Source organism: Triturus cristatus, chromosome 6, assembly GCF_964204655.1.
Source record: "Triturus cristatus chromosome 6, aTriCri1.1, whole genome shotgun sequence".
NCBI lineage: Eukaryota > Metazoa > Chordata > Amphibia > Caudata > Salamandridae > Triturus > Triturus cristatus.
Window position 1 is genome coordinate 1,573,146,139 of NC_140589.1, and position 72,089 is coordinate 1,573,218,227.

Genomic DNA, 72,089 nt, shown 5'->3' on the forward strand with positions numbered 1-72,089 from the left:
GAGAAGAACAAGAACACGAACAAAGACGTATGAAAGACACGAAAATGAAAATGCTCGTCGCCCAGTCAGTTCCGGCTGACAGTCATAAAAAGGGTGCAACACAGTCCAGTAATTCAGCGGTTCCCGTTAAAGGTACATGCAACTATTGTAAACAGCCAGGTCATTATATAAACGATTGTGCAGTTCTGAAACATAATATCTCTACGGGTAAAACCAAGGAGAGACCACGTCCACCTAGACAGGATCAGATCCAAAAACAAGCACCTCAGAATGTACAGCCTATGCAAGCTGCACAACAGACCGCAGCGGTACCACAGTCACAGCCTATTGCCGCAACACAAAACACGACACAACAGATGTACCAGTATGCACAAAATGACTATCCAGATTATCAGCGATACACATGAAACAGCCTAGAGAGGGAAGTTGGCTTACCCCTTATTGAGGTTCCCGTAGATCAAGAGGGTCCTTATGTACAGAGTCAAGTATTAGGGAAAGACAGAAAGTTTTTAATTGATACAGGGGCAAGCAGAACAACTATAAGTCACGACGAGGTTCCAGGGGCACCCCTCTCAGGCTCACAAAATGTTTCCCTTGGATTTTCAGGACAACCTATTGTTAATGAAGTATCGCAACCTCTGCCTCTTACAGTTGGTCCATTGACACGGACTACAGATCTATTGCTTACAAAATCATGCCCAGAAAACTTGTTAGGTATAAAGACACTGAAAGCTCTAGGAGCTGTGATATGTTGTTCCCCGGAGGGGGTACGACTATTCCTGCGTGACTTTAAAGGTCACTATGTATTTAGAGACATGGATCACAGGTTACAGAATGTCCCTGCACATTTATGGGCACAAGGCCCTACTGATGTAGGTTGTATGCACATTACACCATATCGAGTCACACTCAAAGCAGGAGTGGTATTACCACGAATTCGACAATACAAGTTACCTCCAGATGCTGTAGTGGCTTTGCTGCAAATCATTGACGAGCTCATTGCACAAGGAGTGGGTGTGGAAACCGACTCCAATGTGTGTAATTCTCCTATAATTCCGGTTCTTAAACGAACTGATCCAAAAGCACCCCCAGTTTATCGACTAATTATTGATCTGCGCGAATTGAATAAATGCATTGTACCACAATATCCCGTGGTTCCAGATATCTCTTCATTATTGACAGCTATTGATTCAGAAGCAACGTTCTTTACTGTAATTGACCTCAAGAACGCCTTCTTTAGCGTCCCAATCGATCCGGAAAGCCAATATTTGTTCGGATTTAGTTTAAATGGACGAAGCTTTAAATTTGCACGCGCACCTCAAGGATTCACAGAAAGCCCCAGCATCTATAGCCAAGCACTGAAAAGACAACTTGACAGTATCCACATGCCTGTTAACACTACACTGCTTCAGTATGTTGATGATCTGCTGATCACCGCCCGAAGCGAACCCGAATGTGAAAAAGCATCACTGACGGTTTTACATTTTCTGGCCGGCAAGGGGCACAAGGTGTCCCCTTCGAAGCTGCAATTCTGTGTTCAGCAAGTTGTGTACCTTGGGCACTTGCTGTCCAAGGGGGGAAGACAGCTCACACCTGATCGCATCCAGTTAATTGTAAACATGCCACCACCCAAGACACAAAAGGAGGTGCGGGCCTTCATAGGTCTCACTTCGTACTGTAGACAATGGATCCCCCAATATGCATTTTTAGTAAAGCCACTCATTCAGTTGACAACCCAGGAGGCAGCGACTTCGACTCTCCTCCCTTGGACTCAGGCACATACACAAGCTTTTGAAGACTTAAAGAAAGCCTTATGTCAAGCACCTGTTTTAGCGACACCATGTTACAGTAAGCCTTTTACACTCTTCGTTACAGAACGCGAAGGTACTGCCTTGTCAGTACTCACTCAGGAACAAGCAGGTTCACACAAGCCGTGTGCTTACTTTTCTAGCACATTAGATCCAGTAGCTCAGGCTCTGCCTACATGCCTGAAATCAGTCGCAGCGACAGCTTTAGCGATCAGACAAAGCGATTCCATAGTATTAGGACATCAATTGACAGTGCAAGTTCCACACTCCGTGGAAGTTCTTTTAAACCGAACTCAGACTCAGCACTTGACTATAGCACGACTGACAGGTTACGAATTAACATTGTTTCAGCCACACATAGAAATCAGACGCTGTAGTACATTAAATCCTGCCACACTTTTGCCATTAAGTGGAACAGACCCACTGGCACATGATTGCATTGAAGTCATTACTATTACGACAAAACCCAGACAAGATTTGACAGATGTTCCTTTATCAGATCCAGACCTGACACTTTATGTGGATGGTTCATGTATGAGAACAAGTACAGGAGAATTAGTGGCCGCTTACGCAGTCACGACAGACACCGAAGTCATTGAAACAAATTGTATTGACACATTATCAGCTCAAGCAGCAGAGCTCATCGCTCTGACACACGCCTGTATTCAAGCCAAAAATAAGAGAGTTAACATATACACAGATTCACGTTATGCATTCGGAGTTGTACACGACTTCGGAGTCCTTTGGCGAGAGAGAGGTTATTTGACTTCTCACGGTGCCAACATTCAACACGGTCCCCTTATTCAAGCTCTGTTAGATGCAATACATCTGCCTACTTCGATATCTATCATGAAGTGCAAGGCCCATACAAAAGTCACCGATACCATTTCCCAGGGTAACGACCTAGCAGACCGAACAGCTAAGCAAACAGCACAGAATAGGACTCATGCAACTGACTTGACAAAGACAATAGTTCCGACACGACACACTGCATGACAGTTAGGGATCCCGCCCTTGATGTAATTGACATACAGACACATGCTACACCAGAGGAAACCAAGAAATGGACTGAACTAGGAGGGATCCAAACAGATCAGGGATGGATGACGAAGGGAAAATCTACATGGTTTCTCCCCGACTCAATGGTTCAAGTTATCATTAACACAATACATAGTCCAGCACATCTAGGAGAAAAAGCTATGTTAGACAGTATTCAAAACATTTGGTTTAATAAACACTTACGAGCTGCAGCCAAACAGAAAGTCCGTACTTGTATGATTTGTTGTCAGTTCAACCCAGGTAAAGGCGTACCTGTAGAGCAGGGTGGATTTCAACCTCCTGATCACCCTTTTGAAGTCCTCCAGATGGATTATATCCAGATGGAACGATGTCGAGGATTCAAATATGTCCTCGTAGTTGTATGCGCTCTTTCCCGTTGGACAGAAGCATATCCAGTCTCAGATTACACTGCCCCGACCACCGCCAAGCAGCTGGTTCGTGAATTCTTCCCACGGTATGGTTTGCCCCGTATCGTGTACTCAGATAATGGCCAACCGTTCTCATCCGAGCTGATGAAACACATTTCACTCCTGTTAGGCTATCAATGGAAATTCCACTGTGTCCGGCATCCCGAGGCAGCAGGTCTCGTGGAACGTCATAACCAGACTCTGAAAATTCGACTTTCAAAAATCTGTAGAGAGAAAGGCGTCGACTGGATAGTAGCCTTACCAGTTGCACTCTTTTTCATGAGAATGGTAGCACATTCTCGCACAGGGCTATCCCCGTACGAGGTGGTCTTCGGTAGGCCACCAAATATGTGGGGGACGCCTATACCTCGTAAAATCACTGATGTTGATTGTAATATGCTGACAGATTACCTTGCTTCCTTGATGTCTGCACTACAATCTTGCCGTTCACAGGTAGCTGCAGACTTTCCCGACAACACCGAGGTGAAGCCCCATGAAGTGGTTCCCGGAGATTTTGTTTTCATAAGAAATTTCGACAGGAGGAGCCCGTTGGAGCCTCGCTGGCAAACGCTGAAATTAGTACTCCTGACCACGAGGACAGCAGTGAAGGTCGAGGGTCGCAAGGGTTGGCTACACTCGAGCCATATCAAGAAATTTCATGGACTACCTTCTGATTTGAACTCTCAGCCCTGCCCCCTACCACAGACTGATTCAAAACTTCCCCTGGTCGAGAACACTGCTTCCCAAAACTATAAACTGAAACTAAGGTCTAACAAGTCAGACAATTTGATTGTTTAAGTCCTCTCCTAGGTGAATCGGTTGAATTAGTCTCTGACATGTATCCTCTAGACCGAAATCGAGAGAGAGATAGACAGAAACAGCTCAAGAAACGTGCATATTGTAAATCACTTCATAGTCACTGTATAGTGACATTGTTGATTATGTTTTTTCTAAATTTGTTGATTATTGCTGCAAGTATACTGTTGCACATATACTATCCTATTTTCAAGCGTGCTCATTCTGCTTACAATGATACTGCCGAACATTCTTTTAGCGAATTACCTTCACATGAGTTGCCCTATAGACTTGCGCTGCGCAACAACACATTCATTAGTATGTTACATCACTCCCATCAGGCCAGCAATGCTACAAATTGTTGGATATGTGGCCGACTCCCTCCCTATCAGAAATACAAGGGAGTTCTGCCCCTCTTTCCGTATCCATTCACACATAATGGTTCCTGTGGCGCATGGTTTAGTTTGATTAATTATTTAGATTCAAATACCGTAGTTTACCAGAGCAACTGGGTATGGGGAAACCTGAACTTAGTTTTGCTTAAAGCCTGCTACCCTAACAAGGAGGGACTTCCCAAAAGGACAGGAACTGACCTAGAAAATGAAGTATATGGATTAGGTAATTTTACACTCAACCTCATGATTCTGAATGTCGAATCTGAAGCTGCACTAGTCTTGCCTGCTATGTCCGTATTACCAGTCAAAGGTGAATTATGTGTAAGAAAGAATGGTTCAGTACACCTGGGTCATAGTAAATGTACTACTGTGATCGAATTCAGTGATAAAGGCAAGTCTACATTTAGAGCTTCCCGTCATTCCTACTTCATTTGTGGTCATACCGCATATATACGCTTACCTCTAGATTGGGATGGTACCTGTTACATTGCATTCCTTCTGCCACCTGTTTTCCTAGCCCCTCCTGATTATCATAGAAATACCCATCTAGTACACAATAGACCCCAGAGAGATCTCCCGATTGTTGACTACACTGAAACAGCATGGGAACAATATACAGACTTCAATAAAGGTCTCTTTCCCTACATAGGTGTTGTCTCTAATAGTAAACTGATACGTAGATTAACCAGAACCCTTGAAGCAGTAGTGAATGAAACTACCTCTGCCCTAGGCAACTTAACAGAGGAGCAGTCTGCGATGCGGATTGTTGTTCTCCAAAATCGTCTTGTCCTTGACGTCATCCTGGCCGATAGGGGCGGAGCCTGTAGAGTCATCGGATCAAGTTGTTGTGTTTTCATTCCAGAAAACGCGCCATCAGTATATAAAGTCATAACTCGTCTTCACAAGATTGTAAGTCAGATACACCAGAATCCAGGCACCTGGACGTGGTCCGGTTGGTTCTGGAGCATGTTGTCAGCCTGTGGTAAATAATTTAATTACCGGTACTTAATTTGATGCGGAAAATTAATAAGAATAGCTCAGTAAAATAAGAGGCAGAATCCGTGGTATTAGAGGTTCGGAACGGGCTTTATTCCAATACCAATTCGAATTGTGGGCTTCATATTCCATCACCACGGAGGTTCAGGAAGTGAAGGACCACACTTTATTGACAGGTAATCATTTTTATAGAATAGGCATTATAGTGAAACAGATGCAGGAGGCGTAACAGTTGATAACAGAGATAAAGACATATATGCGTAACTAAAATGGGTGTAACTAGGCGTAACTAAAGAACGTCATTAGGTATGATGTCACAAATGGGTGGTTCCATGAAAGAATTTCGCAATGTCAGCAAAAATACTTGGCAGAGATGCGCGCGCAGCAGCATGACGTGTGATTTGACGTGCAACTAGAGGGAGAATGGGACTTGACATTTAGCTCTACATGTGGAGACAGAAGTCTGGGGTTATGTCAACCTAATCCCAAATCATATCTAATATCCTATGTTTAAAGAACTGTGTTATCCAAAAAGAGAGGTCTCTTAGGATAGAATCTTATTCTATACTGACTATACTGACTGTTAGTGCGTGTACAGGCGTCTAAGTGTCTACACTAGATGCGAGGGCAGAAATCTTCCATAGTAACAGGGCTATGAATTACTTGCATGAGGGCAGAGAAGCCTGGCCCTTTTGCACGGTAGCTAGAGGAATGTTTACCTAAACTGCTAGACAGGAATGCATCGGATGAGGAGCGGAGCAGAGTAGATAATCTTGAAGGTGAAATACAGTTTTTGGCAGGCAGACAGGCCGAGTCAGGCACCGTTAGCCGCGCAGGGAGTAGAACAAAGTTCATGGATACAGATGCGAGCTCAGACTGGAGCTTTCAGAGGCAGAAGGCAGGAAAAGGCTTAATGGCAGAATCAGGGCCTACTCGCCTGGACTGTAAAATGGGATAAATGAACCATATAAAGCCGGTGGCCTTTCATACTTAGGAATAGAATATCAGACCCATTCATGGTGGATCTGAAAGAGGACATGTTGACGGTGGACGCACATGTGTTTGCGTCTTCATAACTGGAACTAGAGGGAACATACATGTACTTGTGACTTATACATGAAACCGTTGGGGTCCAAGATAGGGGACATAACTGATCATAAAAATCCATATTTCCACATTCCCTCCTTGTCCCCTACTGGCCCTTAAGAGATATCAATCTTCATCAATCCGTCGATCTGTTCATATAACATCATTTGTTCTTCTATCTTCTTCCGGGATCTCGAACGAAAACTTGGATGTGGGATACACGAGGTGGCACACAGACCACAAATCGCTGGCCCACATTGTAGACATAAGCAGCAACTGAATAGTATGAGAAAGCCAATACCTAGGAAGGAGAGCATTCTCCATCCCCAGGCTGACAACACGCCCCAGAACCAACCGGACCAAGTCCAGGTGCCTGGACTCTGGTGTATCTGGCTTACAATCTTATGAAGGCGCGTTATGGCTTTATATACTGACGGCGAATTTTCTGGTATGAAAATGCAACAACTTGATCCGATGACCCTACAAGCTCCGCCCCTATCGGCCAGGATGACGTCAAGGACAAGACGATTTTGAAGCACAACAATCCGCATAGCAGACTGCTCTTCTGTTAAATTGCCTAAGGCGGAAATAGTTTCGTTCACTACTGCTTCAAGGGTTCTGGTTAATCTACGTATCAGCTTACTATTGGTAACTGTACCTATATAGGGAAAGAGACCTTTATTGAAATCTGTGTATTTTTCCCATGCTGTCTCGGTGTAATCGACAATTGGGAGATCTCTCTGCTGTCTATTGTGTACTAAATGAGTATTTCTATGATAATCAGGAGGAGCTAGGAAAACAGGTGGCAAAAGGAATCCGATGTAACAGGTACCATCCCAATCTAGAGGCAAACGTATATACGCAGTCTGACCACATATAAAGTAGGAATGGCGAGAAGCTCTAAATGTAGACTTGCCTTGATCACTGAATTCTATTACAGTGGTGCATCTACTATGGCCCATATGTATGGAACCATTCTTTCTTACACACAATTCACCTTTAACTGGAAATACTGACATAGCAGGCAAAATTGGTGCAGCTTCGGATTCAACATTCAGGATCATGAGATTAAGCGTGAAATTACCTAATCCGTATACTTCATTTTCTAGATCAGTTCCTGTTCTTTTGGGAAGTCCCTCCTTGTTAGGGTAGCAGACTTTAAGCAAAACTAAGTTCAGGTTTCCCCATACCCAGTTGTCTTGATAAACTGCGGAATTTGAATCTAAGGAATTAATTAAACTAAACCATGCTCCACAGGAGCCATTGTGTGTGAACGGATATGGAAAGAGAGGCAGAATTCCCTTATAGTTCTGATAGGGAGGGAGTCGGCCACATATCCAACAATTTGTAGCATTGCTAGTCTGATGGGAATGATGTAACATACTAATAAAAGTGTTATTGCGCAGCACAAATCTATAGGACAACTCATGCGGGGGTAATTCACTAAAAGAATGTTCAGCAGTAACATTGTAAACATGTTTAGAAATAGGATAATATATGTGCAACAATATACTTGCAGCGATTATTAAAAGACTTAAGAAAAACAAAATTAATAACGTCACTGTGCAATGACTACGCAGTGATTTACAGTACGCATGTTTTTTCAACTGCATCTTTCGGTTTCTTTCTCTATTCAGGTCTAGGGGATACATGTCAGAAACAAATTCGACCGATTCACCTTGGAGAGGACTTAAACAATCAAATTGTCTGACTTATTAGACCGTAATTTTAGTTTGTATAGTTCCTTATCGCTTTGTTCAACCAAAGGAAGCTTTGAGTCAATCGGTGAAGACACGCGAGGTGTAACGTTTACATCAGATGGTAGTCCATGAAATTTCTTGATATGACTTGAATGTAACCATCCTTTGCGACCTTCGATCTTCACGGCTGTCCTCGTGGTGAGTAGTACAAGTTGAGGCGATTTCCACCTAGGATCCAGCTGAGTCTTCCGGTCAAAATTCCGCACTAACACCAGGTCCCCGGGAACTACGTCATGGGGTTTCACCTCGGTGTTGTCGGGAAAGGCTGCAGCTACCTGTGAACGACAAGATTGTAGTGCAGACATCAAGGAAGCCAGGTAATCTGTCAGCATATTACAGTCAACATCAGTTATTTTGCGTGGTATAGGCGTCCCCCACATATTTGGTGGTCTGCCAAAGATCACCTCATAAGGGGATAGCCCTGTTCGAGAGTGCGCTACCATTCTCATGTAAAAGAGTGCAACTGGTAAGGCTACTACCCAATCGACACCTTTCTCCCTACATATTTTGGACAATCTAATTTTCAGAGTTTGATTATGTCGTTCCACGAGACCTGCTGCCTCGGGGTGTCGGACACAGTGAAATTTCCATTGATAGCCTAACAAAAGTGAAACGTGTTTCATTAGTTCGGATGAGAACGGCTGACCGTTATCTGAGTAGACAACACGTGGTAAACCGTACCGTGGGAAGAATTCTCGAACCAACTGTTTGGCAGTAGTCGGGGCAGTGTAATCTGAGACCGGGTAGGGTTCTGTCCAACGGGAAAGAGCACAGACAACTACAAGAACGTATTTGAATCCTCGACATCGTTCCATCTGGATATAATCCATCTGGAGGACTTCAAAAGGGTGATCAGGAGGCTGAAATCCACCCTGTTCTACGGGAATGCTTTTACCTGGGTTAAACTGACAACAGATCATACAGGTACGAACTTTTTGTTTGGCTGCTGCTCGTAAATGTTTGTTAAACCAAATGTGTAGAATGCTGTCTAGCATAGCTTTTTCTCCTAGGTGCGCTGGACTATGTATTGTATTAATTAGGGGTGGGCGGAATTTGCGGAATCGCGTTACGCAAATCTCCGCGAAACGGTAAAAAATCTCCGCGAACACGCAGAAATTCCGCGAACACGCGGAATTGCTTGTTCGCGATCCTTTTTTCCTGTTCGCGATCACTGTTTGCGTGCTCGGGGTGAAATATCTCGCGAACACGCATATTGAGAACGCGAACAAGCCAAAAATTTCGCGAAGTCGCGGAACGCAGATTTTTGGGCAATTCCGCGTTCTCCGCGGAACGCGAAATTACCCAAATTCCGCAAATTCCGCGAACGGAGCGGAATTTACCGCCCAGGCCTAGTATTAATGATAACTTGAACCATAGAGTCAGGAAGGAACCATACAGATTTTTCCTTCGTCATCCATCCTTGATCCGTTTGGATCCCTCCTAATTCAGTCCATTTCTTTATTTCATCTGGTGTAGCATGTGTCTGTATGTCAATTACGTCAAGAGCGGGATCTTTAACCGTCATGCAATGTGTTGGTGTCAGAACTATTGTCTTTGTCATGTCAGATGTGTGAGTTTGAGCAGTCTGTTTAGCTGTTCTGTCAGCTAGATCATTGCCTTGGGAAATGATATCAGTAACTTTCGTATGAGCTTTACATTTCATAACTGAGATTGCAGTGGGTAGATGTATTGCATCGAATAAGGCATGAATGAGGGGTCCGTGCTGAATGTGGGCACCGTGAGAAGTTAAATAACCTCTCTCTCGCCACAGCACGCCGAAGTCATGTACAACTCCGAATGCATAACGTGAATCAGTGTATATGTTGACTTTCTTATTTGTGGCTTGAATACAGGCTTGTGTCAGAGCGATGAGCTCTGCTGCTTGAGCTGACAAGGTATTTATGCAATTTGTTTCAATAACTTCAGTGTCTGTTGTGACTGCATACGCGGCCACTAGCTCTCCTGTACTTGTTCTCATACATGAACCATCTACATATAATGTCAAGTCTGGATCTGTCAAAGGGATATCTGTCAAGTCTTGTCTGGGTTTCGTCGTGATAGTAATAACTTCAATACAATCATGTGCTAGTGGATCTGTTCCGCCTACTGGTAACAGTGTGGCAGGATTTAATGTACTACAACGTCTGATTTCTATGTGTGGCTGAAACAATGTTAATTCGTAACCGGTGAGTCTTGCTATAGTCAAGTGTTGAGTTTGTGTGCGGTTCAAGAGAACCTCTACTGCGTGTGGTACTTGTACTGTCAATGGGTGTCCTAACACTATGGCATCGCTTTGTCTGATTGCTAAAGCTGTCGCTGCCACTGATTTCAGGCACGCAGGCAGAGCCTGAGCTACGGGATCTAATGTACTAGAAAAATAAGCACATGGTTTGTGTGATCCTGCTTGTTCCTGAGTGAGTACTGACAAAGCAGTACCTTCGCGTTCTGTAACAAAGAGTGTAAACTGTTTACTGTAACATGGTGTTGCTAAAACAGGTGCTTGACATAAAGCTTTCTTTAGGCTTTCAAAAGCTTGTGTATGTTCCTGAGTCCAAGGGAGGACAGTCGATGTGGCTGCCTCCTGTGTTGTCAACTGAATGAGTGGTTTTGCTAGAAATGCATACTGAGGGATCCACTGCCTACAATATGAAGTGAGGCCTATAAAAGCCCGTACCTCCTTTTGTGTCTTGGGTATTGGCATGTTAGCAATTAACTGGATGCGATCTGACGTAAGCTGCCTTCCCTCCTTGGACAGCGAGTGCCCAAGGTAAACAACTCGCTGGACACAGAATTGCAGCTTAGAAGGGGACACCTTGTGCCCCTTTTCGGCCAAAAATTGTAAAACCGTCAGTGAGGCTTTTTCACATTCAGGTTTGCTTCTAGCGGTGATCAGTAGATCATCGACATATTGAAGCAGGGCAGTGTTGACTGGCATGTGGATACTGTCAAGTTCTCGTTTCAGTGCTTGGCTATAGATGCTGGGGCTTTCTGTGAATCCTTGAGGTGCGCGTGTGAATTTAAAGCTTCGTCCATTTAAACTAAATCCGAACAAGTATTGGCTTTCCGGATCTATTGGGACGCTGAAAAAGGCATTCTTGAGATCAATTACAGTAAAGAATGTTGCTTCGGAATCAATGGCTGTCAGTAATGAAGAAATGTCTGGGACTACGGGGTATTGTGGTACAATACATTTATTTAATTCGCGCAGATCAATAACCAATCGATATACTGGCGGGGCTTTTGGATCAGTTCGTTTAAGAATCGGAATTATCGGGGAATTACATACATTGGAGTCGGTTTCCACAACCACTCCTTGGGTAATAAGCTCGTCAATGATTTGCAGTAAAGCCACTACAGCATCTGGGGGTAACTTGTATTGTCGCATTCGTGGTAGTACCACTCCTGTCTTTAGTGTGACTCGATATGGTGTAATGTTCATGCAACCAACATCTGTAGGGCCTTGTGCCCATAAATATGTGGGTAAAGTCTGCAGTCGGTGATCCATGTCTCGGGACACATAGTGCCCTTTGAAATCACGTAAAAACAATCTTACTCCTTCCGGAGAACAACATATTATAGCTCCTAGAGCTTTCAATGTTTTTATACCTAACAGGTTTTCTGGACATGATTTAGTAAGCAATAAATCTGTAGTTCGTGTCAAGGGACCAATCGTAAGTGGAAGAGGCTGTGATACTTCGTTAATGATAGGTTTTCCTGAAAAACCAAGGGAAATATTCTGTGAGCCTGAGAGGGGTGCCCCTGGAACTTCACTACGTTTTATGGTTGTTCGGCTTGCCCCTGTATCAAGTAAAAATTTTCTATCTTGGCCTAATAGTTCACTGTGTACATAAGGTCCTTCTTGATCTACAGGGACCTCGATAAGGGGTAAGCCAACTTCCCTCTCTAGGCTGTTTCATGAGTATCGTTGATAATCAGGATAGTCATACTGTGCGGTCTGGTACATCTGTCGTGTCGTTGTTTGTGTGCCAGCAATAGGCTGCGGTGGTGGAGCTGGCATAGACTGTTGCGGAGCTGGCATGGACTGTGCATGCTGCGGGGCTCCTTGTTGGTTATGATCCTGTCTAAGTGGCCGTGGTCTTTCTTTTGTATTACCTATGGCGATATTATGTTTTAAAACTGGACAATCGTGTACATAATGACCTGGCTGTTTACAATAGTTGCATGTCCCTTTTACAGAACCTGCTGAAACACTGGACTGTGTCATACCCTTTTTATGACCGTCAGCTGGAACTGACTGGGAAACTAGCATTTTCATTTTTGTGTCTTTCATGCGTCTTTGTTCATGTTCTTGTTCCTCTCTAATTCTGTTGTGATGGTACTGTAGCATTTGTAACATTTGTGACGGAGTGTTACCTTGCCAGGTACTCTCGAATTTCAATACTCTATTCTTAACTTGGGGCAAGGAATTTTCAACTAATTTTGTCACAAACAGATGTGGATACGATTCGCTACTTGCTTTTATTCCACTATTTATACCAAAACATTTTTCGAATCGGGCATAGAAATCACTAGTGTCTTCATCTTGCTTTTGTTTACAGGCTGAGATTGCACCCCAGTCTTCCTTTTTCGTAGTTAATAAACGTGGCAGTACCTGTACTAGTAAGCCTGGTAGTGTTTTGGTCTTTTCCCCGAGCCCTAAACCTGGACCTCGAGCTGTTTCTTCGTTTTCTAATGCTGTCCAATCTATCTTTTGGTCTCCCACCTCCCAATCCTTTTCTTTGAGCTTTTCGTAAATGCCCGCAGGCATTAATACCTTTAATATTTTCATAATGTCGGGATAGGTATACTCTCCCATGAGCAACATGTCTTTAATTTCACGGTGGAAACCCGCTGGGTCTTTGTCATGACTGGGTACCACTTTCTTCATTTCTAATAGTTCCATTTTAGATATGGGTGTGTATACAAACACACGTTTAAACTGATTGTCATCACCTTTTATCGGGTGCACTTCGGGTAAGGGATTCTGTCTATCCATATAATACGTCGTTCTTTCCTTGATGGGCAGTGAGACATGTTCGGGGCATACAAAAAGAATGTACTGCTTTCTGGATTCTAGTATTTCTCTAATTAACTTAGTACCTGAACCTCTCCATTTATTCGTGAGTAATTCAGTCAATATATCGGGTAAGGGACCAGGATCGGAGTGTTGGCTTTTATATAATATAAGGAGTTGTTGAATCATGTAGATACCAGCTAAACGCTGTTCATCTGGGGTGAGGTTCAAAAACGTGTGCGCTAGTGTATCATCACTATATTTTCCGGGACTGTCAACCCAGTGAACGGCTGACCTGGCTAATTCTTGTTCGTCCATAGAATCGAGTATATGATAACCCCTTCGTTCTCGGAGTAATTTGTCAGCGGCTTGGAACGAATGTTCGGGGGACCTTATATTTACTATAGGGGTTTGGAAATTTCTGTTATTATCTGGACGTATCGGACGTATCGGATCAGTAAAGCATCTAGTATTATTACAAGATCTTCCTCTACCTACATAGGCCATGGTTTCTAACTGTCCTGTGGGCAGTTCTAATTCTTCCTCCTCCTCGTTTTGTTCAGGCTGGTCTACCGCTAATCTTTCTTCGTGTATTCGTTCTACTTCTTTGCGGATCTTTCGGCACATAGCTACTATACTTAATAGTTTATCATGTCTCCCCTCTGATATATTCCGACTCCATGTGGTAAGAATTCGCATTTCTTCCGGATTTACCCCTGGTCGGTCTTGATTTCTGATCACACAATTTATGAGGAAACGTAACAGTTCCCCCTGTATCTCCACTTTCTGGTACTCCCTGGCTCTATTAATACTTTCAGAATCTCGCCCTGACTGGACAAAGTGATATATATTTTCTAAATGTGTAGTCATTCCTGGTAGCCTCCCTAAATATATTGCAGCTCGTCGGATACGTAATGATGCCAGCAGCATTTCGTCCTCTTTGCCGGGCACAGGATCATATCTACAATCTACTAGAAGTTCCTTAAGCATGTTGGGAGTTACTAGTTTGGGCGTACGTTGGTGGGCTAATTCTTGAAAGGAAAGTTTATTTACTCTGGGTGGCGTGGAAAAAATGTTTGTTGTACCTCCTGTAGCACCGCCTGGGGTGCTGGATGTGAAAGGATTCGTTGAACGTGATATAGCAACCATAGGTGTGGGTACAGCTGTAGAAACAGATGTGCTTGCCGGAACTTGTGTCGGAGTTTGTTGTTGCGGAGGTACAGACGGAGGGTCTTGGCATTGAACCCCCTCGGCAGGCGGTCTATGTGGTGCAGTATTAGCATACTCGGGAGCTGCGTCGTCTAAAAAGGAGGAAAGGAAAACATCTTCTGCGGTTCTGGGATGCCCTTTGGGATGTGCTTTTATCGGAAACAATGGAGGCGGCAAGTCTTTTGGTATCTCCGGAGTAGCCTTAGGTAACCCTTCGGCCAGAAGAGGATACATACCATTCATAAGGGCATTTCTTTGTCTGTCTACTTGTTCTGATTTTGCTCGGGTACCTTCTTCAATTGATAGATTTCTCGGACTTTATTTGAATTCTCCTTACTTTTCTCTTCCTGTCTGAGTGCTTTTTCTGTACGTCTATATGATTCTTTACGCCATAATTCAATGGCATCTTTCTGTGATTGTCTAGCTTTCTTTTTCCATAATTCTTCCTCTACTTTCATGATGCAATCTGCATCCCAGGTCCCAGCTGCGGGCCACCTCTGACTTTCTGGTAATTCCTTGGTGTAGTCTACCCATAAATCAAGACATAATATGGCGTCTAGGCCATGTTTATGATACATGAAGTACCCTGGAGTGTCCCTAGGAGGAATGGGAACAGCTTCTTCGAGTGCCCCTTTTCTAGTTTTGATCTGTCTTAATTTCGAAAAGAGCGGCATATTGAGAACTGATCTGATACCTAATTTTGAACACGTTTAATACAACAAAACACAATAATGAACAGTCATTCACACCACAATATGCAGAACGTATTTAAAACATTTAACATTTAACATTTAATGAACAACAATGATGGCCATTTAGGGAACTAGTCACTAAGCATAATACTCGGCACTAACTAGGTAATTCTGAATTATATACTAGACATACTAGATATACTGCTAAACAGTACAGATACACTGCTGAAACAGTGCAGACCGGATTTGTGTACCCAAACCCGTCTTGACCGGCACAACCTATGTGCACGTCAGAACGCCTCCCCGACAATGGTACTCACCGGGTAGCTCGGAACGGAAGGCCTCGGAACTGAACTGAACTGGACTTGGACCGGACTGGACTCGACTCGAAACTTCGGAACTTCGGAACCTGGTGGGCCTCTGTATACCTCGGATCTTGCTCTCTCAGCTAGGCTCTGGTCGGGATACTTCGCACTTCTCACCGCCTCGTCTGGGTGTTGATCGCAGCCTCAGTTACCCCCGCTCGGCAGGAGGGAGATACAGGAAATCCTGTGTGTACGCGTTGTTGTCCGTCCAGCTGTGGCAGGAGACCGGGCCTGCAGCGCACCTCCGGCGCGTGAGATGAGAAAGTGTCCCTGTTCGGGCGCCATATATGTGGTAAATAATTTAATTACCGGTACTTAATTTGATGCGGAAAATTAATAAGAATAGCTCAGTAAAATAAGAGGCAGAATCCGTGGTATTAGAGGTTCGGAACGGGCTTTATTCCAATACCAATTCGAATTGTGGGCTTCATATTCCATCACCACGGAGGTTCAGGAAGTGAAGGACCACACTTTATTGACAGGTAATCATTTTTATAGAATAGGCATTATAGTGAAACAGATGCAGGAGGCGTAACAGTTGATAACAGAGATAAAGACATACATGCGTAACTAAAATGGGTGTAACTAGGCGTAACTAAAGAACGTCATTAGGTATGATGTCACAAATGGGTGGTTCCATGAAAGAATTTCGCAATGTCAGCAAAAATACTTGGCAGAGATGCGCGCGCAGCAGCATGACGTGTGATTTGACGTGCAACTAGAGGGAGAATGGGACTTGACATTTAGCTCTACATGTGGAGACAGAAGTCTGGGGTTATGTCAACCTAATCCCAAATCATATCTAATATCCTATGTTTAAAGAACTGTGTTATCCAAAAAGAGAGGTCTCTTAGGATAGAATCTTATTCTATACTGACTATACTGACTGTTAGTGCGTGTACAGGCGTCTAAGTGTCTACACTAGATGCGAGGGCAGAAATCTTCCATAGTAACAGGGCTATGAATTACTTGCATGAGGGCAGAGAAGCCTGGCCCTTTTGCACGGTAGCTAGAGGAATGTTTACCTAAACTGCTAGACAGGAATGCATCGGATGAGGAGCGGAGCAGAGTAGATAATCTTGAAGGTGAAATACAGTTTTTGGCAGGCAGACAGGCCGAGTCAGGCACCGTTAGCCGCGCAGGGAGTAGGACAAAGTTCATGGATTCAGATGCGAGCTCAGACTGGAGCTTTCAGAGGCAGAAGGCAGGAAAAGGCTGAATGGCAGAATCAGGGCCTACTCGCCTGGACTGTAAAATGGGATAAATGAACCATATAAAGCCGGTGGCCTTTCATACTTAGGAATAGAATATCAGACCCATTCATGGTGGATCTGAAAGAGGACATGTTGACGGTGGACGCACATGTGTTTGCGTATTCATAACTGGAACTAGAGGGAACATACATGTACTTGTGACTTATACATGAAACCGTTGGGGTCCAAGATAGGGGACATAACTGATCATAAAAATCCATATTTCCACAAGCCTGGGGATGGAAAGTCCTATCCTTCCTAGGTATTGGCCTTCTCATAGTATTCAGTTGCTGCCTGTGTCTACAATGTGGACCAGCGATTTGCGGCCTGTGTGCCACGTCATGTATTCCACGTTCAAGTTCTAGTTCAAAATCCCGGAAGAAGAAAGAAGAGCAAATGATGTTACTTGAACAGATCGATGGATTCCTGAGGATCGATATCTCATGAAGGGTCCGTAGGGGACAAGGAGGGAATGAGGAAATATGAATTTTTATGGTCAATTATGTCCCCTATCTTAGACCCCAACGGCTCCATGTACATGTTACAAGTACATGTATGTTCCCTCCACTTCAAGCTATGAAGACGCAAATACATATGTGTCCAACGTCAACATGTCCTCTTTCAGATCCGCCATGAATGGGTCGAATATTCCGTTCCTAAGTATGCCTTGCCACCGTCTTTATATGGTATACTTTTCACGTTTTCCAGCTCTGGCAAGGTAGGCCCTGAATTCTGCCATCGAGCTTTTCCTGCTTCTGCCTCTGAATGCTCCAGCCTGGACCTGTATCTGTATCCATGACCTTTGTCTTACTTCCTGCGCGGCTAACGGTGCCTGGCCCGGCCTGTTGCCTGCCAAAGACTGTATTCAGCCTTCAAGTTATCTGCTCCGCTCCTCGAGAAATGCATTCCTGTCTAGTAGTTTAGGTAAACATCCTTCCAGCTACAGAGCAAAGGGCCCGGCCTTACTGTCTCCGTGCAAGTAATTCATGGCTTCTGTTGCCATGGTAGGCCTATGCCCCTCGCATCTCATGTAGACACGTAGATGCTTATACACGCACTAGTAGTCAGTATAGGATAGCCTCTGCCTGAGAGACCTTCCCTTCCAGATAATACAGTTCCTTAAACACAAGATATTAGATACGATTTGGGATTAGGTTGTTCTGACATCCCAGACTTCTGTCTCCTCATGTAGGGCTAAATGTCAAGTCCTCTTTACCCTCCAGTTACACGTCAATCACACGTCATGCTACTGTGCGCGCATATTTGGCAAGTATTTCTGCTGACTTTGCAGGATTCTCTTATGGATCCACCCACTTGTGTCATCATCATAATAACGTTTCTAGTAGATGCCCTCATGCACGCCTATTGTAACGCCTTTTCATTACGTATGTGTATTCTTATCTCTCTTTCTCAGCTGTCACGCCTTCTGCATATGTCTTCACTGTAATGCATTTACTATAAATATGACAACCTGTCAATAAAGTATTGCTTCTATCCCTTCCCGAACCTTAGTGGTGACGGAACCCGATTGCCTGGTTCGAACCAATTCCTTTGTAAGGAATAAACCCATTTTAAAACCTCAAATGCCACGGATTCTGCCTCTTATTTTTACTGAGTTATTCTTATTGAATTTTACCGCATAAATTAAGTCTAGGTAATTAAATTTACCACACTCCTGATACCTGAGCTGCGTCAAGCAGGGCGATAGCCCTGCTGATATGTTCCTTCATGCCTTTTTTGGGGATAAACCTGTGTTGCCACTGTGATACTAGAGACTCTATTCTTAGAGATAGTCTTGTTGCGAATTTTTTTGCATATATTTTTTAATCACAGTTGATTTAGGTTATTGGTCGGTACGATCTCATTTCCAGTGGAGGTTTTTTTTTCCAGTGGATCTCATTTCCAGTGGAGGTTTTTTTTTCCAGTGGATCTTTTTTTGGGAATATTACTATCTTGGCATTGGACCAGGAATCTGGTGGAAGTGCACTGTTAAAGATAGAAGCTACTAATAGAGTAAAAAGGGCATTTACCTGAGGGGCGAATATTTTGTAAAACTCAACCGGGATATGATCGGCACTGGCCGCTTTCCCATCCGGAACGCTTGCCAGGGCTTTAGCTAACTCATCCCATCCGGGAGATTCCTCAAGTTGGTCATGATCTTCTACACTAAGCGCTGCTAGAGTAATTTGGTCCAGATATTCTAACCTTTCATCCACTCTCAATTTTAAGGGCCCTACATTGTCTTCAGAGTAGAGATTCTGGTAAAACTTCCGGATCTTAGTTGCATGCTTCGTGATCTCGCCAGAGCTGTATGGATTGATAGAATTTCACTGGCAGACACCTGTTGTCTGTTTCTAAGGGAAAGTTGATGGCCAATGTTATCGCCACATTCGTATATTTTTTCACTAGCAGAAGCCCATTTCATGACGTTTTTCTCAGCAAATATGGACCCTATATCTGCCTTACTAGCTATAACTTCTATTTGAGCAGCTTCAATTTCGACACCCGATTTGAATGCCAAGATTAATATTTCCTCTGCCTTCTTCATCTTATCTTGAACCCTCACAAGCTGTTCTTTCACTTTTTTGTTCTTCCTTATAGAGTACCGCAGGGTTTCCCCACGGATACCCGCCTTCATTGCACCCCACACTGTTCTCACTGCTGCGGAACCTATATTAATTTCCAAAAACTCTTTAAGAGCAGAGGTGAGCACGGACAGCCTTGGTGGGTCCCCCATGAGATTTTAATTAGCTCCGTCAGGATCCCATTAATTGATATATTAGCTGTGGGATTGCTATAGAGAGCTTATATGGCTTGAATTGCCTTAGACCCAAAGCACATTTTTCTCATGACAACCCGGAGAAATGACCAGGAGACCCGATCAAACACTTTTTCAGCATCAAGAAAAATTAATGAGATCGGGTCTCCTGATACCTGAGCTGCGTCAAGCAGGGCGATAGCCCTGCTGATATGTTCCTTCATGCCTTTTTTGGGGATAAACCTGTGTTGCCACTGTGATACTGGAGACTCTATTCTTAGAGATAGTCTTGTTGCGAATTTTTTTGCATATATTTTTTAATCACAGTTGATTTAGGTTATTGGTCGGTACGATCTCATTTCCAGTGGAGGTTTTTTTTTCCAGTGGATCTCATTTCCAGTGGAGGTTTTTTTTTCCAGTGGATCTTTTTTGGGGAATATTACTATCTTGGCATTGGACCAGGAATCTGGTGGAAGTGCACTGTTAAAGATAGAAGCTACTAATAGAGTAAAAAGGGCATTTACCTGAGGGGCGAATATTTTGTAAAACTCAACCGGGATATGATCGGCACTGGCCGCTTTCCCATCCGGAACGCTTGCCAGGGCTTTAGCTAACTCATCCCATCTGGGAGATTCCTCAAGTTGGTCATGATCTTCTACACTAAGCGCTGCTAGAGTAATTTGGTCCAGATATTCTAACCTTTCATCCACTCTCAATTTTAAGGGCCCTACATTGTCTTCAGAGTAGAGATTCTGGTAAAACTTCCGGATCTTAGTTGCATGCTTCGTGATCTCGCCAGAGCTGTATGGATTGATAGAATTTCACTGGCAGACACCTGTTGTCTGATTCTAAGGGAAAGTTGATGGCCAATGTTATCGCCACATTCGTATATTTTTTCACTAGCAGAAGCCCATTTCATGACGTTTTTCTCAGCAAATATGGACCCTATATCTGCCTTACTAGCTATAACTTCTATTTGAGCAGCTTCAATTTCGACACCCGATTTGAATGCCAAGATTAATATTTCCTCTGCCTTCTTCATCTTATCTTGAACCCTCACAAGCTGTTCTTTCACTTTTTTGTTCTTCCTTATAGAGTACCGCAGGGTTTCCCCACGGATACCCGCCTTCATTGCACCCCACACTGTTCTCACTGCTGCGGACCCTATATTAATTTCCAAAAACTCTTTGATCCACTCCTGCATATGTAGTCGATATCCTTCATCATAAAGTAAGACTTTTTCAAATCTCTATTTCGAGGTTTCCCCCCTGAGACCCAGCCCGCTAACGTTTAAAATGAGAGGATTGTGATCTGACATAAAGCGCGGGGCAATCACTATAGAGCAACTTTGGAGTAGTGAGGAGGAAACAAGAAAATAATCTAGTCTAGCAAGGTAGAGGTGCGGGCAGAGATGTATGTATAGCCTGGAAGAGTCGGTTTTCGAGTGGCCCAGACGTCACTGAGCCCATGAGTTTGTATTAAGTTGAGTAGGGCCTGATGATCTTTGGGCTTCCTACCTGTATAGGGCCAGTGGTCACTTGCTTTCCAATTACTAGGTAGATTAATGTTTAGACCCCTAGATATTACCAATGGTAGAGGCCAGTGGTCAAGTTCTCCCGAGATCCAGTTAATAACCCCGGGATCATCAGTATTGCATAGTGTAAAAACCAAGTTAGGGGGGAAATGGCATTCTGCAATAACCCACCTACCGAGAGGATCAGATTTCACCCTGCTTGAGATCAATGGGTGTCTATTTTTAACCAGACCCCCTACCCCTCTTGTCTTTGCCCCCTGTGTGGCTCCTCCAATAACCCTATACCCCAAAGAGTTCAATAAGTGCTTCTGGGATCCCTCCACATGTGTTTCCTGAAGGGTAATTACTTCAGCTCCCAAAAAACGCAGACCCTGAGCTACCTTCTGTCTTTTCATGGTGTCATTCAAACCACAAATATTGACAGACACAATTTTTAAGGAACATTGATTATTCATATTGATTAACTCTTTTGCTTTTCTCCTGAGTATACATCGTGGGCCATCATATATTTTGTGTATCCTGCAGCATCCGGGTCTTTACTTGTTTGTGCATTTTTTCTTTTCCTATATTCTTTTTCTTTACTTTGTTTTTCCCCTTCTTTTTCAGCATTTTAGTATCACCAGACAGTACCAAACTTTCAAATATCGTGATCCCCACCACCATCATATTGTGACCCCACACTCCCTCCCCTCCCTCCCTCCCTCCCCCATAAATAGAGCAATCAGGGAGACCTTGAATGATGGTTGTCAGTAAGAACCCCTTGCCACTATGCCACGCCTTATGTTTAACAGAAGAAATTATCAGCCTTGGGCTATTGTACTATATATGTTTGAGCCCAAAAAGGGGAAGAGCACAAAGTATCAAAGTACCACGATTTATATATCTTGTAAGTAACTTCCCCATCGATCAGGTGTAATAAAGTAAAGATATTCCATTAAACTGGAACTACTTCACTTATACTGGTAGATTTCCTCTAGCCTTTATTTGTTACTTGTTTTTGCCTTAGCCTCCCCCAATTATTCCCCTGCCTTGACCTCAGACATAAAGATCTGAGTAGACCCATTCAAAATAACTTTCAGTCTGGCAGGATTCATTAAAAACACTTGAGTGCCTAACTGTTGAAATGGGGTGATTAATTGGCGCAGATGCCATCTGCGCTCTACCGTTGTGTTGTAAAAGTCAGGTTTGCGAAGAACATCACACCATTAACCCCCTTTAATGAATTTGTACGGGCCTGATCATACAAAAATTGTTTGAGGAGGAAGTTCCCAAAGAACGCTAAAAAAGCCCTGGGCTTTTCACCAGAAGAGCTGCTGCCACTTCGACTTTGTTTTAGATTGAAGGGGAAACAATGCGCTCGTCGGACTTCGTAGTCCCAGTTCCAATTCGCTTGAGCCGGGAAAGTTTCATTGAGCAGCTTTACGATATATTGCCTTTGGTCGTCTCCCTCGACTCCTTCCGGAATGCCAAGTAAGCGGAGATTGTTCCTGTGCAGCTGATTTTCTTGCTCCTCCATTTTCATTCTGACATCTGCCAAACATGCGTCATGAGCTGACCCCTGGTTTTTTAAAGTGGTTACTTCCGTTTCTTGGCTCTCTGTGCAGCCTTCAACCATGCTGACCCGGTCGCTGATGTCAGTACATATTTTGTTTAGCTTTCGCAATCCCCCTTATAGCTTTCTGGCTGCCCTCTTAGAGGCTCGATTATCGTAGCAAACCTCTTCTTGAAATTCTTTAATAGAAGCCAAGATTGAGGATAAGGAGGGTTCTGCCATAGTTCCTGTTGCTGATTTGGTATTTTCCCAGATAGATGTCTGTTCTGCTTCTTCGCATGGGGGATAGGACATTTGTGAATCTGAGTAGTCCCATTTAAGTTGGCTTCGTCTCTTAGGGGGGTTTCTGTTTTTCTGCTGGCGTTGCACTTTCCCTGTATTTTTAGAAGATTGATGCTAATGTCTTCGCTAGAACTAGTTTGGTCTCCATCAGAAGTTGCCCGAGTGCCATCTGAGACCGAATAGAAGTGTTCGCCATTGATCTCTCGGGTCCAGGGGGCTCTGATGCCAAGATTAGGTTCTACTCTAAGAATATAGTCTGTAATACCTGTTACAAGGCATTTTGAGCCCAGTCTCGATTTCGACCAGCTGCTTGGTGGAACTTGAGGTTAAGGAGGTTGGAAAGGCAGGTTCCGGAAAAGTCATTGAACCTGAGTCTAGTGTGGATCTGGCAGCATCTTCAGATGAAGGAGTAATACTGAACAGGTTAGTAGATACGTTTGCTGAAACCACTGTGCTACTTTGATCTTCCAGGTGCTCGCTTAGAGATTGAGATGCCTCACTTTGTACAAGCGTGCCGCTTTCTTGTGGCCCAGCCAGCTTTGGTTCAGGGTTCAGACTCCCCTGTGCAACTACGAGCGGGCGATCTAGTCCAGGCGCTACAGGGGGTGTAGAGCTTGGAGCACCGTCCAAAGCAGTGTCTAAATTAGGTGGTAATGCCTTGGGTCCAGTGTGCATCTCGACAATAGTTGGTTGAGAGCCCTCTTTAGCTCCCCCAGCACCCCCGCTGCCCCCAAGTTTCCCCGTGGCCCTTTTGAAGCAGCTAGCTTCTCATTTACCTTTGAGTGAGTTGTCCGGCGCCGCTGCTTCCACAGGAGCGGTGTTGATTTGCGCAGGCTGGGCTGCCCTCAACTTGTTGCTTTTCCCGGTTTTGGTGCCTCTAGACGACTTCTTTGAGCTCCGTTGCCGTCTTCGTGCTAATAGCAGTAATACCGGAGTGAGCGCGAGCACGAGAGAAACAAAGTAGCACAGTGTCAAGTGGCAAAGGAGAAAGTGTAGCGCTCTTCCAAGAGCGTCGAGTTTCCAGCAAAAGAAAATAACTTTAGCGTTTCCACGGGCTTAAAAACGAAGCCGATTCACTCGAGTCCTGCTTCCTCTCAGATTCAGCATCGTAGGTCATTCCGCATAGCCGATGGTCGAAAATGCATGGCTGAGCGACGTGGATTCACTCTGACACCATCTTTCTCCCTCAGTTTATTCATTGTTTTAAAGTAAATATATATATATCAATGAAAGCCCTTACATCGCTGCATGAGGGAAAGCCGGGGATCTTTTGAAGAAATCAATGTATTTTGACTGGCACATTTCAACCTTAACGGTCTTCATCAAAGTCATATACATAATTTTTTATATATGTATGTTTAATTTTTTTTTAATTATATGTATTTCTTATATTTGTTAAAATGTATATTATATCCAAATCATTGTTTTAAAGTTAATTTTAATATTTAATATAATTAACATTATTTAGTGTATATATATATAAAAATATCAATATTTTGTACATCTATATTTTTTACATCAATATTTTTTCTGAATATATTTTCATACCTACCATTATACATATAGGATGTCGATATTTTTGACATCAATATTTCTGACTCAATATATGTGTATGGGGATATTTTGGGCGTCAATATACTATCAGTGAACCGTACAAGCATTTCTCAAAAACGGTTGAACGGATCTACATCAAGTAATGAAAACAACACTCTCTGAGTAAAGTTCTACCTTTGTCTCTAATTTGGTGCAACCCTACATAGCCATTTTTTCTGTAACACATCCCAAAGTTTCCAATTGGAATTAGCATGGGAAATCAATGTTCTGGGATTCCGCCCCCTATTTTTCTTGACCTGCTTGATGGACGTGCCAGAAGCTTTCCGGGATGGAGCTGGGCAGGATTAACTTTATTTTTGGCAATAACAACAATGAAAATGATGTTCCTATGCAAACTCTGACCTATGTAAAACTGCACTGTGGTAAGCACCACCCTGTAATATCTAATGCTGATCACTCTAGGAGGTAATGCCTCTTCTCTTTCTCTCTCTCTTTCACACACACATACTCATAAACACACACACACACACACACAGAGCCAGTGAAACAGATTTCTGGTCAGGGAATGATACAGCTCAAGAAGAGTGCTATCTCAGCAACTTCATCAGTACAAGGAATGACCTGCTAGACTGATCCAGTCACTTTGGCCTGCTCCTGCCATCTTGTACTTGACTGATTATGTGATTAGACCTTTTAACAACATTGTTCCAGTTCCTGCCTTACTGTTGTCCATCCACATGCAGGGAAGCCTTCTTTACTTTACCTCCTTAATTTGTACCCCTTTCCCTGATCCTGCTTTAAAACATTCACTCCAGATCCAATATGCCATCCTTGCGGGAATTTCATCTGACTACTCTCCCGTAATTGTGCCACTTCAAGTCACAAAACAGGTGAGGATGAGGATAAGGCAATATTTTTACATAATTGTTTTTGAGGACAAATTATCATCAGCAGCATTGCTTCCTGGATGGATCATGTGCTTCACTATGGAGGTTTAGCACACAGACACCCATCAATCTTTGTCTCAATACAGTTTCTACTGTCTCACATGTGTCTTATTTACCACACCTATTGGGAACTCTCTCTCTCCATACTGATACACTGCTGAATGGGACTGAGATGGGCAGTTCGAGAAAACTTTGGATTCCATCTCAGGGTATTCCTGTCTCTAGCTACCGGAGACAGCCATTCGGGCAAAGAGACGAGTTTAATTTAGTTCTTTCATGGTAGCAGAAATGTGCAAATGTGCTGCATTCCAACCTGGAATTAACATAATATCATTTCACCTGACAGTATCAAGCTCCTAAACAAAGAAAGGACTAATAGCAAAGCTCATTAAAAGCACCTGTGATTGCCAACAACTTAAGAGGACATGTGCTATGTTTTGTTATGTGTTGCTTTAAAGGACACTATTACCTGCAAATGTATCCTGGTGCTGGGCAGGTGTGTGTGTGTGCCACTGCCTATGGTAGGTTGGTTATTTGAAAAGCTAGGTCTTCGGATTCTCGTGAAATTCAAGAGACAGGAAAAAGCACTGATGTGGAGTAGGAGGTTGTTTCATGCTTTAGCAGTGTTGTAAGAGAAGGCCCGTCCTCCTGATCTAGTTCTGTGCATGCATGGGATATGTGCACTTAGGAGTCCTGCAGAATGGAGGTGTCTGAGGGGTGTGTGGAAGGAGATGCTACTGTTTAGTTAGGTGGAGTCTAAGTTATGTAGTGCCTTGAATGTGTGTGTGAGGAGTTTAAAAAGAGTTCATTTGTATATTGTGAACCAGTGAAGCTCCCTGAGGTATGGCATGATTTGAATACTCTATGGGAGTTTGAAGATGAGTCTGGTTGCCCAGTTCTGGATGGTGTGTAGTCGTCAGGTGAGTTTTGTGTTGATATCAGCATGGAGGATGTTCCCATAGTCCAACATACTGGTAACAAGGAAATGAGTGACAATTTTTCGAGTATTTCTTGGGATCTACATGCTGTTGAAGCAGGATGCAGTGATGATGTTGAAATATGCAGTCATGTCCAGTTTGCTGTTAATGATGATCCAGAGGTTCCTGGTGAGGATTTGGGTCCGACTTCAGTCAGCCACCATTTGGAGTCCTGGATTCCCATGGAGAGGTGTTTTTGTAGTTCTGTCTTGTTGATGTTGAGCTAGAGACAGTTTGCTTCCATCCAGTTAGCCCCTTCACTCATGCAGGTGGTGAATCTGTGAACTTGTGTTGTCTGAAAGGGAGAGTATGAGTTTTGTGTCATTGGCATGGAAGAGGATGTTGATGTTGAGTGTTCAGATGACATTGGCCAAAGGCATCTTGTATGCGTTGAAGAGGGTGGGCAGCTGATACCTTAAGGCAATCTGCAGATGAGTTTGCAGGATACCGGGGAGTAAGGTGCCACTGTGATAGTTTGTTTTCCATCCATGAGGAAGACGCAGATCCAGCGGGGAAGAAGGCATTGGATGCCAATATCGTACAGCGCATGATGAAGATGTGTTGTGAGAGAGTGTCAAATTCTGAGAGTTCAAGGAGCATGAGGTCTTCTGTTTCTCCTTGGCAGGGATCATGTGGATGTTCTCTGTGGTGGTAATTAGTGCTTTTTTCTGTACTCCGTATAACACTGAATTCGGACTTGGCATTGTTTGATTAGTTTTTCTAAGACCTCTGCCAGGTATGGTAGGAGGGAGATGGGTCTGTAATTAGAATGAGTCGCTGGGTCAGCGCATGGTTTCTCAAGCCGGGGCATAAAAGTGGCATGTTTCCAGGTGTCTGGGAAGGCATTGGTCGATTGAGGCATTGAGAATGGGTGTTAGTGCTATGTTGATCAGTAGAATCCTCATGGTGGCAAGTGTCTGATGGATTCCCTGAGTGGATGGTCTTTATGGTGTTTATAATAGCAGCGGTTTCGACTTTGGTGCATGCATGCCACGAGGGCCATAAAAAGATCATTTGTGCATGGTACCTGCGACTGTACTTTTGTGACAGAATATGTGTAGTAAGTAACCCTGGGCGTAGTTCGCGAAGTAGGACTACGCGAAGCTACACAAAGTGCACTTCGCACCACACGTAGCACTTCGCGAACTGCGTAGTATCCTGTTCGCACTGTGCAAGATGCCGTTTTCAATGATTGCACAGTGCGGACAAGCATCCAGCACTGTGCAATCATTGAAAACGGCATCTTGCACAGTGCGAGCTGTAGTTTTCTGCCGCTTGAGTAGATTTTTACTCAAGCGGCAGCTTTCTCAACGCGGACTGGTAGTTTCAAATCGCGAGCGGTTGCGAGCATACACGACCACTCGCAATGAGAAACCTGACCTCCTCGCGTTGAGAATTTGAGAATCTCGCCGGGATGTTTATTTTCCACGCTCGCAATCGGCAACTTGATGTTGCTGTTCGCGAACAAGGAAAAAGTCTCGCCGGGATGTCATTTTGCTTGCTCGCGGTCGCCAACTTGATGTTGAGGACCGCGAGCAAGCAAAAAATGACCGCTGCACCACGCAATGCTACGCTACGCATGTTTGCACTGTGCTACGTGCAATTCGCGTAGTGCGAAGTAGCGCAAACTTCGCAAACTACGCAAGCTTAGCGTAGTGCTTTGCCCAGGCTTAGAAGTAAGTGTGTAAAACAGATAGGAGTAAAGTGTATTTATGCTGAAATTGTCTAAAACAATTGCTTAATTCTGTAATCACAGTAAGTACAGTGCATCAAAAGGACTGTGTATAGTAATCAAACAAGCGGCTTCCCACAAAATAATCCTTTTTCCAGTGATATCATTTTCAAATCCCTTCCTTTTGTGGTTCTGAGTGGTGAGATATTTCTCCAGCCCAAGTGACAGTTCTGGTTCATGATGAAGTTCATCTCCTTTTTGTTCTTGAAAAACCCAGCGATTTTTCAGAAAATATATCACCTGACATCATGACCACCAAGTCACAGTCTGTTTTTACTGCTTATCAAATTTGGAGTGGGGAAGAGGGAAATTGGCTGTTTAAAGAATCGTGCATGGCTGTGGTATGGCAGTCCTATTCTGTTTTTTGCTTCACAAACCTTTAGCCACTGCCTCATTTCAATGGCCCACTGTAAACAGCTGCTTCCACCTGTCCTCTGGTTGGCTAATGCCTATGTGCACTGGTATGGGACCAGAATATGCATAAAGGTTTAAGACATACTGTCTTGGAATGCAGTGCAATCTATAAAAGTACAAATCAATAAATCAAATCAGATACAGGATTTACCCCTCTACTTCATGAACCAAGCAGGTAGAACATTTTTACAAAGCAGAATGCTCTATATTGCAGCAGATGGGAACAAAAGCATATGAGACATATTTACTACAAAGGTAGTAACAGACAATGAAGTGTTGGGTGAGTGAATGTGTGTGTTCATCCATGTGTGGACATAGTATGTGCTGTATATGTGAACCCCTGTGCATATGTGTGCTTGTGGTTGTAAAAGGAACACCACACATGTGGTGGGGATCTGTGTAGTATAATCAAAGTGCTTTCCAAATGATGACAAAATGTAATTATGATGTAGATAACTGACATATGATTACTAACATTTGACAGAGATAACAGGAATAAGAATTGGACCCTGTCATTTGATGATGATCTCTGACATGATACGACAGTACCTGGGGTGAATGGAAATACCTGGAATATAATGACAACACTTTGCATTAGATACTAATATGCATCTCATGAAGGTGATATTTGTCATTTTAAGGCAGTAGGTGTACTCATAAGGTATTGCATACTACATGGGAAGGTATGGCAGGATATGAGTGTATGATGTTGTTAACAGCAAATAATGGTGCATAATTCGGGACTATATGAGGCTGTTTGTGGGTATGTTGGGCTGAATCTTGACATATAATGTTCTTGGCATGTGAGGACTGTACACTTATATATGAGACAGTATACACAATCGCACCAACTACTACATCAGGTTTCGAGGGTGAAAACTGTGCGTGGGATATTCTATATGGATATTATGAAGTCACAGGTGCTTATTAGGCAGCCCATGGGTGTATGGTGATTGCACATGATATCCCAAATGAAGGAAATCGAAGCATAGCCTTGGGATCCAGGGTGATCCCCACTCTCATTCCTCCTGCATCTTTTATAGATACATGTAAAGCTCACTGGAGAAAAAGTCACACATTTAATACCTAAATAAATGTTAGGTAAACATATAACTGTTCAGAAAGCAGTGCTAGGAAAATGGTAACTGATGCCAGAAGGAAAACCTAAGTGGAAATCAGAATAATTTATCAGAACTTATAGCCCGCTTGACTGATGACATGGAGATAGTGAAACGAACTCTGATATATAAATGGAATATGGATCACAGGATAGCTATATTAAAAATCTTATTAGGTTTTAACTGAAGTATTCGAAGTCTGAAGAATATTTGTTTAGATTGTAATAACAATAGACAAGAGAATGATATTTGCAGAATTAATTTCCCAATAGTTTATCTTCTTGAAAATGCAGGAAGCGGCAAACTAATTGATTTCTTTCAAAATAATTAACTCAACATGCTGTCTCTTCTGCATCATTTGAGAATAAGAGAAGGTAAAGACTTTGGTTCCTCAGAAAATAAATGTCAATAGCCCAGCTCTTTTATTGTGGAATGCGTATGTGTCCAGATTAAACACTAGGTGCCAGATGTACGACCATTTTTGCATGCGCAAACGGGTTTGCGAACCCGTTTGCGCATGCAAAAATAGCATAGGGAATGTACAAACCCTATTTTGTGACTCGCAATTTTTTGCGACTCGCAAAATAGGCTTTTGCGACTCGCAATTAGGAAGGGGCGTTCCCTTCCTAATAGTGAGCACAACCCTATTTAAGAATGTTTTGTGTCCGCAATTCCAGGCGCAAAACACTTGCAAAATACCACCCTCTTCGAGAGAGTGGTAATGGGGTCGCAAAAGGGAAGGAGTCCCAGACATGGTGGTCTTCTGAGCCCAGCAGGCCACTGTACCTGGGATCGCAAATTGCGAGGGGCAAATTAATATTCATGAAACTCTCTATTTGCGAACCCATTGGTGAAATACACTGTTGTACATTGGTAATAGCGCATCTCAAATTGCGAGTCGCAAATGACTCGCAATTTACGAGGCGCTGTTTCCAGGATCGACATCTGGCCCTGCATGCCAAATAATCTAGAGAGTCAAAATATTATAAGTTTTGATGGCTAGAACCAAGACATTGTGGAAAATCAAATGTTGTTCCAACCAAGTAAATCTATAGATATTGAAAGAAAATGACAATACTACATTGCATATTCAGTAATAGTTGAGCTAAATATTGGAGGTCAATTTCCTTTATTCACAAACCATCTTAAACAACACAGAGATAATTCTGACCACTGTACACCAATAGAGTGGTATGAGCTTATGAATCAGCATCAATCATAACTTCCAAATTCACTAGTTCTTTTTTCACCATGTATACCACATACGCATATTATGCCTTGGCATTATTTTGGTTTTGGTCTTACATGGCCGTATTGGATAATGGGCTCTTCTGCATTCACTCTAATTTGTTTGTTATGGAGAAAATGCAATTTAATGCACAGTTTCAGGTGGGGGACAATCGTTTGCTGTATTATTGGGTTAGCACATACTAGGGACATGCACATGAGAGGGGACACCATTTTTCATTGTGTGCATTAGTTACTCTTAAAAAAGTTACACTCTTCATCATTATAGATGTGCAGAACAGGGCCTAGATTCATCAAACAGGCGGAAAGTACCACTATCAATGTTAATCTATTGCTAGCGTCATCCTGGCTATAGTCTCCGGATCAGGATATGGTGCTGACACCAGAACTGCATAGAGTCCTAGACATTTTTATGGGAATACCCCCTACCCTATTTTCTCTTTTCATGTGGGTTGCAAATGGGCGTCATGTCTTCTCAAATTTGTGCATGCGATCATGGATCATGGCGGAAAACCTCTCTATGGAGTTTATGGACCCCACTTTTCCCCTCAAAATATTGAGTGCTTAAATGTTTTGTAGTTTTCAGATCAGGGCTATGCTGAGGGAGATTAGTTATCCAATTGAAGTGGTCACGATTTTTAATGGCCAGAGCCAAGACACAGTGGAAAATCGAAGGTTGTTCCATTCACCCAAATCTATGCTTTTTATTAATCATTTGACCTTATGTTTTTTTTTGTCTTGATTCTCACCTAGTTTGCTTTGTGAAGAATAAGGTAGTGTATGTGTCTGTTCTAGCAGCGGATGCTACGGAATAGGAGTGGTGAGGTGGGGAGGGGTGAATAAAAAAAAATATATTTTAAAACACGCTTACCTGCTGCCTCTCCTCCATCCTCTTCATCTGCAGCCAGCCACCACCTCTCCTCTGTCCTCTTCATCTCGAGGCCAGCAGCAGGAAGCACCCAGGCTCCCAGTCTCCCCACAGCCAATCACAACACTTCAATGCAGTGTTGTGATTGGTCTGAGCACAGTGGTTCGGTGCTCAGACTAGCATTGGAAGCCTGAGCCTGTTCTCCAGCCTGGGTGGAGAACAAACAAAGTCTGCATGACGCTTTGGCCGGCCCAAGACAGCAGGCTAAAGCGTCATGTGCACTTACAGAGTGTGCCCACCACTCCTCCCCTGCAGTGCTCTTGCGTCACGGAGCCCAGCTCCACCCGCCCATAACCAACTGAGCCACTGCAGTAGGAAAAACAAAATGATAATAACGCTGTGTTAGTATAATTTTATTGCTCCTTCTTGAACTGCTCACAGAGCAGTCGGGTGACGCTCCTCCGCCTTAGCGGAGGAGCTGCTGCTGGTCTGTTCATATTTTTCCCTAGTTTTCTTCACTTATTGATGTTCTCTGATACATATAATGTTGTTACGAATAGAGTGTGGAGCCTCATATTTTGTGATTATTGTACATATGTTGCTATCACATGCCTCCTTTTAATATGATGTCATGGATTGATGAAGTTGTTAAAAAAATACATTAAATGCAAACAAAATAATATATTAGCCAAGGAAAGTATTGACGCGCTCATGATGCAAGTGACACTCTTAATGGACCCAGACGTGAAATATTTGCTTAATGTACAGTATAATATAAAATGTTACAACACGTAAAGTTCTATTTATTGTAAAGTACGTTATTTGTATTGATTTTTTTCTTATGTGTGGAATCAATCAGCCCCAGGAGCATCGGGGTGATTTATAATTACACTTTCAAACACAAAAATGATCGGATCATAGTTATATACTTCGAGGTTTGACAAAGGTAACTGATCACAATTGTATTTTACAACCACAATTTCAATGTTCTTATCAGACGCACGTTTAATGTAGTAAGGAAATCAATGAGGCCACTCATCTTAAAAACAAGAAAAACAGTGATTGAGCCAAGCAAATCATTCTGTCGTGAGAGTGCTAGCATATGCAATCCACACAAGGGCCCTTTAAGAATGGAATGTGCAGAAAATCTGTAAATCTTGTTTGAGAGGGGTTCTGCAATGCGACTTTAGCAAAGCAATACGCTGAAATAAATGCTTGAGAGGAAGAAATACTCGCTAAGAAAACTTGTTTGCATCTTCAGAGGAAGGTTGCTATCAAAAGGCGGCTAACATGAAGAGTGTAGGTGAAATTCTCTGCAAACTGATGCCTTGATGAGATTGGTACTGCGTTGCATTCACCTAAACAGCTGGTCTGATTTGGCGTTTGCAGATGTTCAAGCAGTAGGTGTTCCTTCAGACCTTCTTTGCAGGTTGAAACATTTTTTGTCCATGACGGATATCTTCCCATCTCCTCAGGGCACAGCGAAAGAAGGAATGATGCTGGGTGCATGTTTTCTTAATGCCATTGATTTCAAGAAGTGATATTATGTTGCAAATGATCTTCTGTCCAGCAGAAGTGCTTAGCTTACTGGGCAGGTATTTGGAAGTAATTAGTCTTGAAGCCCTATGTAGAATGTATGCCGTTTTGAATGTTTAACGGCTTGGTAGTTGCAGTCCGGCGTTGTACGCTCCTATGTCTTTGGTTTTTGGAGGAATAATGTTTCCGCATTAAGAACTGCCTTCAGGTGAGCAAGTTGGGTGCATAGCAGACCCGTAAAGATGGAATTTCATGCGTCTAGGAAGAAGCGAAAATAGCTAGATAACCTGTTTGAGATATTGCTTCCAGAGGAACGGCTGTAGGGACATGAGCAGCCTCAGCCTAGTGTAGGTAACTCCCACTGCATCCTGGTTAAGGGTGGGCGCAGTGCTCCGCTCCGCCCGCGGAGTGTGCGTAGTACTGCCCACTTCGCGCTTCGCAAAGTAGGCGTAACAGGGGCAGACTATGCACACGCCCCACTACGCGCCGCCCGCCTCCCTCCCGCCCTCATTTTACAATTACTTAGAACATTACATATAAAGAAAATTACTTACCTGAGCTGCCGTGTCCCGCCGCGTCCCGGGGCTCCATCTTGCTACTTCCTGGCTAGCTTCTTCCTCACGAATGCGCATGCGTGGGCGCCCGCACATGCGCATTTCTCCTGGGAAATGCGCATGCGCGGACGCCCGCGCATGCGGATTTGTGAGGAAGAAGCTAGCCAGGAAGCAGCAAGATGGAGGCCCGGGACGCGGCTGCTCAGGTAAGTAATTTTCTTTATATGTAATGTTCTAAGTAATTGTAAAATGAGGGCGGGTGGGAGACGGATGGCGCGTAGTGGGGCTACGCGAAGTGTGCGGGTGGGCGTAGATTTGCCCCCACTCCACAATGCTTCACGTAGCCTCACTACGCCCACTACGCCCAGCCTTAGTCCTAGTGTGACAGTCCATGTATTATTTTGAAATTCTTTTCTAAAAATGCATCTAAGTCTTCAAGACATCTCTTGGAAACAATGTTTAGATGTAAGTTTTCAAGACATAAGTGGGCATACCTGTCTACTTTTTTAAAAAATCTTACACTAAATTGCGTTATGTTAGTGGGTATCTTTAATGTTACATTGAAACCTGAATTCAAATCATCTGTTAGTACTTGTCCCTTGATCACAAGTACACAAAATCACTGGGAAAGTTAAAACACACTAGGGCATACTTATCATGCAGCTGCATTGCCATAGTGCCACGCAATGGGGAGCAATGGTAATGCAACTTCTAAGTAAGATTCATCAAGCCACGCAAGGCCCTGCGTGCCTTGATAAATCTAAAGTAAAGTACTGCAGCACAAATCGCTACGTTGCATTACTCTGCCCCAGGGAGGCGTTCCATGGGTAGAGCATGGGTGTTCCCATGCATCCATTACTGATAGACCTGGGAATGCATCAAAATGCTTCGCCTCCCTTGGTGAGGTGTAATGAGGAGACATTTTTTAATTTCTTCTTGTTTTTTCCTTTTTCCTTCTGTGCTTCATTCTGCTTCCCCGTAACTTACACAGGAAAGCAGCCAATTGGACCTTGTGTTGTACAGCTTATACCTCCCTCAGTAAAACTGTGCATTTATCATACAACATCAGTGTTAAGATTGTGCCAGACTGATTCAGTGCACACCCTCATGATATGTTGGCCTATGCCCCTGCTAGCCACAAAGCACCATCTGTATCCCTAACACTACAGAGCAACAAATGTTTGTGCAACCTTAGAACATGACAACCCTAATCCCCCAAGGAAATCATGGTAGCAGATCTAGAAACATTTTTCGTGGAATATCAAGCATTCAAAAAGAAGTACTAAAGAAATACTCAGCAGGCTTTTGAATATATATTGAAGGGCTGGGATTCTGCTATATAAAATACATGCACATTAGTGTAATTAACATCACAAGAACAGTGAAAAGGTTGAACATTTCCACCATTGTGCTAATACAGTGAATATATGCAGGCATATAAGTTTTGTGTACAGTTGCACTCCTACCTAGCACTTCCTAACCTGGTTTTTCTTAGGGCGGGTGATCTGCCAAATCCCTGCCAGGGTGGACTAACTGTCCGTTACCTGTGGATAAGTGTCCTAAGGCATTCAGTCCTGGTGTAGATCTGGACATCCCTATGTTGTTACGCAGCTGATCTAGAATTCTGGTATGAAGTGACCTTGCTGTGTCAGCTGAATGCTCCTCTGCCTCAACATAGAACCCTTGTCATGCCGCAATTGTTTATTCTCATTGGATAGCGGAGTCGCCAACCTGAAAAATAACAAATATGACATTTGCTCAGTGATCTTTATCCCTTGCAATAAATGTTCAAGGTGTCATGATAATGTACCCATGAAGTAGGAAAGTAAGCTTTGCAGATTCAGAGAATATTATCCGGCATTGACACGCAAGCAAATACATTTCAAAAGTCATTGTGTGTTAGAAAAAAGTAAACGTAAGAAATGCAAGCATGCAAATAGTGGCGTTTCTGCTAGGCCTATCCGGACCGTGTGAAACTTAGAGCAACAATGCACAGCCTGGGATTAAGGCAGGCAAGCCCACCTTCCTTCTTCCTAGAGCAATCAGTCCTTCTGACAACAGGCCCATCCTTCTTCTGAATCTTCCACCTGTCCGGGAGTGTTCTGATGAGAGGTTCTGAAGGTCCCATTTCTATACCTTTTGCCAGTCTTTGAGGGAATTCCCAAAGACTACCACCTACCACCAAAACTGGTGCTGGTCAGTTCTTCCCCTTCGCCTGAGTTTAGGTCCGGACTGTTTAGGGTGATGCAAGTCACGGTAGGCCTGATGTCAAGCTCCTTTGTGTGTGCAGCAGGCAGAGCCCTGTGAAGTATAATCAGGTGAGGGGACAGCTCCTCTCCAGCCACCCTGTCAAGAAGACCCCCTCCCATCACACCTAGGCTCCCTTTGTCTCACTGTGTGGAAGGCATGCATAAACCACTATAACAGATCCTTTTGCAGTCATGTGACTCAGGACACCGGCAGGAAAGCACAGGCAGAAAAGCCCTACGTCCCAGAAATGTCCGCTTTACCTGTAAATTTAAATCCAACTTCATCATTGAGAAGGATTTTGTATTACAATTAATTTCAGTGCAAACATCAAATTGATATGGGTCAGATGCATCAAAGGGCTTTATTCATTCTATGTCTATTGGAAAATACTTTAGTACCTATGGCCTTATTGTCTTTCATTCTGAAGTTAGCTCTTTTAAGTGTAATACGACAACCCACTGTTAGTTTACCTTACCACAGTGAAAAACAACTTTATGAGTTTTTCGTTGCCAGGACATTTCAAACCTAAACACACATGTCTTGCTTTTTAAATACTAAGGATCCCGCCCTAGGGGTAGTCAGTGACTAACTTAGGGGTGATTTCTCAGCTTTAAGAAGGAAGGTTTAGGCCTATGAAAAGGCTTAGAAAAAGGTTTTTTTTCACCAAGAAGAAATGGCAGTTTAAAACTGCACTAAAGGTTACTGTGGCAGACGTAGGATGTTTTAAAAGGCAGGTGCCTTAAGGAGTGCTGCAAACCACTAGTAGCATTTAATGTACAGGCCCTGAGACGATGTAGTACCCTTTACTAGAGGCTTTTAGGTAAACAAAATATTCCAATGAGTTGTAGCTAATTTTACCGTGTTATAAGGAGAGAGCACACACTCTTTAGCACTGATTAGCAGTATTAAAGTCCTAATGCCAACACGAATGAGTTCAGCAATGTCAGGGGGTACAGGCAAAATGTTTGGGGAAATACCATGCCAAGGATGTCAGGTCTAATTGTACAGAACCAAATTTGGGGGTCTATTATGATGTAGGGCGGATCGCCATGGCCCGCATTTTACCCCCTACATTGTCAGGGACAAGGTGGCAGGCACCAAGCGGTGCCTGTCACCTTGTGCATGACAATGCGCAACGTGAATTCCCAGCATTGTGGCGGGCGGTGCTGTGTGCACCGCCCGCTACAATGCTGGGAATAGAGGATGCCACCGCCACGGTGGCGGTGGCATCCTAATGGCAGGCGCAGGACCGCTGCACCACTGGCAGCCGGTCCCAGCACCGCTAGGGTGGCAGGCAGACTAAAGCCCTCCCGCCATCCTAATAGGCCCCTTAGTATGTGTTCTGGGGTAAAAGCAGGATCTAAGAAAGTTAAGCATCAAACAGTTTGCATCACACACATGCCAAATTGTGCAGCACAACATGACTGCACACGAAAAATTATTCCATTTCAGTAGGTTGCCTAAAAGCAGCTGCAAAGCTGGTGGTGAGAGGATGAAGGGACAAGGACACCCCAAAATGGTTTGTTCAGGGTGGCAAGAGCAGGAGACTAACCGAGGAAACAGGATCTTCAGACTAGAGAGGAAGAGAGCAATGATATTTACTTTATAAGTATGGTAACAAAATATTAGTACACTCTTTTTGTGTTCTCAAAACTACCTCCTGCAAAAATCTGTCATGCAGAACAATAGTTTGGAGAAGATAAAGTTGATTGCACCCGAAAAGAAGACTGTCAATGCATTGACAATGTGGAGGTTTGAGAAGTGGTACACACAGAGAAGCTGATGCAAAAGAAAAGGCAGCTCTTGACATAGATGGTGGGAGAGAGGGCCATAAACACTTGACTACCAAAGTTGAGAAGCTAGTTGCTATGATCACTCCAGAGTTGGTGAGGGGCTCCAGTTCAAGGGCTCCGCATACCTTGAGTATAAAACAACCCCTAGTACTCAATGCACTTTATCAATCTGTAACTAAGAACCATTGTGATAACGTGAATAAATGTGATCCCTGTCAATGTCCAATTGCATACTGTCAGACATAGAAGACACACTACAAACCCAGGTCCATATTTATCAATATTTCACACAACACAGCAAGCCACCTGGATTTAATGTTTGGGAACACCCCACTAAACCTATTGCATGCCACCATGCTGCACAGTAATGCAAGGCAGCGATATATGTCACCATTTATTACTCTAGATTTTTCAGGCCACGCAAGGTAGCCTTGCGTGGCTGGAAAAATCTCATTTTAGTTTATCGCCTCTCTTGCCTGATGCATGGGTAACACAAAACCTTGAGAAATATAGGCCATAATATCCAGAGCTACGACTGTACACACTGTACAAACCTATCACAGCTCAAGGGGGCATTGCTACCTACACTGCATATAGCCTCGATAATCATGTGGAAAGCTGCTTACTGTGGTAATAATGTGTTACATAAGATTAATTCAAGTCCTAGTCAGGGTAAGGCATAACAAAGCTTGCAAAGATATCTTGTCTATACAGTAAGGCACACTACGAGAATATGTGTGTGTCACAGCATGAAGAGCCTTCTTAGTGATCACTATAACACAGTCAGATAAGTGTCACATCATGACACTTATCACTCCCATGCAGTGCAAAATGAAAGCTGTGTCTTGTTCAATTTTGATTTTCACTGGAAATGGTATCATTGCAACTGACCATTAAAAGGTTGGCCATATCCACGCCTGTCCCAGATACATCACTCAGTAACGGATACCCCTAAAATAACTGATGCAGCAACACAGGATACAGGTGTGCACATCGATGATGAGATCACTGAAAATACAGCTCCCATGTCTGCTATGTCCAACGCTCACCCACAAAGGTCTAGGAGCTATCAAGGTGTTTCCTGAGAAGGAAGTGGAAATCCTGCATTTAGAACAATGATAGTGAGTATCAGAAATATAGAGCTGTGTATGTGGAGGAGTAGCTATCACCATTCATGCTAAACTACTGAACTTGTCATGGGAAAGCACACTAAATATATGAACACATACTTTATAGGGAACGATGACACATATGTTGACATAAAGTGCACTATGTCTTTAAACTCCTTGATTGAGATTAATGCATTACAAGATGTCTGCTGGGCTTGAAAACTCATTCAAGGATGCCATTCGAAAATGTCTAAAGATGAGAACAAATTATTAGGTGCTCTCTGTGGCAAGATTAGTGCACTCTCTCGAGTAATACTTGAGACTGCGAAACAGACCAAGACGATCACTTCTCAAATGACTAAGTTAAAAAGGGATATTGAATTAGCTCTCCATGTATTAGCTGGGGTGCTGGGGGTTATGTAGCCTCCCACCCATCACTGCCCTCCACTTGCCAAAGTAGTAAATCAACAGTGTTCTTCATCAGTGTTATATTAAACTGTGGAAGGAAAGGTCACAGAAGAGGGGCAAGAAGGTCTGTGCTGTAGTTTTTCACATTTGTTAGACTTATTCCTGCAAAGGAAAGAAAATGAGTGACGTTAAAGTCAATGTGAGGTGTCGTATATCTCCTTCACCGTGACAGAAGGATGTATTGCAGCATGAGTCAATATCATTACAGCCCCATAATACATAGAGTCACTGTGTTAGTAATTGTCCTTCCTGTGAATTTGTGCCAATGTTGGGGCTTGTGTCGTTATTGTTCAAATGACATGGCACAATGCAGTCGGAGTATTACTGAAAAGGCAGTCCACTTTACATAACTAGGCAGTGTAGTGTGCAAATGAGTACATATGGCATGTCAAAGACAATATTGGTGCAACAGAAGCTTACTTCTGGACGGGTGTGCAGGCATCAGAATCTGAATCAAAACAATATTCAATGATGCAATGTTTTTTCCTGTATAACTTGTTGTATGCTTCTTCCGCTAGGGTCTTTGGACTTGCCGAAGGACTCATCAGTCAGGGTCTCAAGGTGTGAACCCGGTTACCTAATAGTGTTGCTTCTCTGTACGGCCCACTTCCAAAGCACTGATTGATGGTAGAGTTCCTGAATATGAGACTTGTACTGCTTAGGGAATTGGAAAATATACTGGTGAAACTCGAGCCATTAATGCCCAAAAACTTGTAATGGCTAGGACTACGTCGTCCCTGGTAAACTTTTCAAGGAAATTAGGGAGAAGACCACCACGGGAACAGATTTACAAAGCGAAATGCGTCTCTGCAGCTATGTATGGAGCAGGAGTATGGGGTTTCGTGGAGACTCATTCACTTCAAACGGTGGAAAATATCTTTTTGAGATATATTTTAGCTGTTCCCAGCAGTATTTCAGCATATGTCTGTCTCTCAGAACTCGGGTTGCCATTTATTTCAGACCTGATCAAAATGGAGCCTGATCTTCTTTGGCACAGAATTTGGTCGAAACCTGAGACCAAGCTAAATCAGGAAGTTTTAGCAGATAGTTTAAAGCTTGAAGGAGCACTACTGATCCCATGGCTGAGGTTTATTAGAAATTTTATGTCTGATCTCGACCACTCTGAGTATTATAATAACCCGAGCTCAATGCAGTCGATCAGTATAAAGGAACTAAAAAACACAGGGCCTACTTCATCTGGACTCAATTAGATTGCCTAGCGAGAGTTTAAAGCCCACTGTGCAATATAATCAATTGATTTTATCCTCTTTTAATATTCAGTCCTACTTAATGATTGTACCCGGTGGCTACGACAGATTTTTATTAACCCGTTTTAGATGTAATATTTTTCACAGGTTAGTGAGCTTCCCAGGTATGAACAATTGGTCACGAACTCTAGGACAGTGCCCATGTGACAACTGTTCGGATCAATCGACAATTCACGTTCTGTTATTTTGTAGGTTTTATAGTAACCTGAGGAAAATTTGGATTGTCCCGATTTTAAAGGAGCTAGGTCTGAGACAACGCCGCCCTGCATTGCTGGCGCTGCAGCTCCTGGACGATGTACATAGAGCCTGGCGGATAGGCATGTTTTAAAAAAAAGTTCTTAGCCCCAGGAAATCTATCATTTTGTAATTATGGAGACTATTACGATTGTTTGTATGCTGATTTTATTAATGTAATCATGTATAGTTTTTATAATCTTAATGAATGAACTGTTTATGTGTACTTTTATGATTGTCTCAAAAAGCAATCGAATAAAGTCTCTTTGTTGTTGTACTGGTGAAATAGTATTTTGCTTTACAGGTTGGCTGTAAATTTACTGCGTGCAATTGTTTGTTGTTTATTTATATGTGTGCTATGTCAGCTGATGGAGCCTATGTGAATTGCATGCAGTCAAAATGACCCAAAACGTGTGGGATCATGACAATATCATAAACGGCTCTCTTGAATTCTTGTTGATTGACGATTGAGACCTGTTATGTAGAATCTTACGTACTTTAGTGTGATGTGCAATATTGCATTCAGCGCACATTACAAGAATTCATTATGACACCTCAACTACTTTGTTAATGATAATAGATGTGATAAAGGTGCGTAACTGAAAGCGAGCTGATCTTGCTTGTGTCAAATCTGTACTGTAATCAGCTGAAGAGAAGTTGCAATTTGTTCAAAAAGTCTTAATACAATGTCACTATTTAGTCCAAACGTGTTCGATCTTCTCCTCTGCTTTCGCAATAAGTGTCATTCTCTCTTTGAGCATTTGTTTTCTATGCTGACTTCTCTTGTGGCTATTCTTGTCTAATTGTAGTATTGGCAGTCTCTGCCTACATATAAACCTAATTACTGAGTATTTTTGGTAGGTTAGTGTTTGTGATGTCTTTTAGATGACTTGAAAAAAGATTCCATATTTTCTATGCCCACAATTTTCAATGACGCTCCCCACCGTTTTGCGACGCACTTCAAAAACCTGATTTCATTCCACGCAAATGTTTAATTGTTTTTGCTCCCGCACCCATTTGTGCTACTTCGCGTCCTTTCAGTAGGCGGTTAGCGTTAGCATTACTGTCTATGACTGGTAGCTCGTTTCTCACCCCAAAATTCCCACTCTATTATTGGAGGAAAGTGTTTTTGGCTGTATGCAGTTTGGACTCAAAATATCAAGACTATTCGTTATCGTTGTGGGCCACCCATATTACATTCTTGGCTCGATGTCGAACTTCGCTTTGAAGTGCACTGTGAAGAAAACTGCTCTGTGAAGAAATGAGAGGGCTTTGAATCTTGGCCTGTCATCAGACATTTATTTTACTGTGCTGTGTTTCTCTTGTATTTTTTAAGTTTTTCTTTGATGTACAATTTGGGGTGACAAGTTAATTGGGTAAATTAGTTATTTTAATGATGCATATGACTTTAACTGATGAACTAATGATTTTGCACTTGAAACAATGTGATTATTTAATTTAGAAGTGTGGTAAATAGTATAGCAAAGGTATGCCATATTTTTGTGTGAGGCACCATTATTTTAAAATGGATACAGTTTCTGGTGCTCTGCTTGTCCTGCTACTGCTCATTCCCCCTTCCAATCAGTGGCCCACTGCAAGTCTTCTTTTGCCACAGTTTCATGAAGAAGATTGAAGTACATTGATTGGAGTTATAGAAAGCATGTATTGTGAATTGAGATTTCCACCGTGTAACTGATCTATCACTTTGAAGGAATTCCCCTGAAAGTTCCAAAGTAAGCATACAGAAGACAATGTTTCTATGGGCTATTTTTAAAAATGTTTTCATATTGGGTATTACATCTCCAGAGTGCAGTTGTCAAGGAAGCAAGCAACAGACTTCTCTTCCCTTGAGAAATGGGTTAGTGATGAGAACTTTTCAAAATTATGAAATTGTTTTTTATTTTCCAATGTGACTTAGCTATGTTCATACCATGCTAAGTTTGCAGTTCTATTAAATAGTATGCATAAAGAGTGTGTAAAAAATCTAGTTACTCTATTAAAGCATGACATCATTGAGCGCTCTACTGGTCAGACACCATGGAATTCACATATTGCAGTGGTGCCAAAAAAGGACAGTGGAGGTGCAGTGCACATTTGTGTTGATATGCGATAGGCCAACAAATTAATCAAAAGAGAAAGACACCCTCTGTACACTGATGACATGATCACACAGCTGAATGGCGCCAGATTTTTTTACCACCTTGATTTGAACAAAGGCTACCATCATCTTGAACTGGAAGAAAACTTTAGGTACATTACTACTTTTTCAACTAATGATGTTGTTTTCAGATATAAGAGACTCAGGTTTGAAGTGTCATCAGCTGCAGAAATATTTCAAGATGTCATTCATCTAATTTTTCAACCTGTCACACATGCTTTTAACTACAGAAATTATATACTGGTGTCTGGGGTCACACAAGAGAAACATGATAAATAACTCATACTTATGCCATCTGCTGGCTGATGCAGGTCTCACATTAAAAGGAGAGAACTGTGAGTTTCACAAAAACAGATTTATATGCTTTGGGCATATGTTCACTGAAAAGTACCGGCATTGTCATCTTCTTGTCCTCCAGAATATGTGACTGTATTGCAATCCTTCTTAGGCATAGCCAGCTACTGCTCAAGATACATTTGTGATTTTTCCACTGTGAGCGCCCCTCTAAGAGGTCTCACAAAGCAAGATGTTACGTTTGAATGATCATCTGAATGTGGCGAAAGTTTCAAGAAAATAAAACACGCAATTAAAAATCAACTAAAATGGCTTACTTTGATCTGAAATTCCATACAGACCTTGGTGGATGCAACCCCAGTGGGGTTGGATGCGATTCTTGCTCAAAATAACAAACAGCCTGATGCTCAGAAATACATTGTGGCCTATGCTAGTCAGAGTCTATCTCAATCGAACATGCTGATTCTCAACCTGAGAAAGAAAGCTTAGCTATAGTATGGGCGTGTGAACACTTCCATGTGTTTCTTTTTGGAAAGCATTTCACCCTTGTCTCTGATCATCAGGTGTTGCTTACCATTTTCAGAAATTCGAAAGCCAAGATACCCCCTCACATCAAGTGGTTGTATCTGCAGGAGTATGATTACACTATTGTGCAAAAACCGGGAAAGGATTAGAACCCCACGGACTACTTTTCATGAGTGCTGCAACAGCGTCATAGTACAACGTCAAAAGCGGCTGAGGCCTACATTCAATCAATCAATCAATCAGTGCATTTATATAGCGCACTACTCACCCGGAGGGTCTCAAGGCGCTTGGGGAGGGGGGGTCCGCTACTGCTCGAACAGCCAGGTCTTGAGCTGCTTCCTGAAGGCGAGGTTGTCTTGGGTCAGGCGGAGGTGGGTCGGGAGGGAGTTCCAAGTCTTGGCGGCCAGGTAGGAGAAGGACCTTCCTCCTGTGGTGGCTCTTCGGATGCGGGGGACGGCGGCGAGGGCGTGGCTGGTCGATCGAAGCTGGCGTGCGGGAGTGTAGAAGTTGAGGCGGCTGTTGAGGTATCTTGAGCCTTGGTTGTGTAGGGCTTTGTGTGCGTGGGTGAGGAGACGGAAGGTGATTCTCTTGTTGACCGGGAGCCAGTGCAGGTCTCTCAGGTGACCGGAGATGTGGCTGTGTCGGGGGATGTCGAGGATGAGTCTTGCTGAGGCGTTCTGGATCCGCTGGAGTCTCTTCTGGAGTTTGGCACTGGTTCCGGCATAGAGGGAGTTGCCGTAGTCCAGCCGGCTCATTGTAAAGTCCAGTGCACCTTCAGCTCTTTCTATTGAACGGATTCTGACAGTTACTAGTATTGACAAAGACATGCTTAAGCTTAAAGAAATCATTACAATCCAATCGTGGAGGACACATACTCAAACCGTTACAGATGATGTTAAGTTCCAGAAAACTCAGGAATGTTCAGGGAGAAATTTCTGTTACACATGATTATGTCACACTAAGAGGGGCCAGAATATATATCCCTGAAAGCCGGAGGCAAAAAGTTATTGGACTGGCACACAAAGGTCATTGTGGCATTTCCACAACTAAACGAACTCTCAGGAACTAGTGTGGTTCCCGTACCTTGATGAAAAAGTTGAAAAGGAGCTGAAAGCATCTCATCTGCACGCAGTGTGTCTCTCGAAATGTCTCAGCAATCAATTAAGATGTCGGCTCTTCCCAAGCCAACCTGGGAGAGGATTGCAGTTGACTTCTTTGGACTTATGATTAACCACAAATGACATTTTTATAACATGAGGTGTTCATTCCATTCTTAAATCTGACAAAGGTCCACCCTTCAATAGCAGAGAGTTCAAAGACTTTCTTAATTGTGTGAACATCATACATCTGAAAAGAACACCTATTTTTGAGATCCCATTCAGCTACACTACAAGCATTAAGCTCATACTAAGCCAAGCTATATAAGGCACCTCCCCCTCTACCCTGTGACGCAATTTCATGTTTCCTAACCACCCTACTCCTGCCCAGCATCAATGCTTTGCTACGAGAGAAGCTAGATAAACTCATCACTGTGGCTGAGGTTAAGAAAGCAATACATGTCCTTGTGTGTAATAAGTCCCCGGAATTAGACAGGCTTCCAACAGAACATTATGATTATTTTTCGATCAGCTAGGACCCACGTCTAGAAGTCTCTTCTAGTATACCTACTGAACCCAGATAAGAAGTCCACTAGCCTCTCCTCCTATCTCCTGGGTAGCCATATTGGGTATGATTATAAAATACTCTGCAGTGTCCTTGCGGATCTGTACTTGAGAGTTCTTCCTATACTCACTCACCCCGATCAAAATGGATTTGTAAAAGGATGCAACCCATCTAATAATATTAAACAACTCTTCCATGTGATAGATCAGGCCTCACTGCCATACCAACAGAATGCATGTCTCATATTGAACCTCAAGAAGGCCTTTGATTCTTTGTCTTTGGAATACATTTTTGAGATCCTACATACCGCAGACCTGGGCCATCATTTGCTGACCTATATGAAGCTCTTGTATGCAAATCCAGCATTTAGGGCGTGCATTGGTCACTTGTTTTGATCCTCCTTTCCAATAGGCTGAGGTAAACATCAGGGCTGGCCTCTCTCCTCTATCCTATTCACAATCACCATGGAGGAGCTGGCTCATTGCTTTTATTCTGAGGGTCAGCAGTTGGGAATTCCCCTAGATGGAACCAAATACACAGTGTTGCTTTATAAGGTGAATTGTTATATATTCGAAATGCTTCGGCGACATGTCTTCAATATCAACAATTTTTCTGGACTTTGTAGAAGTTGCTGACCTCTGGGTGAAGTGGGAAAATCATGTGCCTTTTCAATTTGCAACAATGCTCCCCCAAAGGTAATCAAAGTGGCAGATACTCTGCTAGCCTGGAGGACAACTGTGGGCCGTTATTTTGGGGTTCATCTATATAACTCCCAAAAGACCTGTTTTAAGTCAACCTGAAAGAAGCCTACTAAGCTCCTAGATATCAAACCCATGTCTGGCAGCAGCTTACCCTTGCACACTCAGGCAGGATAGCACTTTCTAAAATGGTCATCCTCCACTGCCTCCTTTATTATTTTGAAAATGTTCCATTGTTCCCACAACATTACTTTGTTCAAGATTTGGATCAAATGTTGCGAGACCTATTGTGGCACAATGGGAGGCATCATATGGCTCTTCAAAAACTTCAACTGTTGAGGGGTCACGGTGGACTTGGGGTGCCATCCTTTGAAACGTATTATCTAATGGCACAGCTCCAGTGGGTATCCCAATGCCTGGCAGGAACTAACCTCTATGAGACAAGCACAGGAGACAGTACTCTTCCCCCTGCATAATACATCAGCTCCTACACCCCACCATTAAGATACATCTCTTCTGGTTCCTAAATGGGTGGTTCACACGAAAATGTCTAAATATAGTTTTACAGCTAACAAATAAAATCACCCCATATTCCCCCAAAATCCCTCTATAGATCCTAACGGGCCCTTTTGATCTGCTAACAGTAGTCCGGCTATTGAAATGGCACATACAATGTTTAGAAATGGTGGGGTACCTCTTCCAAGATGCACAGCTCCTTTAATTTTTTTTGTTTAAATATCTTTATTGTCAGGATTATCTGAGGCATCATACCTGCACATGCAGAATGACTTCATGAGTACTATGTGACACATCTGCGACTGGTTACATGAATAAAGGTACAATACACAGTAATGCATACTTGACACTGCAGGAGGCCTATATTTATAAAATGGTGCATGCTCCTTCCTATTCGCACTGGTGCACTTCGGTTCTCAACCTGCAAACCATAACGCCCAAGAAAATGCAAACATGGCTAATTGAGCCAATTAGTTGTGACATGGGGTGTATATCAGCAGCGTATATGGGAGTTATGAATGCGTATCAATGTCAATATGGTACTGGGAGGTTGTGCAGAGAAAAAGGAGTGGGCCAACAAGACATATGTTAAACAAACTTCAAAACCAATAATGTAATAAAGAAACTGCCATCGAAAAAGAACTGAGAGGATATATGTAGCTTTACAGGGCACACATATGTGTATCTCATACATGTCATTATGGTGGCTCGCCAGGGTGGCGCTAGGACTTATGAGGGCGTTAGAGATCTCTGTCGTCTTAGCGATTGGTTAGGGGTTGGGGGGACTTACGGCGGCGGACCCGAGTCATTGGTGCGCTGCAGCATAGGACGTAATAATAACTATGAATATCTCGTGCCTCATGGCTCGGGATCGCCAGAGGCTGGGTTACATACCGGCAGGTGGGGCACCAACGTCGTTCCTGCCTCCTCCACTCCTAAAGGCCGTGACTATGGTATCCCAGTGCTGTGCTATGGGATATTTGCGGAGCCCCACTGTTTCCTCCCTATGTAGTGTTGTACTTTCCGCCTGTGCCCATATCGTGAGTGATCTCTCCCAGCTGACTGTCTCCGGGGGAACATTGTGTGTCGGAATCATGATGTGACTTTCCTCTTCTTAGACCTGGCATACAGCTCCAATATGCTGGCTTCCCATTTATGTGGTGCAAGCGCCATTGCTACTTCTTCCCAATAAAGTTGTAAGGAGGTGCAGAACCATAGCATGTGGAGTAGGTTTGCATTGAGTTGCTGGCAGCATGGGCACGCGGAGGTGGTAATGTTAAAGTATCTGTTAATGTTGTTTGGTGAAAGGTACGCTCTCTGTATAATGTATGTTTGTATTAGTTTAAATTTGGAGCTTCTTGGTACATACGAAGAGCTGTCCAGGATAGCGCTCCATTCCTTTTCCGTCCAAGGTTGGCCCCTGTCCGCCTCCCACAGGGTGCGGAGACCCAGCATTGGTTTCAGTGTATGCGCAAGTAGAGCTGCCTCTAGCCAGAGTAGCGTACCATCCGAATATAAGTCACCCAGGGTGTCCATGCCCACTGCATGCCAATGTGTAAGAGCCTCCTCGGGCGTCCCCAGGAGTGGCAGTAGCAGAGCGTATGGGATCGCTGTACGAGTGAGGTGAAGGCTCCATCTATAGCACTTGTGCGTCAGTGCTAAATGTATTTGGGATGGCCGTGGGGGTTTGGCGGCGGGATGGAAAAGGTGATAGATCTGGGATTGGGCCCAGGGCTGCTGCAGGGTCGCCGTGTCTTCCAGACTCCTGCCACTGAGCCACTTTGTCATCCATTGTAGCTGGGCTGCTATATAGTACAGCTCCATATTAGGGACTGCCAATCCACCATGGCTGGCAGGGGCATATAGTTTCCACAAGGCAACTCGGTGTCTGCCTTTGTTCCAAATTAGGTCACGGAACATACGTTCCAGCTCGCAGAAGATCTTGATCGGGACATAGATAGGGAGATTCGAAAAATAGTACAGTAATTTTGGGAGGATAATCATCTTGATCAAGGTGATGCGGCTCATGACATTTAGTGGGTGTGACTTACAAAATTGTACTTGGGCCCTAACAGCTTCGATTGCTCTCGTTAAATTGCCCTCCAATATATCTTCAGGTGTCTGGTATATGAAGACACCAAGATAGCGAAATGTAGTGAAGTACCACTGGAGAGGAGAGTCACCGAGAAGAACGTCCGTGTATTCGCTAAAGGGAAAAACCCCGACTTGGTCCAGTTAACCCGGAGGCCCGACACCTCTGCAAAGGCGCTAAGCATATTCGCTATAGATGTAGGAATGTCGTTGATGTCACGTACATACAATATCATCGGCATATAGAGAAACGGCATGCAACCCTTCGATTCCTCACTCTTTGTTATCGCTGCGGAGCAGCATCACCAATGGTTCCATGGCTAGGGAAAAGAGTAACAGAGACAGCCCTGGCATGTCCCTCGCCTTACTTGAATGGGATCTGAGATGAGCCTGCCGGTCCTAACCCGAACAATCAGTTGTTGGTATAGCAGCTGAACCATGCTCATATAATGGTCCCCGAGTTTGTATTTACAGAGGACTGCCACTAGATAGGGCCACTCCCAAAAATCAAAGCCTTCTCCAGGGCTAGCACTAGGCAACCAGAGTGGGGCCACGTGTGTAACGCATAGTGCTGTACCCGGAAGAACCTGCAGATGTTGAGTGAGGTGCTCCTGGCGGGAACAAAACCGTTCTGGTCAGAGTGCACCAATGTTTTCACTAAGGGCGAGAGACGTTTTGCGAGTATCGTTACAAAAATCTTATAGTCAGTGTTAAGAAGTGCTGGTGGGCAATAAGAGCCCAAGGATTCAGGGTTCTTGTCGGGTTTGAGTACAGATGCCAGCAGGACTTCATTTTGTGTTCCAGCAAGTGTAGATACGTCCACCGCAGTCTCATACACTTTCAACAACTGCGGTACCAGTATATGCACATAGGCCTTGTAAAATTCAGTTGGTAGTCCATCAGGTCCTGGCGATTTCCTGTTGGACAGCGAGAATATGCAGTCACGGGCTTCCTCCGAAAGAAGGGGGTCATTCAGTTCCTCTTTTTGGGCATGCGTAGGGTGTGGCAGTGCTATCCCTTCAAGGTAGAGCTGCAGCTCCGTGGGTGTGACCTGTATGCGGGATTTGTATAGGTCCCGATAATGTGCCACAAACTCACCATGTATGTCCTGCTGTGTGTATGCTATACCCCTTGCGCCGTGCATACTGAAGCCACAGGAGTCGATGATTCATCTTGGCGAATGAGCCACGTGAGCAGCTTCCCCGCTTTGTCTCCCATGTGATGCATCCGCGTCAAGTGCGCTGCATAATTAAGACATCGTAGCCACTCCAATAGCCGTGCATGTTCTTCCCTGTGACACTCGAGTCGTCTCAGGGACCCCTCAGTGGCCTCTTGTTCACTGGATGTCAACTGCTTCTCTAAAGAAGTGAGTTCTTTCTCCAGCTGCACTCGTATACCAGCCTGCGTCCCCAAACAATGCCCCCACACAACTACCTCAAGAGTGTCCCACTAAAGCAGTGGCAATGAGACTGTGCCTGCATTCTCATCAAAATATTGTGCTACGGTAGTGACCAATAAGTCCCGGAAGGGTGCATCTTGCAGGACATCCGGTTGGAGGCGCCAGACGGGGATTGGCGGTACCATGCCCTCCCACTCCAGCTCCACCACATGCAGATTATGATCTGAGTGCATCCGTCCCATATAGTGTTACCCAGAGATACATAGTAAAAGATCATTAGACACCATAAAACGGTCTAGGAATACATGGAGACCGTGCGCCCCCGAATAATGGGAATACACTCTATCTCGTGGGTTTCTGTGTCGTCAAGCGTCTGACAAGTGCCATTGCTTAGCCCAGTTATTTAACGCTTTCATGGCAACATGTGTGGCTATGCCAGGTAGAGGAGGAAAGGAACGGTCCAGCGAGACGTCCAGTGCACTATTCTAGTCGCTGCCTAAGATCATACCGGACATCGTGCCATGTGGCCAGTTTGTGAGAGATCAGCTGCCTGTTCAGTGTTGGGTGCATACAGGGATGCAAGAATCACCGGTCTATTACCTAGGACACCTTTAACCATGACGTACCTGCCTCTGCGTCTATGATTGAGTCTATCACCCGAAAGGGAGTCCCCGGTCTCACCCACACCAGAACCCCTCGTGCATACGCCTAATAACCCATAGCGTATAATGGTCCCCTCCAGCACCTGTGTAATCACGTCACTTCTGGTGTGTGTAAGTGCATCTCTTGGAGGAGTGCTATTTGTATGTGGTGGCATTTCAGGTATGAGTAAATGAGATATCGTCGTAATGGGTTATGTATACGTCGCACGTTCCAGGTTCCTATCCTTACAGGTGCCATGCCGCGTGAGAGTCAGTGGCGCATAAGGCTTTGCCAGGCCGGGGGGAGGTAGGAGCCAATGAGGTGCTCGCAAAGGTAAGTGTAGAGTCCGCATCCCTGTGCGAGCCAACAGCTCGGTCGGCGTGCCGTAATGTATAAGCGATAGCATTAAAAACAATCGAACTATGTATAATGAAAAATACCGAAAGGGCAAGTGTGTAACAGGCAATCGCCCAAACATGAAGCGAAAGTAGCATATAACTAATGTCTGGGGGGACTAACATGCACAGCAATATTCCGTGCGTCAGTATTTGGGGATTTCTCTCCAGTAGCTACCCCTTGCCCTGGATGAGCACGAGTGTGAGGGCCGCTACCTTAATGTCATATTTAATGTTCCCCTGAAGGAGGGGGCCGTAAGGGCACCTCTCTCAAGTATTCCGGAACCCGTCCAGTGGCATGACCCCAGCTTCCCACCTGCAACCATAACATCAGCGCCACAATAAAAGTCTGACAGCAGTAGCCAGGGAATTCAGTATACAATCTAATTGCAGGGTCCAGTATACTTGCGTGTCTGGGGACATCGTCCATTACCAGGTTGGCGGAGAACATGAGAGAAAGGCAGGAAAAAGTCCGGAGTTTAGACAATGCCATTGGAGGTCTGTGGGGTGATCTGGGGCAGAATACAGGAGTCCTGTGAAGCAAGAAAACTGTCCGACAGGTCGTCATCACTGGGCGGTCCTTGCTGGTTGGAGGCCGAATTGGTCTCTTCTTCGTGTGCCCCGCTGATGTCCGCCACTGCCTGCAGAGCCTGGAGCTGATCGCTCAGGATCAGTTCTGGGTCTGGGCCGAGGGTCTGAGAGGCCAGAGACTGTGCTTTCTTCCGTCCCCTACGGCAACACAAAATTGTGTTAAATATGTAGCTTCAGCCAGCGATGTTCTCTTTTGCCCTAAAAAACGAAGCAGTGTGTGTAAAACTTTTTAATTATTTTAAGGAGTTTATGTATCTATTTAAAAAATGTTATAAATTCATTTAGATGGGCTGTTAACACCCCTGTCTGTCATCGTCTTACAGAGTATTAATATTTTCTCCTCTGTCAGATTGTATTTTGCAGATTGATTGGCTGCTATTTACTGCTCTTTGAACAATAGGGATACGTTGTGCTCATCTCCCACTTTTATTTTTGTTGTTATCTTTAAACCTCAATTAAAGTGGGATTTTTGATTGCATTTTTGAACATGAACTGTCTGTCACTGAATTGCTTCTTTCTAAGGTTAGGACATGCCCTGTTATTCCTTTTTCTTGCTGTTAATTCTAAATTGAACTTTCTGCCGAAGCTGAATTCTGGATACTATTTTGTATTTGAACTAGCTGCTACTTACTGCCCTTTGTACATTCTTTGCACATTCTAGGATACTCTTTGATACTTCAATTCTTTTGCTGCTAATCCCAAATGTTATTTTCTGTCAAATCGGTTATGTGCAGTTGCTCAAATGTTTGAGGTCATTGTGCCTCTGTTTCTGTCCATGAGCTAAAAGATATTATTGCTGAAAATCTTGGTCTTTTTCTTTTGCCTATAAGGATAATTGACAACATTGACTAATGTTATCCAAAGAATTTTAGACCTGCTAATGCAGGCCATTGATAATTTATGATGGTTAGTGGAATGAGTTTTGTTATGTTTCATATTTTTTGCAATAATATGTATGTACTTTTATGTAGACCTCATACAAGTTCCAAATCTTTAATAAAATTGAATTGTAGAATTGAATTGTATAAGATTTGCATAATTTGCACTTGCATAATTATGCAATATTTCTGAAAATTTATATAGAATGAAAATCTGTCATTTAGTATTACATTTTAGCATGAACTGTATCCTTGCATCATTTTATCTAAGATAGGTTGTATTTAAATAAAGCTTTGCAAACAACAGATGGCCATAGTCTGTTGTTCCTATGTGTTTGCGGTAACTTTTTACCATGAATGCTGCCACATGCAGTAAATTTGTATGCCATTTATGTACACAAATTGGCAAAATGTTGTATTTATAGGACAGTAACATAACAAGTGTAACCAATAGTTCCCACAATTATGGATATTATGCAAATGCCCTGGCCACTTAAATTTGGAGTGGGAATAGTAAATTTGACCACACAAAGTCCAACAAGTTTCTTAATGTGGTTACATTTGGATTGGGGATAGTATATCTGTCTTTCGCAAATTCAAATTCGTTTGTTAAAATGGTAAGTTTGAAGTGGAAATAGTAAGTCTGAACCCCACAATGCCCTAAACTTTCTACATTGTGGTTAGGTTTGGAATAAGCACAGCTAATCTGGCCCCTTTCAAAGTCCTGCACTTTACCAATGTGGCAAAGTGTTGTTAAACTTAGTGTGGGAATATTCAACCTGTCTTTCTCACAGTCTAACAGTTAAGCTTGGATGGGGAACAGTGAATCCACCCCCATGTGATTGTATTTGGAGTTTAAATAGTATGTCCCCCACTACCTAAAGTCCAACATTTTACCCAATGTGGTTACGTTTCGAGAGCAAATAGAAATTCTGACTCGCCCACATTCTATGCTATAAAATTTGGAGTGGGAATATTTAATATCTCCGTCTCAAACACAAAGTCTAAGACTTTACCCAATGTGACTAGAGCTGGAGTGGGAGTAGTACATTTTCCCCCTCCCGTCAAAGATCAACACTTTGCCAAAGGTGAAATCATGTATTTTTTTTTTCAATAGATACATTGGGCCTGATTACTAATTAAATTTACCGCACTGAGAGTGTGGAAATCTTGCACTCGGAGCAGAGATTCTGCTTTTTGTGTGGAGCCTCTGAACTGAGTGTGGAACCTCTACCCTCATAAAGATATTTCTCCTAAATCCCTTTGTGAATACCAATAATAAACTTATACAAAAGTGTAAGTTTACGTTTTGGAATCAGGACCTGTATTTACATTTTGTTTTCTTCGTTTAAATAGTAAGAAACTCCTTCTTTTTCATTTCCATTATTCAGCAATTTTTTACCATTCACTTCATTTTGTAAGCTGTTTTATTGTTTTTTGAACACCGACTTAGACCAAAAGACTAAGTTCTGACCAAATATCTAACTTTACTTATTTACAAAGGGACTTATGAGTAGTGTCTTTACACCTGAGGAGGTACCTCACTCGGGGGGGGAGGGTCTCTTTCCAGAATGTACGGGATCTCTGCACTCAGGGCACAACTTCTGCATTTAGGGTAGGATAGGTGTATTTTCATATGCCTGTAGATAATATAAGCCACCTGCAACTCATGCACTGGAAATGACATAAAAGCACCACACATCCAAGGGCCTTGCCATCTGCCAAGCATATGCTTGTTAAATGTGAGGAGGAAGAAAAACTTCCCTGAAGAGGGGACCTAGATTTGTTGCGGGGAACTACATAAAACAACATTGTCTTCCTCCATTCTCAGCAGTGCAAGGTAGCACGATGGCAGAAGTTGGCTAAGGTAGTCAATGTATTGGGGAATGACGTCCGGACCATCACAGATATCAAAAAGATGTGGCAGGGTGAGAGGAGACAGGTAAAGGAGAGGTTCACCAGGATAGAAGTGACCAGAGCTCTCCCTGGTACAAAAAGTGTACCCCATTTATGTATAACACCACTTGAGAATGATGCCCTCTTCACCATGCACCCCCACCTACAGAACGGGCTACCTGTGAATGAGGACCTTAATTAATATGGTGCCAGGTAATAAGTGATGATTAAACACTGCCTTTATTTGAAAATTGTTTGATATGGCCCATCTGGCCCACCCACGGGCTTGAAGCGCGAGTGCACGTGATTGTTTTTTTTTTCACAGCCGGATTTGCGCACTCTCCGCGAATTCAACTGATTTTTTTTTTTTTTTTTTTAAATGCTTTTTTGGGCCATAGGGGTACTTGTGGAACACCCTGAGCAGGCATAGGGGGTCAGGGTGTTTCTACCCTTACCCCTTTTCTTTTTTTTCATCATTTTGTTAACTGTTCTCTTGTGACTCGGATACCGAGTCACAAGATGGCTAACAACCCTTCCTGGTTTGGAGTGTTGGCAGCCAATCAGAATGAAGCTCGTGCTCAGGAGGGTTCGCGAATCCTCCTCAGTGCTCAAATATATCAATTCTTATTTTTTGAATTTCTCAGCAATTACTGAATGGATTTACACCATTAAACAAAAGCACACTTTCTGGACCAAGACCTACATTTTTGCCAAATTTGGTGTAATTCCGTTCAGCAGTTCGGGCTGTAGCTTTGTCTAAAGTTGGGGAAAAAGCATTTTGGGATCCCCCTTTTTTCTCAGCCCCTGCTTGACAAATCACCCTGAAACTTTCAAGACAGGAGCTGACTTGAGAGAACCATTAGTTTGGAAACATTCGCGAAGATTCGTCAAACAAACCAAAGATATTGCAAAAGAAAAAACGCTTTTTGAATAGAAACAAGGTCCTAAATATAACTACCTACTGGCGACGGCAGTAGGTTATATATATATATATATATATTCACTAAAAAAAACGTAGGTTTCAGGGGCATTATAGTTAGCTGGACTTTTCACTCGTACACTTTTTGGTGCATAGTTTATACCATATAATATATATAGTTTTAATTTTCAATTGTGCTCTCAGGACTATGTTCTATATAACACTGCGTCCACCTACCCTTTTCACGGGCATTACATTTTGCGATGGGGGTGGAAGGTCAGGGGGTGTTTCTGCTAAGTGAGCCCGGAGTCACAGTCACAAACGTCCTCTTCTTCCTGAATAAAAGTGAGATTATGCTGCATACTTGTTCATATTTTAAGTAGTTCACACAGACACACATTTTAAAAACAATAAAGTTCCTAATACCCACCTTCTCTGAACAGTTAGCTTGCTGCCCCATCCACCTCCTCCCTATCCTCTGTTGTCTGAATCCATGGACTAGCCTCCTCCCTCCTGCCATGCATGGTTTGATGTGCTGCCACTGCCCTCCAATTAGCATGATGTACCAGTCCACTCCTCCTGCCCTCCATTGCCCAATTCTATGGCCGATCATTGACCTCCTGCTTAGCCTCTGTGCTTAGCTTGCTGCCCCTATTCTCTTTCCCCCTGCTCTCCGATGTCTTTGTGCATGCCCCTTCTCCATCCTTTTTGCCCACCATGTTCAATGGACATGCCACTCCTATCTACTCTGAGTGTTCTGTTGAGCTGTCACTCCCCTCCCACCTGCCTAGCATTGTCAGATGACTGTAACCTGTCCCTGCCACTTCCACCCTGCCTGTCCACATGCCATGCCCCTATCCCCTTCCTCCTGTCCTCCATGGTCCATTTTACTGCCACACCCATCTGCCCTCCCTGGTCTGTTGTGCTGCAACTGCTCCTCCTGCCTGCCCCACACGGTCTGTTGTGAGGCCCCTTCCCCTGAACTCTCTTGTCTGTGCCCAGATCCTGACCCTCCCTTCTATCCTCCATGGTCCTTTATGCATGCCCCTGCACCCTCCTTCTTGCCCATCATAGCCATTGTGCTGCCACTAACCTCCCCGCTTGCTATGCATGGTCTTCTGTGCTGCCATGGCCCCTCCCACCTTCCCTGTGTGGTCAGCTAGCTGCCCCTGACCCCCTCCCACCTTCCCTCCATGGTCTGTGTGTATGCCATTATAGTCTCACTGTTGCTCTCCATGGTGTGTCTTGTTTCTAGTGCCCATCCTGCCTGACCACCATGGTCATCTTGCTGCTCTTGCCCTGCCCCCTTGCCCCCAGCCCTCTGTTTCCATGTGCAGACCCCTATTCCCTCCCTCCTGGCTTGTCTGTTCCATTGTAATGCCCCTGATCCGTCCCTCTTGCCCTTTATGGTCTGTTATGCTGCAGCTTTCTCTCCTGTTCATTATGGTCAGCGAGCTACCATTGCCTCTTTCCCCTCTGTTCTCTGTTGTCCATGTGCATGGTCCTGTCCCCTCCCTATTGCTTTCTATGGATTGTTGTGCTGCACTCCCGTCCGCATGCCTTGTGTGGTGTATTGTGCTGCTGCAAACCCTGATGCCTGCCCTGTAGGGCCAGATTGGTGCACCTCTCCATGTCCCTCCTGTCCTCTGTTATCCGAGTCCATATCCCTACCCCAATTCCTCCTGCCTACCATGATCCAATGTACCATACTTGCGAACATTTTGAACTTGGTAAGAGGGAGATTTTGAAAAAAAACTGGGGTATTGATTTTCCCCTTTGAGTTACATTAAAAAGAGGAGATTGTAGACAGGAGACAGATCAAATAAAGAACATTTGAGGTTAAAAACATTGGACGTTTCCTGGCTGAAACCGGTCAGTTGGCATGAATGGTTGTACTTCCCCTGCCTCTTCCTTCTGCCAACAATGGTCTATTATATTGCCACAGCCTCTCTTGCCAGTCCTGTATTGTTGGTTTGTTGCCCCTGCCTCCATTTCCACTGCCCTCCATAGTCTATTGTGCTGCCACTGCCCTACGTGCCTGCCCAGTGTGGTCAAATCGTTGCCTCTGCACTCTCCTACCTGCTTTCAATTTTCAGAGTCCGTGCCCCTGGCCTCTGCCTCTCAACAGTATCCCAATGAACAACTAGATTGCTAACATTCTATATTTATTACAAAAGTGTGGAACGCCTGACGTCATCTTGATGTAATCAAAACTGTAATACCTAGAGCATTTCCTTTAGAAATTACATATATGAGAGGGTCTTATTTGCATCAAAATTATGGTTAGTGCTCTAAAAAACTAAAATGAGGACATATTTTCTGAGTTTTCAAATAGCGACAAAGAACTTTTAAATTATTTGTAATCTTTATATTTTTTTATCCAGTTGACCACTTGATTAAATGTTGCACTTAGGGGAGAGGATGTGGTGTTACTTCCAGCGCTGCAGACTTTGCAACTGGGGAACCAGGTTGGAGTTTCTGCTTCAGCTCAACATTCCGTGATTCTGGTCAAATCACTTAATCTCCCTATGTCTACAACCAAAATGAATTTGATCTTGTGTGAAGTAACCAATGCTCATGTAAAACACTCCAATACCTGACAAGTCTGCACTATATAAAACTGCAAATACTCAAAAAATGAGTGTTTTGTACACTTCTTTCATTGGGCTACATGTGAGCTACATCTGGGTGATATTTGTGCTGCATTTGGGCTCTTTTGTCTCTGGTGGCCATCTTGGGATATTTATTTGTTATATAGTTTCCTAATTTCCTCATTTACTGCAGTCTCCTCAGTAGGAAATGCTTTTTTACTTTGATTCCATCAAGAAGGTATTCAGATATGTCACACATTTGCCATAAATTCTGAATGTAAGCACTCTAGTTGCTCATTAGATCACTGTAGTAAAGCTTCTGCTCACCACGGAAGTCTGCTGCTGGTATTAAAAGTGCATGTTTCAGTCTGCATATCAGAATTTTTTAATGAAATAAAAGAGGATTTGAGAGGTCACTCAGAATGTGCCCTAATTTTTCTTTCTTCAGCACTAATCATAATTTCTATGGCAAAATGAACCCCCTCATTGTGTTCCTTTTTAAATTAAATGTTTTAAGTGTTACCAGTTTATTCCAATCAAGATGTCTTCAGGTGTGCCATACTTTTGTCATAAGTAAGACAGTAAGCGCTCTAGTTGTTCTTAAGAACACTCTGGGACATTCTGTCATTGGGCTATACTTGAACTACATCTGGGTGATATGTGTGCTACATTTGGGCTCTTTTGTCTCTGGTGGCCATCTTGGGAGATTTATTTGTTATGAAGTTTCCTAATTTCCTCATTTACTGCAGTCTCCTCTGTAGGAAATACTTTCAGTTTTTTACTTTGGTTTCATCAAGAAGGCATTCAGATGTGTCACACATTTGCCATACATTCTGAAAGTTAGCAGTCTAGTTGCTCATTAGATCACTGTAGTAAAGCTACTGCTCACCAGGGAAGTCTGCTGCTGGTATTCAAAGTGCATGTTTTAGTCTGCATGTCAGAATATTTTTATGAAATAGAAGAGGATTTGAGAAGTCAAAATGTGCCCTAATTTTTCTTTCTGCAGCTCTAATAATAATTTCTATGGCAAAATGAACCCCCTCATTTTGTTCCTTTGTAAATTAAATGTTTTAAGTGTTACCACTTTATTCCAATAAAGATGGCTTCAGGTGTGCCATACTTTTGTCATAAGTAAGACTGTTAGCGCTCTAGTTGTTCCTTAGAACACTCTGGGACATTCTGTCATTGGGCTATACTTGGGCTGCATCTGGGTGATATTTGTGCTACATTTGGGCTCTTTTGTCTCTGGTGGCCATTTTAGGAGACTTATTTGTTATGAAGTTTCCTAATTTCCCTCATTTACTACAGTCTCCTCAGTAGGAAATATTTTCAGTTTTTTACTTTGATTCCATCAAGAAGGCATTCAGATGTATCACACATTTGCCATAAATTCAGAATGTTAGCACTCTAGTTGCTTATTAGATCACTGTAGTAAAGCTACTGCTCACCAAGGAAGGCTGCTGCTGGTATTGAAAGTGCATATTTCAGTCTGCATGTCAGAGATTTTTAATGAAATAGAAGAGGATTTGAGAAGTCACACAAAATGTGCCCTAATTTTTATTCCTGCAGCACTAATCATACTTTCTATGGCAAAATGAACCCCCTCATTTTGTTCCTTTTTAAATTAAATGTTTTAAGAGTTACCACTTTATTCCAATCAAGATGGCTTCAGGTGTGCAATACGTTTGTCATAAGTAGGACTGTTAGCGCTCTAGTTGTTCTTTAGAACACTCTGGGAAGCTGCAGTAGAACACAAAGGAATCAACTGACAGTTTCTGCCCTTTTTGGATGTACATGTTTTACTGAGAATGTCAGACTTCATTCTCACATGACTGAGAAAGATAATGTGAATTTACAGAAAATATGCTCTCAGTTTAGCTTATAGATCACCTTCCAAACCTCTGTGGGAAAAGCATGAGAAAATAGTTTTCTCTCAAACATGATTCATGACATCACAGCAGAAGGCTTACACCTTAGAACACACCACAATTCCTAAAATGAGTATGGTACCATCAACACATGATTTATAATGTAACTAAAGTCTTAAAACCTTCTATTAACTGTAATGCTTTTTAATGAGGTGATATCATGTATATTGGTCCCAATATGGCTGCCAACACTTCTTGGATGAAGTACTGACAGCCAATCAGATCTCACGATGAGATGTGTGGTTAGGCTCCGCCCAGATATATCTATCTTTTTAACTCTAATTTTCTCAGGAACTACTGAACGGATATACACCATTTAAGCAAAAGTCACAAGTCTGAACTATGGACTACCTCTTTGCCAAATTTGGTGTAATTCCGTTCAGCAGTTCGGGCTATAGCTGCGTCAACAGGTCCTATGGGAAAATGCATGTGGAAAATGCGTTTTGGGACCCCCTTTTTTTCTCGGCCCCCGCTTGACGAATCACCGTGAAATTTTCAGAACAGGAGCAGACCAGAGGTGGCCAAAAGTTTGGAAAATTACGCAAAGATTCGTCAATCGGTGCCAACGTTATTCCAAATAGAATGTTGCGGATTTCCTATGGAAAATAGGTCCTAACTATAACTACCTACTGGCGACTGCCAGTAGGTAATATATATATATATATGTATATTATATACTGGCGGTCGGCAGTAGATAGTTATAGTTAGGACCTATTTTCCATAGGAAATCCGCAACATTCTATTGGGAAAATCTGTTTGATTGGTTCTGATGCTCCGTCCATCACCACCCCCTTTGTACCGCTTTGTTCGCCATAAGTTGGCAGGGTATGCTCAGACGTGAGTCCCTTGCTCACTTTGTCACTGGATACAAGCAAGCCTTGCTGAAGACGGCTGAAATGGCAGAAACCGGTCCTAGGAAGCTTGTTTCCGGTCCAGGGAAGGCATAGCTTGGCAGTTCGGGCTGGACTGTTCCCATGAGTCACAGGGTCAGACTGATTTTCATATGGCCATGTCTGAACTGGGGTGGCAGAGTGGGCTAAAGAACGGTGATGGATCAAACCCGTTGACTGGGTGTGAGTGTTTGATTGGTTCTGATGCTCCGTCCATCACCACCCCCTTTTGTACCGCTTCGCTCCTACCCTGAAAGTTTCTTGGTGATTCGTCAAGCGGGGGCTGAGAAAAAAGGGGGGTCCCAAAACGCGTTTTCCCCATGCAATTTCCCATAGGATCTGTTGTCACAGCTACAGCCCGAACCGCTGAACGGAATGACACCAAATTTGGCAAAGAGGTAGTCCTCAGTTCGGACTTGTGCCTTTTGCATATTTGGTGTGAATCTGTTCAGTAGTTCCTGAGAAAATTAGGGTAAAAAAGTTAGTGATATCTATGGCCGCGGAGGATCCGCAGACCCTACCCGCACCGTACGCGAACCCTCCCCACACCGAGCGCGCACCCTCCCGATCGCGCGCTGAATGCTAATTGGCTGTCGAGCGTCGCTCTACATTCGAAACCAGGAACTGTTGGTGGCCATTTTCTGCCTCAGTAGAAGCGAGGCTGAAGAAGCAAGGGGAATATGTGTGTAAAACATATAAAGGGGCAGAGTGGGAATCATCTGACCCTCTAGAGTTGCTTAGGGGGTCCCAGAAGGACCTCCTGGGGCCACCCTTTTTTTATTCAAAAAAGCGGTGAAATGCGCGCACGGTGCGTGCATCCTATCGCGTTGGATGCAAGGATTCTCACGCGGTGGGTGCGCGGATCCACGGCAACGTTTTTTGAAAAACGACAAGAAATCATTGGTTGTATAACAACTTTCTACACTAAAAGGTAGGGTGTATATTTTTGTTTTTTAAAGGTATGATTGTTATTGGTTAACAAAAACAGATTGTAAGGAACATTATATATGATAAGCTGATATGTTGAAAAGTCAAACACACTTCCTGTCTTGTGTAGGTACATTGTGTGCTGAACTTGTGACCTGTGAGCTCAGTGCAGTGTTCCATGACCTGTTTCTATGGTAACAGGCAGAAGGCAGATTGGGGGAAGGGTTGAAATGTATTTCAGTTGGAAAGGGTTGAAAGGTTTAACCAATAGAAATGTGTGTTTGCTTTTGAGTTTATGTGCGAAGGATTGTGATTTGATGTTTACATGTATATGTGTGGAAAATGAAAGGGAAACTTTTCCATTCTTTGCTTTTGCTGAGAGGTGCACAGTGCAGAGATTCTGTAAAAGAAAATATGGTGAGTGATTGATATACTCCTTAATCTACAAAAGCACTTGAAAGATGAGTTATTTAATTGTGAGGGGATGTATGTGGACTATTTTGATTTTAATCAGACTAATGTATTTTTCCTGCTAAAGTGTAGGGAGTACTTTTTTTCTCTACAATGTGTGTGCATGTAGAAACCATTCTGTGATTGGCATTTGTGTTTTTCATGTGTTTCTAGAGAGATAACTGTGCAGTTTTTATATTTTGGTAGAATTAGAAACCAGTCATTGTTTATGAATTTGTGAAATGAGTTATGTTATGTTTCTATACTAAAATGTAGTACTACTTCTAGATGAAGAAATGTGTTTTCATATAGTGCAAGGGATAGTGTTGTTTGTCTAGAATCACACAGTGAGTCTGTGTGCATTTGGGAACCACTGTGAGAGAAGCATTTGGTAATATTGTGTATTTGCTGACAGATGAGTGTTTTAATACCAGTCAGGTTGTCAAGTTTTAGTAGCATTAGAAGCCAGTCTTTGCTTATGTGTTGATTAAATGAGTCAGGCATTGACACTAAAGTGCAATTCGTGAAATATGTAGATTGTGTGCAGTTCCCTTATCACTTCCAGTGTAGTGAATGAGTTTTGGTAAACTGCTAGGGATACTGGTGCTTGTCTAGAATCACACTGTGAGTCTTTGTGCATTTGGGAACCACTGTGAAAGAAGCGTTTGGTAACATTGTGTATTTGCTGACAGAAAACTGTTTTAAAACGTGTCATGTTGTCAAGTTTTAGTAGCATTAGAAGCCAGTCATTGCTTATGCGTTGATTATGTGTTGATTGAATGAGTCAGGCATTGACACTAAAGTGCAGTCGTGAAATATGTAGATTGTGTGCAGTTCCCTTATCACTTCCAGTGTAGTGAATGAGTTTTGGTAAACTCCTAGGAATACTGGTGCTTGTCTAGAATCACAATGTGAGTCTTTGTGCATTTGGGAACCACTTTGAGAGAAGCGTTTGGTAACATCGTGTATTTGCTGAGAGAAAACAGTTTTAAAACCTGTTATGTTGTCATGTTTTAGTAGCATTAGAAGCCAGTCTTTGCTTATGTGTTGATTAAATGAGTCAGGCATTGACACTAAAGAGCAGTCGTGAAATATGTAGATTGCGTGAAGTTCTCTTATCACTTCCAGTGGTGTGAATGAGTTTTGGTTAACTCCTAGGGATACTGGTGCTTGTCTAGAATCACACTGTGAGTCTTTGTGCATTTGGGAACCACTGTGAAAGAAGCGTTTGGTAACATTGTGTATTTGCTGACAGAAAACTGTTTTAAAACTTGTCATGTTGTCAAGTTTTAGTAGCATTAGAAGCCAGTCATTGCTTATGCGTTGATTAAATGAGTCAGGCATTGACACTAAAGTGCAGTCGTGAAATATGTAGATTGTGTGCAGTTCCCTTACCACTTCCACTGTAGTGAATGAGTTTTGGTAAGCTGCTAGGGATAGTGTTGTTTGTCTAGAATCACACTGTGAGTCTGTGTGTATTTGGGAACCACTGTGAGAGAAGTGTTTGGTAACATCGTGTATTTGCTGACAGATAAGTGTTGTAAAACATGTCATGTTGTCAAGTTTTATTAGCATTAGAAGACAGTTATGGCTTATGCTTTCATTATATGAGTCAGGCATTGACAGTAAATTGCAGTTGTGAAATATGTAGATTGTGTGCAGTTCCCTTACCACTTGCACTGTAGTGAATGAGTTTTGGTAAGCTCATAGGGATAGTGGTGCTTGTCTAGAATCATACTGTGAGTTAGTGTGTATTTTAGATCACTGTGAGAGAATCATTTGGTAACATCATGTATTTGCTGACAGATAACTGTTTTAAAATCTGTCATGTTGAGAAGTTTTATTAGCATTAGAATCCAGTCTTTGCTTATATGTTGATTACATGAGTCATGCTCTGACACTGATGTGCTGTACTTAAATATGTAGATTGTGTGCAGTACCATTAACTCTTCCAGACTAGTGAATGAGTTTTGGTAAACTCCTAGGATAGTGTTGCTTGTCTAAAATCACACTGTGAGTCTGTGTGCATTTGGGTAAGGATTGTGAGAGAAGCATTTGGTAACATCGTGTATTTGCTGACAGATAACTGTTTTAAAACCTGTCATGTTGTCAAGTTTTAGTAGCATTAGAAGACAGTTATGGCTTATGCTTTCATTATATGAGTCAGGCATTGACACAAAAGTGCAGTCATGAAATATGAAGATTGTGTGCAGTTCGCTTACCACTTCAACAGTAGTGAATGATTTTTGTTAAACTCCTAGGTATAGTGGTTGTTGTCTCGAATTACACTGTGAGTCTGTGTGCATTTGAGAACCACTGTGAGAGAAGCATTTGGTAAAATCATCTATTTGCTGACAGATACCTAATTTAAAACCTCTCATGTTGTCAAGTTTTAGTAGCATTAGAAGCTAGTCTTTGCTTATGCATTGATAAAATGAGTCAGGGTTTGACACTAAGGTGCAGTACCATGTACTATTCTGTTCACTGTGGCAGAACAGAAAATTTTAAAGTTTTACCTAAGCACTGTCCTAGAAGTAGTCTGATTATTTAGTCAGTTTCTAAGTACCAAATAGATTGCTTCAAATAAAAGTGTTCTGACATACTATACACTTGTCTTTTACACCTTCAAGTCCCTTGTCAGTATCCATACACTTCCAGGAAACATCCTGTCACTTCCTTTGCAGTCCTCTAGAGATCAATTCAACAGCATGTACTAATCCATTGACTGTGCCAAAATTCAAACACTTATAAATTCACCTAGACACTCTCTTTCCAGTACTCTAATGATTCAGTCACTGCCTAAGTATTCATGCACTGAGCCAGTTCTTAGCACATGGACTACGTCAAACCCATATCCACTATGCATGCAGTCCTCTAACCACCTACACACTTGTCTTTCACACCTTCAATTCCCCAGTCAGTATCCGTTCACTTCCAGCAAACACCCTGTCACTGCCGTTGCACTCCTCTAGTGACCCATTCAGCATCATGTACTAATCCATTCGCAGTGCCAAATCCTAATAAATTCACCCAGGTACTCTCCTTGCGTACTCTAATCATTCAGTCAGTACCCAAGTCCTCATCCAGTGACCCAGGCCTTAGTATATGGACTGCTTCAAACCCTTATCCTCTATGTATTCAGTCCTCTAACCACCTACACAATTGTCTTTCACACCTTCAATTCCCTAGTCAGTATCCATACACTTCCAGGAAATACCCTGTGACTCTCTTTGCAGTCCTCTAGTGACCCATTCAGCACCATGTACTAATCCATTCACTGTGCTAAAACCCAAACACTTATAAATTCACCAAGATACTATCTTTGCAGTAATCTAATCATTCAGTCAGTGCCTAAGTATTCATACACTGAGCCAGGCCTTAGCACATGGACTACTTCAAACCACTATGCACTATGCATGCAGTCTTCTAACCACCTAGATACTTGTCTTTCACACTTTCAATTTCCTAGTCAGTATCCATACAGTCCAGCACTTGTCACTGCCTTTGCACTCCTCTAGTGACCCATTCAGTACCAAGTACTAATCTATTCTCTGTGCGAAAAGCCTAGCACTTATAAATTCACCTAGGCACTCTCCTTGCTGTACGATAATCATTCAGTCAGTACCCAAGTAGTCATGCAGTGAGCCAGGCTTTAGCACATGGACTGCTTTAAATGCCTATGCAGTATGGATGCAGTCCTCTTATCACCTGCACAGTTGTGTTTCACACCTTCTATTCCCTAGTTAGTATTCATACTCTTCTAGCAAACACCCTGTGAGTCACCAAGTGTGTCTCCTTATACTACTGTAATCATTTAGTCAGTTAGCATGTAGTGTTTTAGTGAGGTAGGCTTTAGGGCATGAACTGCTTCAAAGTAGTATGCACTATGCATGTAGTGTTTTAATGATCGTCACACTTGTGGTTCAGGGCTATAGTTTCATAGTCAGTTTTTATATAAAATGTGTTTGTAAAGTAATGGAATAGTATAAACTTGAAAGTTATTAATATACATTTATTTGTGATTCTTTTTTACAGATACAGAACAGGAGTGTTTCTCATCTGTTTGCACTCTTCTCGTGCAAGATTGTTTGGATGAAGGGTCCTTAGGTGTTTCATCATACTTGCTGTGCCGCACGAGTATTTTTTGTTAGGATCTCCTCGTAACAGAACTCTTTGGCAAATCTTGCGAGTGACGAAGGTGGCATTGGTCTTTGTTTGCTCCTTGGAAAAAGTAAAAAATGTCCTCACCACTGAAGAAAAGCGTTGTTTGTGTGGTGCCTTCTGCAAAACATTTTCTTCAGATTCGGTAAATATTTTAAAGCGGCAACATTTACAGTTTGTGTAAGTTAAACTTATAAAATTTTGTTAGCTGTATGCATTTTATATATCTGTGATTTGTTTCTTGTGGTATTTTGTTGAGAATACCATGTTTTTTTTTTTTTAACAATCTTTCTTATTTTCCAGGTCTGTCGTCGACATCCATTGTCCCCACAGTAGTGTTCCGCCTTGTTGTTTTTTATTATTGTTGTTACATTTTGTTTATTAGTTTATTGTTCATATATATGTTAATAAAGAAATAAAGTTTGAAAATAGTTTTTCGTTTATATATTTATTATTATAAAAAATAAAGTTTGAAAAAAAAATGTATAACGTTTTTGGTTGTTCTCTTAACTGCTGTGTGACTCTTTCTTGTTCTTATTACTGTTATTTGATGGAGTCCACCATGGTGTTACATTTTGGGGGACTTATCGCTGGAATACTGGTGATATCTGCAGTTTGCACTAACTTCTGAATAGTGTGTTAGATTTATCTCAACTTTACTTCCGTTAAAGTGCTGATAATGAAAGTAATGAGTAGCCGTTCCCGTGCAAAAAGACACGAGGTGCACCTTTCCGATTTATTCTAAATACTAAAATCCTGTATTGAATTCCACTGAGGTATTGGCTGCAGTTACAGTGTACACACAAAATCTATTAAGAAATCTCATTGTATTTATATTGATTGGGAATAGTGCGTCAGGTGCTGGATCTTGATGAGATACACTGCTCAGTTCGTATATTGTTCTGCACACGAAAAAAATCACATCACAACTTTCACACCAATTGCAATGCGAAACAAATTCCGGCGATAAGACACGTTAGCACCAGGGATTTTACTCCTGCTTTCTGCTGGTGTTAAGCAGGACAACTACCTCCACCATGAAAGGGGACACAGCTAAGAGCCACCCCAGAACACCCACAGGTACCATAGAGTCAATGAGCATGATACAGGGATACCCATGAGGGACAGAAGACTCATCTCAACAACTCCAGGACCGCCAATGCCCCCCAAACCCACATCTTAGTAAGCGTGTCCCTGTGGTCATTGTCTTAGCATGATAGGCATGAGCCCTGCAACATCACAGTGTGCTGTCACCTCAGCGTTGGCAGTGAGCCTGGATGTGTAGCTACGCAAGCATCCCTCTGCATGCACAACTGGAGTGTGCTGGTCTGGGGTTCACAGGTCAGTGCAGGGGTGTGCCTATCCGGCAAGGGGAACGGGGTGTCTCGGACATGTTCGTGTACAGGAAGTGCGGTAAGTGTGTCTTCTGTGTTCTGGTGTGGCCTGCTACAAGAGCCGCAGCAGTTGATGTTGTAATCTGGCATGCACCACCTCCAAACGGCACTGTGATGTTGTAGTTGGAATGTAGCAGGACATGCGCAAATAGGCCTTACAATGGTGTGCTGTACGAGTGCACGAGATACAACAGCGCACCGTACTAAAGTGTGGGGGCTCGTGGGAGGGAGGTGCAGCCGTTTGGCAACATAACACACAGTGAACTCGACCATGTGCCACATGCTGGGCATCTCATCCATGATGACCACGGTCGCAGACATCCCACAACACCAACGACTGGCCTTTGTACACATCCTGTATGAATGCAGCATGGTTTTCACTTCTATGCTCGTTCAATGGTGTGATGTTGGTGGGTTGTGTGACTTGTGCTGCTTGTTGGTGTGTTTCATTTTGGACATTGTTAGTCTATATGTGTGTTGTACTTAATTGTGCATGTGTGCCATTCTGCCCATCTCCCCCCCTCCCCCCACTCCCTGCTTCTTCCTCTTCCTACTGCTGTTGTGTCTATAATTTTGTTGCTGCACACATAAATACATGTAAAGAATAAATTAGAATAGTTCCTTGATTCTTTTAGGTTTCAAAACTTCTCTATTGGTTTCTTTTTAATTTTCCATATGAACCGTTTTTTAAATATTGAACAACACATAGAAGTCAGAAGTGCAACGTATTCTATCAACACACTTTCTAGAACATTCTACAACACGTGCAGGTTAAAAGTTCATCAATTTTTTTAAAACTTAACGATATTTTTTTGTAACATTTTCTTGAATATTTAACGACAAGTGCAGGTTAAAAGTTGACGATTGTTTTAAGTTCGAACAGTGCCTTTCAAATGCAAGTAGCAGGTGTGGTTGATCTGAGCAAATTTTATCTTTTGATATGTACTCCACGTTGAAACTGCTTTTTCTTAACCAATCACAAAGATGCTTTTCCACAAAACTAATGTGCACCCTACTTTTAAAAAAGAATGCTTTTCATGATATCTTCAGAGATAAGTTATAGATAGGAATTAGCGTTTAAAAAACCTTTGAAATTCACTGAAAAAACCATAGGTTTCAGGGGCGTTATAGTTAGGAATTGGCATTTAAAAAACCTTAGAAATTCACTGAAAAAAACAAAGGTTTCAAGGGCATTATAGTTAGCTGGACATTTCCCTCATACAAAACCCTAGAAATTCCCCTGTTATAGTTAGTTCAGCTAACTATAACTCGCGCCCCCGCAATGCACTGCCGATGACGTCACATATTACATCACTCATGACATGGTCAGTGACATCACTGATGACATCACTGATGACATCTCAAATGACATCACTCATGACATCACTGATGACATCATCCATGTGATAAATTAGTGCATCTTCTCACACCCTAATATAACCTTTGATACACCGACTCAAAATTTCAGAGGGCCATTTTGAAAATCATAGATACTCCAATACCAATAACTACATACCCACTCATTAGGTCTACATACATCTCCACTCACTCACCTGTACAGTCACTCATACTTACAGTCACTCCGTACAAGACTATCATATGCATTTATACACCTATATAGACACTCACACACCGCCAATCATCCATTGAGGTACTGACACACCTAGTCAGTCGTGCAAGTAATTAAACACAGTCCAATTTACTCACCTATACAGTTAAACACACTCAAGTTCACTTACTCATAAAAATAGTTCCACATTCTTACGCTCTAATAGAATCATTGATACAAGCACACACTCATCCATACAGCCACTCTCACAATCACACACTCTCACATATACCCACTTACATACTCTTACACACATATATACTGCCTTTCACATATGTAGTTAGTCACACATGTACCACTGAGATATAAATTCAATCCCTAACACACCCATACATACACTCACCCAACCATACAGTCCATCACAGATGCACTCTTAAAACCATGCACCCATAGAATCACCCACTCACACATCTATGCATAGAGTCACACACACCCTACCCACACAAACACTCAGGCACCCATACAGATACTCAGACAACCAATCAATAACCCATATAGACACTCATATAGCTATTCACAAAACCATGCAGCGACTTATACACCTACACACAGACACATACAGACATTCACACAGTTTAGTCACTAGTCTGCAGTAAGATACATTTAATGACTCACTTAAAGAGTCAGTTACGCACCTACAAAATCATCCATTCACACACTTGTACACCCACTCATTCTTCAACAGACCTTTCCCTATATATATTAAACATTAACACTGTACAGAAACACATACCTACTGGATGATGTCATCAGTGATGTCATTTGAGATGTCATCAGTGATGTCACTGACCATGTCATGAGTGATGTAATATGTGACATCATCAGCAGTGCATTGCGGGGGCGCGAGTTACAGTTAGCTGAACTAATTATAACAGTGGAATTTCTAGGGTTTTGTACGAGGGAAATGTCCAGCTAACTATAACGCCCCTGAAACCTTTGTTTTTTTCAGTGAATATATATATATATATATTCACTGAAAAAACCATAGGTTTCAGGGGTGTTATAGTTAGCTGGACTTTTCACTTGTACAAAACCATTGAAATTCCCCCCGTTATAGTTAGTTCAGCTAACTATAACTCGCGCGCCCGCAATGCACTGCTGATGACGTCACATATTACATCACTCATGACATGGTCAGTGACATCACTCATGACATCACTGATGACATCTCAAATGACATCACTGATGACATCACTGATGACATCATCCAGTGAATGTGTGTTATTCTGAAAATTAAATATGTTTTATATATGTATATCTCAAGGTCGATGGAAGAATAAATGGGTATATAAGTGTCTAAATGGATGATTTGTTTTTGAAAAATTGATTGTGTAACTGACTGATTAAGTGTATCATAGTGAATACATGGCTTAGTGAGTAATGTTTAAATATGTAAATATCTGTATCAGTCTCTCACTTTGTGTATAAGTGGCTGCATGGGTTGGTGAGTAGCTACATGGGTGTCTATATAGGTTATTAGTTGGTTTTTTGAGTATCAGTCTGAGTGTCTGCATGGTTCGGTGGGGGTATTACGTAGTGCATAGGTGCATGAATGAGTGACTCACTGTTGGTATGTGTTGAACACAGTATGTGTGCAGGACTGTATGGGTGGATGAGTGTGTGTATGGGTGTGTTAGTGAGTGAATGACTGTCTCAATAGTGTCTTTATGAGTAACTACATATGTTTTAAACTAGTATATGTGACTATTGGTGTATATATGTGAGTATATGTGAGAGTGAGAGATTGAAAGAGTTCCTGTATGAATAAGTATGTGTTTCTATAAGTGATTGTTTAAAAGACTAAGTATGTGTAAGTTTCCGTGGAAGTAAGTGTGGTGGTGTGTGTATAACTGTATATGCAAGTAAATGTATGTTTGATTCTTTATTAGCATGAGTGACTATGTGCGTGAGTAACTCTATGGATGAGTGGCATTGTGTAACAGGATGTATAGGTGTATGAGTACCTATGATGAGTGAGTACATGTATGAGTGACTGTATTGGACAGTTGGTGAATGAGTGGATGTGTATGTGGATCTTAGAATTACTGAAGAGGTTGTTGTAACTGGTATTGGTATGTCCATTGTTTTGAAAATTTTAGTCTCTATTTTTGAATGTGTGTATCAAAGGTTATATTAGGGTGAGAGGAGGTCTGCCACTCTATCACAAGGATGATGTCATCAGTGATGTCATCAGTGATGTCATTTGAGATGTCATCAGTGATGTCATGAGTGATGTCACTGACCATGTCATGAGTGATGTAATATGTGACGTCATCAGCAGTGCATTGCGGGCGCGCGAGTTATAGTTAGCTGAACTAACTATAACGGGGGAATTTCAATGGTTTTGTACAAGTGAAAAGTCCAGCTAACTATAACACCCCTGAAACCTATGGTTTTTTCAGTGAATTTCTGAGGTTTTTTAAATGCTAATTCCTAACTA